We start from the raw sequence: 72,089 nt of genomic DNA, 5'->3' as shown, positions 1-72,089 counted from the left end.
CGTGACTGTCAGTGCCTGCCACCCATGCATCTCGAACAAAGCCAAAAATTTTCTTATGTGAGTAGGTTAATGAATGGGAAATAGATGCTGAAAAAGAAGTCACTCAGAATGCTCACTACAGAATTATCCACAAAAGAATGTTTACGGATTTATTTTCAACTCAGTAACAAAGCAGTTGTTTAATTGAGCGTTACTTAATTTATTAATTATTGTGAGTTACTGCGCAATAATTTCCAAAACACTGTGCATTATTACAGAATACTGTGCATTACTGCCACGTGGTCTGAGGCACCTTGCCAAGGAACAATTCTCGCAACCGAGGTGATGGAAAACTTTTTGTGATGTGTGTTCGATGAACGGTGTGCTCTGAAACACTTGTGCGTGCACCAGCTTTTCACCCTCCTGCCAGACAAGCCACAGATCATCATCTATCCTACTCTACAGAGCAGACAAACCTCTGAATCCAACCATTTAGCACCTAGTGGTAGTTTTACTGTCTTTGTACCTCTTTCCATAAAAGCTCACGACAGTAGCACGAGAACATTCGACTAGCTTCGCCATTTTCGAGATATTCGATCACAGGCTCTGCATGATAATAATCTGCCCTTTGCCAAAGGATTGCCCCCTCTTCCCTAGGGTAATCCCCCGTCCGTGTCTGCTCCGCTTACGCATATAAGGGGTGATCAAAAAGTCAGTATAAATTTGAAAACTTAATAAACCACGGAATAATGTAGATAAGGAGGTAAGAATTGACACACATGCTTGGAATGACATGGAGTTTTATTAGAACAAAAAAAAAAAAAGCAAAGTATTGCTAGACGCGTGAATGATCTCTTGCGCGCGTCGTTTTATGATGATCGTGTGCTCAGCCGCCACTTTCGTCATGCTTGGCCTCCCAGGTCCCCAGACCTCAGTCCGTGCGATTATTGGCTTTGGGGTTACCTGAAGTCGCAAGTGTATCGTGATCGACCGACATCTCTAGGGATGCTGAAAGACAACATCCGATGCCAATGCCTCACCATAACTCCGGACATGCTTTACAGGGCTGTTCACAACATTATTCCTCGACTACAGCTATTGTTGTTGCCGGCCGGAGTGGCCGTGCGGCTCTGGGCGCTACAGTCTGGAACCGAGCGACCGCTACGGTCGCAGGTTCGAATCCTGCCTCGTGCATGGATGTGTGTGATGTCCTTAGGTTAGTTAGGTTTAATTAGAACTAATTAGTTCTAGGCGACTAATGACCTCAGAAGTTGAGTCGTATAGTGCTCAGAGCCATTTGAACCATTCGTTATGCTAATTATTGCTATTCTGATCAGACGAAGCGCCATCTGTCGGACATTTTTTGAACTTTTCTATTTTTTTGGTTCTAATAAAACCCCATGTCATTCCAAGCATGTGTATCAATTTGTACCTCTGTATCTACATTATTCCTTGATTTATTCAGTTTTCAAATTTATACTGATTTTTTGATCACCCGGTACATTATTAAATCGGTTGAAAATGTCACCAATAGACCTCCTCGAGTGCTACCCATCTTATTTTATCCTGACAACCTAACTGGATTGCTGCCATGCATTAAACAGGCCACACAGACAATATCTGAAGGCTGTGTCATTGTCCGATATACTTTTTACCGGCAAATGTCACGGCGCGTATCAAATCGACTAGTGACTGGAATGCCACTGCAGCGTTGGGCAAGTATGCACCAGCGCTATTTACGGAAGATTTCGTGGTAGTGGGGTGGACACGAACTCCGCAACTTCGATGCCATCGAGATAGGCCCCACTAATCCCCCTACACGAGTTCCGCAGCTTTCCCTTCAGTTAGAGAAGTGCATACCTGGGGCTTCCCGCACAGTTGGAGCGACCGCCAGCGCCGCATGATATCCATTAAGCTGGTATCAGCTAGCAGTGAAGAGTATATTAATGGTAAACTAGTACCAAGGCACCTTTTCTGAAAATTTTTATTAAATGTGCAGTCCGGTGCTACTGAATATGGAGAACAGTATAAAAGTAATGTAATGGGAAAGGAGCCAGACAATCCTCCTTTATGGAACTTCACATTCAGACATTATAGGGAGCTGAAACCTACTGGCGAAGGGCGCTGGAGGTACTCTGACAAGGAGAACTGTAACGCCAAATTTTTTACTATAGGCAGTGATCATGTTTTGTCTACGTGCGACGGAGATCATACTCATAATACATAGTCATTACAAGAATTACGAAGAAAATCAATGACAAAAGCGATAAAAAAGGGAGCTACCGATGTTATAGACGGGCGCCCGGCAAAAATCATCAATAAAGAGCTGGAGAAGCAGAGCGATTTCATCAGCATCGAGACATAACATAAATAAGGAACAATATTCACAGAACAAAACCAACCGAAATATCCCAAATTGTGATTTACACTTAGTTGTCAGTTCTATGAACATTAAGACGATAGAAGATGAAGTTTTATTTAAAAATGATCCTAACAAAGGCTTTATCATTTTTCAAAGGTATGAAATCCTCGTTATTTGTGTAAAAAGGACACAGTTTCGATGGATGTCACATCTGATTATGCTTCAGAATTTTTCTTGCAGTTGTTTGCATTTCATGGATGTAGTGATGGAATGTATATCTCAATGGTTTTCGGTCTTTTGAAGAATAAGAAGTTGACAGCTCACGTTAGTGTTCTGGACTGTGTTAAACAGTGTTGTTCAAACAAAGAAATGTGTTTCGAACGGAAGAGTTTCGTTGTTTATGATGAGGTAATTACCCAAGCCAGTCGTTCCTCAAAGTGAAATAGTTGGCTGCTAGTCTCATTTATCCCACGCTTGGTAAGTTCTCTCTTTTTTTTATCTTATACTAGCAACACATCCTAGCCTCGCTCGGGAAAAATAACGCAAACTATTTTCTCAGGTAAGACATTTACGGTCTACAAATAGCTGTCTGTGAAGACATCAAAGCTTACATCTATTTCTGTCGCACATCTTGCATGACCTTGTGTTTTGTCAGCAGTCGTATTAAGCGATACCGTTACTGAGAACTGTCATATAAATTCAAAAGTTAGGCCCACCACTATCATGCGACTTCGCGGTATTAAGACTGTTCTACAAAGAGTGAAAATTGTGCACTCAACCAAAATGCCCCTCTCGTTCCATTAGGCAGTTTGGGCACATTAGGATTTCTTTATAGTATGGTTGACATTCTTCTAACACCAGGAGACTGTAAGAAATTATAAATGTGTCAGATAAAGCACGTTTTAGTGTAGTTCCACAGTCAGTAAGCTTAGATTCGTTCAAGTACTTGAGAGGGAATGAAGTAATTGAATTTCGCTACAGCCTCGTGGGTAGGTGACGTAATAGCCCTCTCTTTCGAAACAAGCTATTGATGCAGTACGTTGTAAACTAATTCTTAAAGGCTGCTTATCAAAACGGAGAGATTTGGATTTGGATTATCTTTGTACTTGTCCATCACCTTGAGAAGAGAACAAACAGACTCTTGTATTAGGATAGTGTCGCCCGCATCTCGTGGTCGTGCGGTAGCGTTCTCGCTTCCCACGCCCGGGTTCCCGGGTTCGATTCCCGGCGGGGTCAGGGATTTTCTCTGCCTCGTGATGGCTGGGTGTTGTGAGCTGTCCTTAGGTTAGTTAGGTTTTAGGTAGTTCTAAGTTCTAGGGGACTGATGACCATAGATGTTAAGTCCCATAGTGCTCAGAGCCTAGGATAGTGTCGGGTGTGGTTCCTTTCTAAACACGGAGAAGAAAACCAGAGAGACAAATATTCTTCCAGAAAAAAATTTTGCAGTTGTAAAATGGTGAATTTGACAAGCACATTTGAAGTGTGTTTCATGTTGCTGTTGTTGTTGTTGTGGTCTTCAGTCCTGAGACTGGTTTGGTGCAGCTCTCCATGCTACTCTATCCTGTGCAAGGTTCTTCACCTCCCAGTACTTACTGCAGCCTACATCCTTCTGAATCTGCTTAGTGTATTCATCTCTTGGTTTCCCTCTACGACTTTTACCCTTCACGCTGCCCTCCAGTGCTAAATTTGTAATCCCTTAATGCCTCAGAACATGTCCTGCCAACCGGTCCCTTCTTCTTGTCAAGTTGTGCCACAAACTCCTCTTCTCCCCAATTCTATTCAATACCTCCTCATTAGTTATGTGATCTACCCATCTAATCTTCAGCATTCTTCTGTAGCACCACATTTCGAAATATTGTCTTCTCTTCTTGTCTAAACTATTTATCGTCCATGTTTCACTTCCATACGTGGCTACACTCCATACAAATACTTTCAGAAACGACTTCCTGACACTTAAATCTATACTCGATGTTAACAAATTTCTCTTCTTCAGAAACGCTTTCCTTGCCATTGCCAGTCTACATTTTATATCCTCCCTACTTCAACGATCATCAGTTATTTTGCTCCCCAAATAGCAAATCTCCTTTACTACTTTACGTGTCTCATTTCTTAATATAATTCCTCAGCATCACCCGACTTAATTCGACTACATTCCATTATACTCGTTTTGCTTTTGTTGATGTTCATCTTATATCCTCCTTTCAAGACACTGCGCTCGCTTTATTACAGTAGTTCGAGTAACGAAGATTTTTGTGAGGGAAGTGATTCATGAAAGTTATAGGTTATTGTTAGTCAGGGCCATTCTTTTGTAGGGATTGTTGAAAGTCATATTGCGTTGCGTTAAAAATATTGTGTGTCAGTTTAGTGTTGATCAGAATAAGTAAAGAGAGAAATGTCTGAGTACATTCAGTTCCGCTCAGCTGTTTGAAAATCAAATAACGTAAGAGGTTTATCAGCACAGTAATTCATTAATTTTTTTAAGGGGACGTTTCAAACATCTGAGGTCATCAGTCCCCTAGAACGTAGAACCACTTAAACCTAACTAACCTAAGGACATCACACACATCCATGCCCGAGGCAGGATTCGAACTTGCGACCGTAGCGGTCGCGCGGTTCCAGACTGAAGCGCCTAGAACCGCTCGGCCACAGGGGCCGGCTAATAATCCCCGTGGATGTATCTCAACAGGACATCACGAATTTATTCAAGTCCTGATAAGAGAAATAGAAAGGTAACAATACACACATTGTTACACATTGCAGGGAAAAGGAACAACTTCCGACGTTCTGTACTTCTAAGTAATAAATTATTCACCATTTGAGATACTAAAGTCTCGCTAAATTACTCCCGCACTACATCCAGTGAAAGTACAGAGTGATCAAAAAGTCAGTATAAATTTGAAAACTGAATAAATCACGGAATAATGTAGAGAGAGAGGTACAAATTGACACACATGCCTGGAATGACATGGGATTTTATTAGAACCAAAAAAAAATACAAAAGTTCAAAAAATGTCCCACAGATGGCGCTTCATCTGATCAGAATAGCAATAATTAGCATAACAAAGTAAGACAAAGCAAAGATGATATTCTTTACAGGAAATTCTCAATATGTCCACCATCATTCCTCAACAGTAGCTGTAGTCGAGGAACAATGTTGTGAACAGCACTGTAAAGCATGTCTGGAGTTATGGTGAGGCACTGGCGTCGGATGTTATGTTTCAGCATCCCTAGAGATGTCGGTCGATCACGATACACTTGCGACTTCAGGGAACCCCAAAGCCAATAATCGCACGGACTGAGGTCTGGGGACCTGGGAGGCCAAGCATGACGAAAGTGGCGGGTGAGCACACGATCATAACGAAACGCCGCACGCAAGAGATCTTTCACACGTCTAGCAATATGGGGTGGTTCTAATAAAACCCCTATGTCATTCCAAGCATGTGTGTCAATTTTTACCTCTCTATCTACATTATTCCGTGGTTTATGAAGTTTTCAAATTGATACTAACTTTTTGATCACCCGGTACATACAGTTGCTGTGATGTATGACGAACAAAAATATTTGCTAGATAGAAATATTAAACACGTTGCTTACATGAATTCTGAATAACTGCGGAAAAATTTATCGCAAATTAGTTGTCTGAGGATTGCCTAGGAAGCGGAAAGCTGGTTGACAACGAACCACAATAACGATTTTACCGTGGAACATCACTTATGTGTATCTCTGCTTGAAAATTATTTTAGCTCTCAATCACATGGCACTATCCCGTTATGATTCAATATGGTGAAACAGCGAGCTAAGATTTCCTGTTCTTTTGGTTTACCGAGAGAGTGAAGGACCTGGCGGAGTCTTTGGCCAACCCTGGCAGCGTTTACTTATTCCCAGCGGCGGTTCTCGCAATCTTGCCGCCACACGTCACCACTTGTTCCAAATGCCCCATTGTGTTCCGAAACAGCTCCCCTTGCTCGGAAACCGACATTCAGCCAGAGAGAGCACGGTCTCAAAAGTTTGGCTTTACGTTCATCTACTTCCTCGAATTTAATCATACAACTGTAAAATACCACTTCTCTAACACCAGAATACACACACATTTTAAAAGCAGTAAATTCTGGGTTTCAGGGGAACTAACAGCGCCACTCACCACAAACCCGAATTAAACAAAATTTGCTTGGATCACCAATATAAAAAAGAGTTTAAATTGCGTTCTGAATATTTCATGCATATATACTTACCAGCATTTGTTCTCAGATTTATTCTATAGTTAAGGAAGAGGTGCTGTATAAAGTACTGTTTTAGAATGAATCTTTATATTTTTGTGTGAACGTGTGATGTAAATCCGCCGACATCTCTTCCGAGATTGTTTATTATGTTGCTATTCGTTGCCATAACATAAAACTAATCTCTGTTCACTATTTCTGAGGGATAAATATCTGTCGCAAGCATTGTCACCGATCAGCTACAGAAATTACAACAAAATAGTGACAACAGATCATCACCTCCCTCGAAAAAATTCTGTATGTCGTATCAGGAAGACGTGTGGAGCACATATCGAACACTGTTTTATGATAAATGCCGTAAAAATAAATGGAAAATTTCAAGCATTCCATTCTGGTTCAAAGGAGAGGGTCATAGTTTCGAATCATCTATATACTCACTTGCATGCATCACTTCTTGACATGGAGTTCCACTTATCTACTCAAACTTCTTAAGAACATTGCGCAAGATTCTGACAGCTTATTTTACCGTAAGACTACCTTCATTTCCATCCGCATTTATAAAAGAAAAACGTTAGCTCAACTTAGCAAGTACGCACTGTAGTCATTCGTACTGTACATTAACACATTGAAACTAATTTACAGATTTATGTATCGAGCAGTTTTAAGCCATAAGAGTAACATCATTTTTGTAGTTCTAAACGTGAGAAAAGCAATAGGGCATGCTACCCTATGATCAAAAGTATCGGGACACCCCCAAAAACATACGTTTCTCAAATTAGGTGCATTGTGCTGCCAGGTACTCAATATCGGCGGCCTCAATAGTCATTAGACATCGTGAGAGAGCAGAATGGAGCGCTCCGCAAACGCCGGCCGGAGTGGCCGCGCGGTTCTAGGCGCTACAGTCTGGAACGGAGCGACCGCCACGGTCGCAGGTTCGAATCCTATCTCGGGCATGGATGTGTGTGATGTCCTTAGGTTAGTTAGGTTAGATTAGTTCTAAGTTCTAGGCGACTGATGACCTCAGAAGTTAAGTCGCATAGAGCTCAGAGCCATTTGAACCATTTTTGAACAAGCTCCGCAAACTCACGGACTTTGTACGTGGTAATATGACTGGGTGTCACTTGTGTCATTCGTATGTACGCGAGATTTCCACTCTCCTAAACATCCCTATGTCCACTGTTTCCGATGTGATAGTGAAGTGAAAATGTGAAAGGACACGTGCAGCACAAAAGCGTATAGGCCGATTTCGCCTGTTGACTGACAGAGACCGCCGACAGTTGAAGAGGTTCGTAATGGGTGATAGGCAGACATCTATCCAGACTGTCAGACAGGAATTCCAGACTGCCTTAGGATTCACTGCAGGTACGACGACAGTTAGGCGGGAGGTGAGAAAATTTGGATTTCATGGTCGAGCGGTTGCTCTTAAGCCACACATAAAGCCGGGAAAGGCCAAAATACGGCTCGATTGGTGTAAGGAGCATAAACATTGGACGACTGAACAGTGGAAAAATGGAACGCCTGCCTAATATCGTGTATGGCCCCCGCGATCACAAAGAAGTGCCGCAACACGACGTGTCATGGACTCGACTAATGTCTGAAGTAGTGCTGGAGGGAACTCATGCCATGAATCCCGCAGGGCTGTCCATAGACCCGTAAGAGTACGAGGAGGTGGAGATTTCTTCTGAACAGCACGTTGTAAGCCATCCCAGATATGCCCAATAATGTTAATTTTTGAGAAGTTTGCTGGACAGCGGATGTGTCTGAACTCAGAAGAGTGTTCGTGGAGCCAGCAATTCTGGAGGTGAGGAGTGTCGCATTGTCCTGCTGGAATTGACCAAGTCCATCGGAATGCACAATGGACATGAATGGATGCAGGTGATCAGACAGGATGCTTACGTACGTGTCACCTGTCAAAGTCGTATCTAGACGTATTAGGGGTCCAATATTACTCCAACTGCACACGTCCCACACCATTACAGAGCCTCCACTAGCTTGCATAGTCCCCTGCTCAGAGGCAGAGTCCATGGATTCTTGAGGTGGTCTCCATACCCGTACACGTCCATCCGCTCGATACAATTTGAATCGAGACTCGTCCGTCCAGGCAACATGTTTGCAGTCATCAACAGTCCAAAGTCGGCGTTGACGGGCCCAGGAGAGGTGTAAAGCTTTGTGTCGTGCAGTCATCGCGGGTACACGAATGGGCCTTCGGCTCCGAAAGCCCATATCGATAATGTTTCGTTGAATGGTTCGCACGCTGACACTTGTTGACGGCCCAACATTGAAATCTGCAGTAATTTGTTGAAGGATTACACTTACGTCACGTTGAACGATTATCTTTATTCGTCGTTGGTCCCGTTGTTGCAGGGTATTTTTCCGGCCGCAGTGGTGTCGGAGATTTTATGTTTTACCGGATTCCTAATAATCACTGTACACTCGTGAAATGATCGTTCGCGAAAATCCCCACTTCATTGGTCCCTCTGAGATGCTGTGTCCCATCGCTCGTGCGCCGATAATAACACCTTGTTCAAACTCATTCAAATCTTGCAGCAGTAACCGATCTAACAACTGCGCCGGACACTTTTCTTATATAAGCGTTGCCGACCGCAGCGCCATATTCTACCTGTTTACATATCTCTGTATTTGAATACGCATGCTTATACGAGTTTCTTTGGCGCTTCAGTGTCTGTACAACAGTATTTTCCTGGACTGAAATTCGATTACAGATGCACGAGGCAGTCTAGGCTAAAAGACTGCAGACTTAATCCGCCATGACGTATCATCACTGTCCTACGTACGACGCTTTTCCATTAATGGAAAACGTTCTACATCTACATCTACATTTATACTCCGCAAGCCACCCAACGGTGTGTGGCGGAGGGCACTTTACGTGCCACTATCATTACCTCCCTTTCCTGTTCCAGTCCCGTATGGTTCGCGGGAAGAACGACTGTCTGAAAGCCTCTGTGCGCGCTCTAATCTCTCTAATTTTACATTCGTGATCTCCTCGGGAGGTATAAGTAGGAGGAAGCAATATATTCGATACCTCATCCAGAAACGCACCCTCTCGAAACCTGGCGAGCAAGCTACACCGCGATGCAGAGCGCCTCTCTTGCAGAGTCTGCCACTTGACTTTGTTAAACATCTCCGTAACGCTATCACGGTTACCAAACAACCCTGTGACGAAACGCGCCGCTCTTCTTTGGATCTTCTCTATCTCCTCCGTCAACCCGATCTGGTGCGGATCCCACACTGATGAGCAATACTCAAGTATAGGTCGAACGACTGTTTTGTAAGCCACCTCCTTTGTTGATGGACTACATTTTCTAAGGACTCTCCCAATGAATCTCAACCTGGTACCCGCCTTACCAACAATTAATTTTATATGATCATTTCACTTCAAATCGTTCCGCACGCATACTGCCAGATATTTTACAGAAGTAACTGATACCAGTGTTTGTTCCGCTATCATATAATCATACAATAAAGGATCCTTCTTTCTATGTATTCACAATACATTACATTTGTCTATGTTAAGGGTCAGTTGCCACTCCCTGCATCAAGTGCCTATCCGCTGCAGATCTTCCTGCATTTCGCTACAATTTTCTAATGCTGCAACTTCTCTGTATACTACAGCATCATCCGCGAAAAGCCGCATGGAACTTCCGACACTATCTACTAGGTCATTTATATATATTGTGAAAAGCAATGGTCCCATAACACTCCCCTGTGGCACACCAGAGGTTACCACAAGTCATGTTAGATGGCCTCATGGATGCAGTATATGAAGCTTTTGTGCATCCATTATTGCTATGCGAGTGCATCACACGCGATATTGACGTTCTGCGTACATCCGCCGAAAGAACACTAAACACAACCGGCGCCCTCCCCATTCCCTGTCACCTCCCCTTCTCTAATCCCCCACAGTTCACTGCGTAACTGTTGCCAGGGTGCCTTTAGAGTAGGGCCTACCCATTATTGTTTCCCGATAGAAGTGTACTTGGCACTCCACATATGGGGATTAGCACAGCCTAGCTGCCGTTGTATTCGATCCTGCGGTAGTCGTGGAGCTGCACATCCACAGCAGTGTAGTACACTTCCGTTAATTTTAGTGACTAACTGTCTGAATCCCTACATTAAATTATACATTATATTATCCCCCTTGGTCTGAAAGCAAGTGAAGTGCGAACGCAATTGTGAAACACAACTAGCTCTCCATTCACACGAAACAATGAGTGCTATCGACAGGAGCTCTCAGATTTATCCTGTATTTATAGATTTCCAGAAGGCTTTTCACACGTTCCTCACGAGCAGTTTGTAATCAGGTGAAAAGCCTGTGGAGCCCTATCTCAGTTGTGCAACTAGATTCGTGGTTTCCTGACAAAAATATCAAAGTTCGTAGTAACTGATGGAAAGTCATCGAGTGAAAGGAAATTGATATCTGGATTTCCAAAGGACGTGTTATCGGCCCTCTGCTTTTCCTAACTTATATAAACGATTTAGGAGACAATTTGAGCAACATTCATGGACTGTCGGCAGATGACGCTGTCGTTTACCATCTAGTAGAGTCATCAGTAGATAAAAATCTATTGGAAAATGATGTAGACAAGATACTGTAAGGTGCGAAAAGTGTCAACTGCCTCTAAACAATAAAAACTATGAGACCTTCCACATGAGTACTAAAAGGAATATGTTAAATTTCGGTTACACTATAATTCAAGCAATTCTAAAGGCTATCAATTCAATGAAACACCTAGGGATTACAATTACGAACAACCTGAACTGGAATGATCGTAGAGAAAATCTCATGGGTTAGGCAAACCAAAGATCGCGTTTTATTGGCAGAACTCTTAGAAGATGGAACCCATCTACTAAAGGAACTGTCTACACTACGCTTGTCAGTCTTCTTCTGGAATACTGCTGTGAGGTATGGGATTGTTAGTAGGCAGGATTGAAGGACATCTCCAGGAAGTTCAAGGAAGGGCAGTTCGCACTGTATACCGAAAAATACGGCAGGGTGCGAGTTGGGGTCGCAATCATTAAAACGAAGACGAGAGCTTTTCACGAAATATCTATCACGAGCTCTCTCCCCCGATTGCCAAAGTATTTTACTGTCGCCCACCTACGTAGAGGGGAATGAACGTCGCAATAAAATAAGAGAAATCATAGCTCTCACTTAAGGATTTAAGTCTTCATTTTTCCCGCGGGCTGTTCGAGGGTGAAACGGTAGAGAAGTAGTCTGGAGGTGGTTCGATGAACCCTCTGCCAAGCAATTAAGTGTGAATCGCGTAGTAGTCATGTAGCTGTAGAATTAAGACCTCGTTTCCGCTTTCAGAAACTTGGGTGCCTCCCAAAATATTCGAGAGCTCTTCTCTCAATGGAAAATGTTTGAGGCTTTCGTGGCCACGTGTTGACGTACTCTCTGTCTGCTTTTGTCTCGGGACCTTCAGCCGACGCCTGTTTAACGATCTTTCTGGCATTCTGCCAGCACGAGTGGCGGGCATTCGCCCTCCACCCTCCAAAAGCAATTGAGGGTGAAGCTTTGACACTGCCAACAACACGTTCTGTCGAAATATCGAAAACATCATTTCACAAGCGGCGGCCGAAGACCCGCAGACAAAAGCCACCATGCCATTCGCCTTTTCTCAGTATCTAAAATCTTCGGAAAATATCACGTGGTCGCTCTTAAAGGAACTTTTGTCAGCTTTCGAGGCTGCACTCCTGTAACGAGAGGCTGCCAGTTAGCGGGACTGTTGGGGAATGACGAAAACATTCAAAAACAATTTGTACGGGCTCTGCGTTGGTAAAAACATTCTTGCCGTTGAACAACTCCAGTGCCTAGGATGAAGCTCACACTCTGTGAAGAGATTTGACAATTATGATAGATGTGTAAGTGTTTCGTTATATATATATATATGCTCAGCGTTGCACTATTACTACCAAATGGGACTCTGTTCTCTCGTAAGACAGTAAAATGTCAATTTTATTGACAAATTTACATCTGCTTCCTCATAAACAATTGAAAACACGTAAAACAGAACACGTCTAACATTTTATTCGGTAGCAGTAATCTAAACGAGGCATCCGGAAATGACAGTAGACCAAAACAGGTGATTATGTAAAAACTTGTTGGCAGATTAAAACTGCGTGCCGGACCGAGTAGAACTCTGGTCCTTCGCCTTTTCCGGGCCAGTGCTCTACCGAATGAGCTACCCTGTCATGAATAGGTTCTGGCGCAAGTACAGCTGTGGGGGGGATCGTTCGTTGTGTTTGGGTTGCTCGATCTGTAGCGCTCTTGTCGGCTAAGCCAAAAGTCGCGAGTTCGAGTCTCGGTTGCTCAACAGTTTTAATCTGCCAGGAAGTTTCATATTAGCGCGCACTCCACGGCAGTATGAAATATTTCATTCATTTGATCATTTTGCTATATGGATCATACTCATATATTTACCAAGGTACTGAATCAAATAACGACATTCGGTTGCTCTTGCGAAGAAGACTACAATGACATAGCACTTGCCAAATAGAATAAAGAAACTTTTAGTAAGAAACGCTGGAAAATCTGCTAAGGGTGTAGGCAAAGGCTGCAGGCAGAGGATAGCTCCAGCTTTATTAAGCAGTGTTTACAAAGAAATGGAGAAGAAAGAGCACTGTGCTATAACACTGCACATTTATCACTCTTTTGCACAAAGTTTCAGTGTAAATGTTCTGTGTCGCTGTAGTCCCTTTCTTATTTGCTACTGAATACTGTTAAAATACGTTTATTTGAACGGTAGTCTTCCACAGCAGTTGTTTTTCAGTATTAAAAGCACTGGAATTTAACAGATTATTACACAAAAGACGTTCTACTGTTATTTACAAAGCTTGATCGATCGCCGTTCTGTGAGTGCGTACATAACAGGTTTCTATGCTATTTAATGATTAAAAAAAGATTTTTATTATGAATATTCATAACAATGGAACTTTATTACAGAAAGATAAATGCTACGTTATGTTTAAGAATAGTAGGATATAACGACGGCTTGCCGTTCAGTACCACTGACACTGAAACTAATGCCAATGATTTTTTTTAATATTTAATATAAGCGAGGAAATTTGTATTTCATTTATTTTCCTATTTCATATAAAAATACAGGTACTTGTATGAACGATCCTGTAAAACGTTTACACACAATGTTACTTCACACATATGTTACTGGTTTGGACTCTGGACACAGTACAATTGTTATACTTGTCTCGTTTTAACACTTTTTCTTCATTAATAGGTTTAATTTTCTCCTGCTCATATGAAGAAATGTATTCAACTATTTCGATGGAAATCATGTAATGTTGCGTAGATAAAAGTCGAAAATAAAAAGGAAATAGGTAGTGTGCAGAGCTGCCGATTGACTCAAACTTGAATCTACTTATTCACGCATATATTCATCGATACTATCATTTGAGTCGGAGAGGATATTTACCTTTTAAAAGGCGTTGCAACTGGTTTACTGAAAAAACGATAACAACATTTATGATGTTTGTTTTGTGGTTTAACGTCCGCAGCTCGTGGTCGTGCGGTAGCGTTCTCGCTTCCCACGCCCGGGTTCCCGGGTTCGTTTCCCGGCGGGGTCAGGGATTTTCTCTGCCTCGTGATGACTGGGTGTTGTGTAGGTTTCAGTAGTTCTAAGTTCTGGGGGACTGATGACCATAGCTGTTAAGTCCCATAGCGCTCAGAGCCATTTTCTTTTTGTGGTTTAGACATAGTTGGTAAGAGTCATGTTTTAATCTGAATCTCGGCAACTGCTTGTATCTTCTCTTATTTATGTCTTATTTGAACCAGAGATTTTATTTACGAGATATGGTTGATTCCATGGGCTCATATTCAGATTCTAACTCATTAAGACCTCACGGCGATCTCTCTCTGTGTATGTAAAGATGACCACACGATTAATCCGACGGAGCGTTTTAAGATTTCATGGACGGTTTGCCTCAGGCCAGAAGAAACTAACTCGACCAGGCAGAGAGACCCGTTTCATTTCAGCTTTTAATCATGTTCATTACACTCTTTCACATTTCAAACGAGCCTCGGGTAAAGTCGAGTTTTTGTGTCTCTCGGCATCTCTGTGTCGTACGGCTGCGGAGAACACCCATCTCATAAAGAGCTCTTCAGGACAAATGTGCATTAAGAAAATAACACTGTAGGATGAAAATTCTCTTTTACAGCTTCAGTATTTCGCGCGCACACGGATCCTTTGCACTGCAGTTGTGTAACAGTGGAAATCCTTTACTCTAAAGTTGCGTACCTCCATGACGTCTCAGTATACTCTACATAAATACTACTATGACTTTTTATAACTTCCTAAATACCATTATAACGCACTCTTCAATGGACATTTTCGTTTTGTTTAAGATTCACGCTGACGACTCTGGTTCAGTCTCTTCCTATGAAGACTGGCAGCTAAGTATTGAACTATAGATGCTTATGACCTCTCCCTGGCACTTAGTTCCGCGATCTACTGTTCAGTTATTATTTTTATAGACAACGATTCGTACATCAACAACAAAATTTTGTGATTAATTTTTTTAAATATTTATTCTCCTGTTGGCTAGTTTTCAGTACACCGTAGGCTCATCGTCAGATTTATCTTCCACAGAAACATTATTCCCTGCGTTCTACGTTGTTGACATTTTGTTTCGTCTAGTAGAGTCTGTACAAACAATTAATCAATTCTGTTGTTTCTAGTAAAAGGGTAGAAAAATCATACACAGCTAACAGGGCAAATGGTCCATAATCGAGCCATATGGAACAGCTTTCGCAGCTTTACCCTATGCACGTGATGTGTTGTCCATATACAAGCTACCAGAACAATGTAGCATAGCGTTTTACTTCCGACCGTTGAATGCGGAATAAAATCGTCGTAATGCGTCCATTAATTCCACAAGGACGCATATGTAAGAGACAGTTTTGGTTGACACATAGACAACGTCTAATTTTAGTTAAAGAAAGCTAGAATTCGTGTGGTATTATAGTTTAAAAATATTACAGTTCGTTCAGTGAACGTATAAATAATTTTTTCCAGTAAAACAGTCCGTCATACGTACAATCTGTAATTGGCTAAGTATGATATTACTGCGTAATAGAGTAAAATTCCAAGAGTAGATAACTTTTTCACATTCTAGAAAAATGAAGTAATTAGGCACACAGTAGCCAACAGAATATCAAATACATTTTTTTAACAAATGCATCACAATACTCTTACGTAAAGTAGAAGAAAAAGATGGAAAAATGCTGTACAGTGAAGACGTAGTGAAAAGATGGAAGCCGGCCGCTGTGGTCGAGCGGTTCTAGGCGCTTCACGAACCGCGCTGCTGCTACGGTCGCAGGTTCGAATCCTGCCTCGGTGATGGATGTGTGTCATGTCCTTAGGTCATTTAAGTTTTAGTTGTTCTAAGTCTAGGGGACTGATAACCTCAGATGTTAAGTCCCATAGTCCTTAGAGCCATTTTAACCATTTTTGAAAAGATGGAATGAATACACTGAGGAATTGTATGATGGAACACCATTATCGGAGGATGGAATGAGAAAATAAGATGAAGCAGACGAAGATGACAATGGAGACTGTGTTGCGTAAGAAAAATTTGAGAAAGCTTTACGCTACGGTCTCAAGTTCGAATCCTGCCTCGGGCATGGATGTGTGTGTTGTCCTTAGGTTAGTTAGGCTTAAGTAGTTCTACGTTCTAGGGGACTGATGACCTCGGATGTTAAGTCCCATAGTGCTCAGAGCCATTTGAACATTTTTGAGAAAGCTTTTAAAGAAGTACAGGTGAAAGAAGCAGCCGGTATTCTTGGCATTCGTGCAGAAGTAATCACGAACTCTGTTGTCATCATGAAAATGATCCCGCCGAAACTGATTAGGTCTGTCTATAACACAGGAGAGATACCCAACGACTTCAAGAAATGCATCATGGTTCCTATACCGAAGTAGTCAGTAAATACAAAATGAGAACAGTACCGAAAGTTAAGCATTGTACCGGATGCCCCAAAAATTTTCATAAAGATACTTCTCTGGAGAATTGAAGGGAAGGTAGATGATATGCTGAGGGACGATCAGTTTGGATTCAGAAGGGGTTAGGAGCAGGAGATGCGATTGTGGCGCTGATGCATCTTATCGAAAAGCAAATACAGAAAAATAAACTAAATTATATTGCCCCTCTAGACCTGAAAAAGGCATTTGGTAATGTTAGCTGGCAAGAGATGTTCAGAACCCAGAAAAAAGCAGACATGAGGCCGACACTCAGCTTTTACACTACAGGCCATTAAAATTGCTACACCAAGAAGAAATGCACATGATAAACGGGTATTCATTGGTCAAATATATTATTCTAGAACTGACATGTGATTACATTTTCACGCAATTTGGGTGCATAGATCCTGAGAAATTAGTACCCAGAACAACCACCTCTGGCCGTAATAACAGCCTTGATACGCCTGGGCATTGTGTCAAACAGAGCTTGAATGGCGTTTACAGGTACAGCTGCCCATGCAGCATCAACAAGAGACCACTGTTCATCAAGAGTAGTGACTGGCGTATTGTGACGAGCCAGTTGCTCGGCCACCATTGACCAGACGTTTTCAGTTGGTGAGAGATCTGGAGAATGTGCTGCTGGCCAGGGCAGCAGTCGAACATTTTCTGTATCCAGAAAGGCCCGTACAGGACCTGCAACATACGGTCATGCATTATCCTGCTGAAATGTTGAGTTTCGCAGGGATCGAATGAAGGTTAGAGCCACGGGTCGTAACACATCTGAAATGTAACGTCCACTGTTCAAAGTTCCGTCAATGCGAACAAGAGGTGACCGAGACGTGTAACCGATGGCACCCCATACCATCACGATGGGTGATACGCCAGTATGGTGATGACGAATACACGCTTCCAATGTGCGTTCACCGCGATGTCGCCAAACACGGATGCGACCATCGTGATGCTGTAAACAGAACCTGGATAGTCCATGCTGCTGTAAACGTCGTCGAACTGATCGTGCAGATGGTTGTCGTCTTGCAAACGTTCCCATCTGTTGAGTCAGGGATCGAGACGTGGCTGCACGGTCCGTTACAGCCATGCGGATAAGAGGCCTGTCTGTCATCTCGACTGCTAGTGATACGAGGCCGTTTGGACCCAGCAGGGCGTTCCGTATTACCCTCCTGAACCCACCGATTCCATATTCTGCTAACAGTCATTGGATCTCGACCAACGCGAGCAGCAATGTCGCAATACGATAAACCGCAATCGCGATAGGCTACAATCCGACCTTTATCAAAGTCGGAAACGTGATGGTACGCATTTCTCCTCCTTACACGAGGCATCACAACAACGTTTCACCAGGCAACGCCGGTCAACTGCTGTTTGTGTATGAGAAATTGGTTGGAAGCTTTCCTCATGTCATCACGTTATCGGTGTCGCCACCGGCGCCAACCTTGTGTGAATGCTCTGAAAAGCTAATCATTTGCGTATCACGGCACCTTCTTCTTGTCGGTTAAATTTCACGTTAGTAGCACGTCATCTTCGTGGTGTAGCAATTTTAATGGCCAGTAGTGTATAAGAAAAGTGGCTGGGATAAACCATTTTCACCGGGAACAAGAAAGAAAAATTAGGAAAGTCGTGCGAGAAGGATGTGCTCTCTTTCCTCTTACATTCACTGCTTACATGCTGGAAGTTACAGACCAATTTCGCGAAACAACTGAGGTTGAGCTGAAAATTAATGGGAAGAAGATAGACATGCTGCGTTACGCAGATGATATTACTGTGGTCACTGAAATGAAAGAAGAACTAGAGAAGGACCTTACCCCAATCGAAACGACTTTCTGTAATCAGTATGGTACGAAAATAAACGAGAGGAAGACTTAAGTGATGGTATGCAGTACTGAAGATGAGTATGAATCTTTAAGAATAAGAATTGGAAGAGTGAAGCTCAATGTGAAAGAGGAATTTACCTATTTGGGAAGCAGGATCGCAATGGATAGTAGAAGGCGGAAAGAAATTGTTAGCAGAACACAGCAGGCGAAAATTCGATTTAATTTGAGAAAGAATTTATTGACCAGCGAGAATATCTGTCTTGAAATAAGGAAATGGATCATGCATTTGTTTGGAGTGTGGCCGTATACGGGTGTGAAACTTGGAGAATAAGTGTAACTAGAGAAGACAGCTAGAAGCCCTAGAGATTTTGTGGTGCAAAAATATGATGAAGATCACCTGAAGAGACAGGGAAGAGTACAGGAAATCAGATCTCTGTGGAGGCGCGTCAATATAGGAGGAGACAATCTCATACGACACATTTTAAGACGTAACACTATCAATAGAACACTAGCAGAAGGAGTTATTGAGTGAAGGAGTCGCCAGGACGACCAAGCATGACATACATGCAACAGATTATGTACGATGTACAACGCACCACATACATGTAAATGAAGAGGAAGGCAGAAAGAAGAGGGAATGGCGTGCAGCTGCAACCCAACCTCAGTGCTGACACTAAAGAGAAGGAAAGACACACAATCCACGGGTTATTTCCATCTAGAGTGTTGTATCCACGGATCCAACCAACCAACCAACTCGCTCACGCGCGCCCTGACCGTGACATCGCTGGCCACAGTTCCTGTCGCGGCCGTCGGCGTCTCAGGGCGTTACCGCCGACGGAAGAGGTCGCGCCATGGCTGAGCTCGGGTCCGCAGCGCCCTCTGCCTTTTGCATATAAGGACGAGCGCTGGCCCCGAGACGGACGCATACCGAGTTAGTATTCGCTGCTCGACTCGCTGCGACACATTGCTACTGTCACCGTGCACGTCACGCTATGGCTGTACAGCAGTTTGCCGCCGCACTGGAAGTTCTCCTCCACGCGTTGGGGTTCACCGGCCGCCGCCCACGTCCGCCACGGCGCAGGCGAACGCAGCAGCATCGGATGGGCCTCCAGTGCTACAATTGCCAGCAACTGGGGCATGCCGCGCGGGAGTGCACGAACGCCGTCGCGTGCTTGAAGTGCGCGGCGGCTCACGACACTCGCCGCTGTACGAAGCCTCGAGGTTCGGCCAGCAGGTGCGTGAACTGTGGCGGGTCGCACGCCGCAAATTCGCGTAGCTGCGGCTACCTTCGGGAGTTTCGCCGTCTGTCCGCCGCACCACGTCCTGCGGCGGCGTCCACGACCACGTCGGCCGCCCCGCCCCCCCGCTCCGGCGTGGGGTGCGAGCCGCGCCGTCTTGAAGCCGCCACCGACCACGCTATGGCCGGCTTCCAAGCCGCCTTTGCGGCCGAACGGGCCGCGCTGCAAGAAGAACTCACGGCCGTCCATCGCCAGCTCCAGCAGCTGCGCGATGAGCTGCGAGCCGTCAAGAAGACGTCGGCGGTTTCCGCCGCCGCCCCCCCCCCCCCCGTGCCCCGGCCGGTGGGGGTCGATGCGGCCACGCAGGCACCTGCCGACCCGTCCCCTGCCGCGACGCAAGTGGTTGCGCCTATGGACACCGAAGATGTGCCGCCGCAGCCGTCCCACTCAGTTCCGACGCCTGCCGGCCACCGTGCTGTGACAATGACCGACTCCTCCCCTGTGGAGCAGCCGCTCCTCAAGAGGTTGCAGCGCCCCAAGAAGACGTCGGCGGTTCCCGCCGACGCCCCGCCCGTGCGTCGGCCGGTGGGGGTTGATGCGGCCGCACAGCCGACCGCCGCTCCGACCCCTGCCGCGCCGCAAGTGGTTGCGCCTATGGACACCGACGATGTGCCGCCTCCGTCGTCCAACTCAGTTCCGCCGTCTGCAGGTCAGCGTGCTGTGGCACCAACCGACTCCTCCACGGTAGAGCAGTCCATTATCCAGAGGTTTCGGCAACCCCGCTTTCCAACTGAACACGAGTTGCAGCCTTTCCTTCAGGGACTAGTGACATCGCTCCAGGACGGGTCTTACCCCTTCTTTGACCACCCGTACCCCTACTCTCTGACACGTGTTCGGCCTCCCCTCCCCCATCACCCTAATCGCTTTACCCAGTATCAGCTCAGGTGGCTCAATTTCTTGACCAAGAAGGAGTTACTCCTCATTGACAAACATCCCATCTTCTCGAACAATGAATGGCAACTATTGGCCGAACTCTCGGAAATCCATGTGACGGGCCGTCTCCCCGCCAGGTATCGCCAGTTCTGCGGATAGCCCTGCAGTGCGAGGTCATCATCTTCATCCGTCAGCGTGAGTCATTCTCCCCTCCGGCCAGCCATTTCGGCCGTTCGTTTTCCGCCTCTCTAACTATTCCTCTGCCTATTCTTTCGTCTTTCGCAAAAAAAAAAAAAAAAAAAAAAAAAACAGCACAAGTCACGTAGCAGAAACACCCGCCATGTTCTCCCTTAGCATCACCCCGCCATTTCCGAAGGAGAAGCGCGTACGCGCTAGAACTTCGTTTCCTGAAGAGGGTCCATCCCTCAGCAATGTGCGAAGTGGCCCGAGACGGACAGTCTATTGTCGATTGTCTATTGCTAGCCCTTCGTGGAGTTTATAGTGGAGCCATTGCAGTGTGATATTTGCTATTGTATTCGACTAGGCTCAGTACAGGGATTACTCTTGGATATTACTTGGACTCGTATTGCTGGTGCACGTTTCGTCAGAAATAAAAATAAGTTATCTCTTCAATCTAGCCTGGCGCAATTCTTGTCAATTATTTTTCGGCCAACAGACATAGCTACACCCTGGTCACTACCCATGCTTTATACAATTTGTGGTAGCTGCCCCAAAAGTACCGCCGAGGACCTTGGTTTGGGAGCCGTCACAAAATAGAGAATCACTCATCATTCAGACATGACTTCAAGTAAAACTATTCAGTTTGTCTGGACATTAACCATGTAGCACAAGATTACATGTTTTTTGGTATCCTACTGGAATATTATGTATCAAATAAGAACTTCGGCTTTAAAGAGCCGATGATTTCCGTTATAAAACAAAGATGTAGAAGAAATTTTCATTAAACCACGTTTTCTATGTTTATTAACTTTTGTGCACTTTTGCTTTCGAACGACTTGGTAATTTTTCCATCAATGCTAAAAACAGTATACATTATAAATATCTATTTCACAGGTCTACTAGCCTTTATAATGTTACCATACTCCTTAACAGAAATGCTGTCAACTCGCTTTTCGTATAACCCACAATGGTTTCGTAAGTTTTCTTTGTCTGGTCTCTAGAATTCTAGTACGTAACTTTTCTAGTATGTAACTTTACTACTATATAACTTTTCTTCGTGTATAATAATAATCCTTCTTACATAATAGTGATTTCTGGTAGTTATTTTACATTAATGAACTTGTACGGATTTCTCTCGGCAGACATCGTGATTCCTATACCTATCCAAAATCATCTGTCTAAATTCAGTATTAAGAATAAATTATTTGTTACCATCACGCCTTTCATTTTTATGGAACTTTGCATAATGTTCTCTGTTGCATAATTATTCTTTATACTGTATTCTGTTTGCTTAGTAAACATACACTATTAACTATGCGTACGACCTAACAATACATTTCCCAGATAATACCAACATATTCGAATTGTTTCAACTTTTCAGATTAGTGCTCTGTTTTCCTGTTCCTGTTCGAATGGTGAATATCAGTATAATAACAAATAAGATATGGTCAGCGGCATTTGTAGACAGCTTTTTGACAGACACCTTCAAGAAACACACACTTAAATCAACAAAAACATATCACCAATTCATTTTACCTGGCAGACACAGTAATATTTCGTTATTTTCACAGAAATATTCCAGTGGATAATTTCTGTAACAAATAGGCCTACATACAACAAAAGCAACGTTAATTGCTGGGCCGTTAATATACAGTATCTCTTTCCTTTCTGTGTTCTGTAAATTCCCGATGAACGAGGTGAAATTGAAGGTCGTGTGTAGAATGTCAAAGAAATTTCCACTGGAGTGTCAACTTTCAAAGCTATTCCAGCGACATCACATGAAGATTCAACAACCATATTGTGGCACTCAATAATGAGCACAATACTCGGAGTATCTTATTATAAACTTTACATTCTATTTTAACAATCATATATTGCTATTAAATAAGAAATGAGCAACTGCGAATATCTCACTGTAAGAAATTTTCCTTTCTGTGTCAGCCAGTACTGTGTCCCGTAACAAAAGAACGTGACGAATCACACTTCAGAAGTGAAGTATTTCTTATAACCTCCGTGTCTACTACGAGATTGCAGGGAACGGGGAAGCATCACCGACTAGCTGTTGTTCTGTTGCTCATTCCCCATGGACGTATACACTCTACCAGTGCAAAAAGCTTTGACCTGAGAGGAAAGAGGACCGGGATTTGTAGTGTTGTGGCCATTTCCCACAAGAAGTCTGCATCACCAGTGACAGACCAATTTCCCCATGCTGAGAGGACCGAGGATCCGAATCGATCCGCAAGGCAATGTAGTACGGAGATAAGACTACTGATTTACAGAGAAAGTGAAAAAATCCTATTTTTAGTTTTCGAACTGGTTTCTGTACATGGTCCACGACGATTTCAACCCGTTATTTTACAGACGCAATTTCTGGTCGATGTAAACTTATCGTGAAATTTGCCATCATTTGGCAACTGTATCATATTCATGCAAACGACGTGACGCTATCCCTGTTTAGACACCTGTAACGAATACAGAGTTTGTATGGTGGTACGGCTTTTTGATCATCCTTCAGTGCTATTTCTTTTTGATATAGATGTCTTTAAAATACATATTTCGACCTAAATTCGACAATAGATTCCGTTTAGTTTGAGTGGAGGTGCTTGCGTAAAATGTCTCAGAATTTTCATAGTTTCAGAGCAGTTTCCGATAGTATGTAAAATAATAAGCTCCGTTACGCATATTTTTGTAGATCTGAAAATACTGTTGTTAAATAACTTTATTCTACCACAAATGTTATAAAATTCACTAAGTCGCTAAGTAGCTCCCTCGTGTATTTTGTTTCAGTGTGTAATGGGACATCCTTTTCTAGCATTACCTTTTTTTTATATATAGAAGTAGCCGATACCAGGATCCATCTCGTATCAGTGAACATTATCTCGGCTGTTTCACTAAACGAATTTCATATGATTTTGAATACGATGTATTGTATCTCAGGCTAAAAGAAATTGATCTGTTAGTACTCTGTACGTACAGTTAAAATTACTCTTCTCTTGGAAATATCTGAAATTACGAAATATCTGGCATATTTAAAATTCATATTATTAATTGCACAATCTAACGTTAATTATTAAATTTAAATCTGCACTCATTGATAAAATCATGATGTGACTTTGTGAAGATTCTTCTTTTGTCAAGAAAGCTTGTACACCCTTTTACTTTGTAAAGTCTTTGGGAATTGTGAGCACCGCAGAATGTAATTAGTAGTGGGATTGCCTCTGATGGAAACGCACGAGTTTCTTTTTTTTTTAAATTTTGTCTACAACAATATAATTGGCAGTAGTATAAAAATGGAGATTGTGAAGTCAGTGTGATATAGAAGAATGGAATAAAATAAAAGAAAATCATAGCAACAGATAGTACTTCATCAGTCAAAATTTCAGCCGCAAGACTGTACCCCTAGACGCAGAAACTGAAGTCAACAACAAGAGAAAATGAAGATAAGTAAAAAGTTTGTCTTTTGTATATCTTACGCCTCACAAAGCTTTCAAAACTTTTGTAGAGACAGAACTGTAATAGTGAGGTGTGGAGGGTAAGACTACAAGTGATAGTAACAAAACCAATTTATCTCGAAATATGAGTTCTAGTTAATAGAGCATTATTTCAGCCTTAAACTCTGTAAAAATATCCTTACCATAATCTTGTCTTGCTTCGAGTTACGTATTATCAGTTCCCTATGTGAATACCAGAATCGTGCAGTGACATTTGATTGAAAGGGCTCTCAGGCGTTATGCAGGCCCATTGTTTTCAATGCATGCATTCAGCCAATTTTGGTGCATACGCTTTTGTTCCAGTGATTCCAACAGCGCGTGATAAATGAAGCTTCGTGTTGACCTATCGTAACATCGGCACCGCGGGCTGTCACTGGAAACTACTGGGCTATTGTTCAGAAACGGGAGGCGTTACCGGAAACCATCCTGGATTACTCGCTGGGGTGTCGGGTAGGACGCATTGCCGAATTCACCAGAATCCAAGAGCCTTTCGAGCCTACGATGACCTTAGCCAGATCATACAGCGGTCTTGTAACGAAGTATGAGATCTATTCAGTCCCTTGTACGAGGTTGAAGGTCGAATACTGACATCAGAAACACGTTCCTGAAACAAAGCATAATCATTATCTGTGGCAATTATTCACACGCGCAGAGATAAATGTAGCGATCAGGGGTGCTATAGCGCGAGTGCTTCAAAGCGCTTGGGAACTCTCTGAGAAACCCTGGGTAACCTGTACTAGGCAATGGGTGCATTTGGTATCTTGACATTGGACCGAAATTTACTGTTTGACTGCTTCAACAGCACGTCTAGCAGATTTGCTACTCGTGGTTGCTAGCTGTAAGTGCATCTCTTGAGAGTGATCGATCTGCTTTTACCCGAAAGTTTTAGAGCTTTGAGGGGATGCTTCTACAAAACCTAACTCCTGCTTACCGATAGACTGGCCGCAGCCAGACGACAAATGCGCTTTTTTTATCGTGGGCTGTTTATGTTCTTAGTTACTTTAAAATTTACCAAGTTCCGCAAAGAAATTATATTAAGGTATACTATACTGATCCAAGCTGGGACGTCGGGAGCACCTGTACAGTCATATGAAGGCACCACACAAAGTTCTGAGTATGAGTTAGGCTACCAGAGCACGCTCCACGGAACTTCCTAAACTTCCTCATATTACGAATCTATCTATTTTGTCTCGTAGATTATTAATTCATTTACCCATTCTCTCGTATCTCTAGATCCCCGTGCGTGTTTTTAGAATCAAGACAACGAGAAGTCATAGAAAATCATTCATTTTCGTCACAGGGCCATCTTCGCCTTTATATATATATATATATATATATATATATATATATATATATATATATATATATATTTGTGACGCACTGCTGTTTCAGATACTCAAAATTATTCCAGAAATTCAACTGACTTGTAATAGTTATAGATGTACTACGTACAGCACACAAGCAAATTTATGCAAGACCGGACATGAACCACGATTTTCCGCTTGTCAGGAATAGAAAGAACTGCTACAGTATAGCACAGAAGGTAACTGAAAGAAACGCACGATGTTCATCGAAAAGCAGTAATTGCACTTAAGTCGCCGCGATTCATGATGGTCCACTAGACATTACAAAAGGCGGGACATGGTTCTTATTAGGATGTGACGCCATGGGAGGCACTGTACTCTGCAACGTATTCCCATGTTGGCCACAAAGTTGGTAAGGAATTCTTGTGGTAAAGCATTTCATTCCTCCACAGCGCCGTTGACAACTGTTGGTTCCTTGTCGGTGAATGTGGATGAGGTGCAGTACGGCCCCATAATACATCCCAGACGGGTCTATGGGAACGAGCACCGCAGGCCAGTTCATTGGCCATATCCTATCATTCCAAGAGGTCCTCCATCTGCGCTGTTCGATGCGGTAGCGCATTGTCATGCCTAAAAATGATGGTTATGGGCGAATGCACCAATGAGTGTACCGTGTTCAAAACACGTCCGTGGAACACTATTCCTTCCCCACAACATAATATCTGGACCACCAAAACGATCATTTCCGAAAATGCTGAACGTACAACCACATGTCGAGAAGTGCGAACACATAATGCACCCAGGAATGTTGTGTATGTTTGGTTCCAAGGTTCATCGACCTACGTTACTTGACTGGGACACATCCTGCGAAAGTTACTTCCATATTTACGTTTCACGCAACAGTGTATATAATTTACATACACACATCAAAAAAAGTTATGCATCACCTCGGTTCCGAGAGTTCCGGAACCTGTACACAAAAATGGTTCAAATGGCTCTGAGCACTATGGGACTTAACATCTGAGGTCATCAGTCCCCTAGACCTTAGAACTACTTAAACCTAACTAACCTAAGGACATCACACACATCCATGCCCGAGGCAGGATTCGAACCTGCGACCGTAGCGGTCACGCGGTTCCAAACTGTAGCGCCTAGAACCGATCGGCCACATCGGCCGGCCGAACCTGTACAGAAAATTGGAATAGAGATCAACATAAACATCATTTCCGCCCTTTTTATTGCTCATCAAAACCACAAATTGCATGTTGTACCACCATACAGCGAGACCTTCAGAGATGGTGGTCCACATTTCTGTACACACCAGTACTTCTAATACCCAGTAGCACGTCCTCTTGCATTCACGCATGCCTGTATTCGTCGTGCTATACTAACCACGAGTTCATGAAGGCTCTCTTGGTCCGGATTGTCCCACTCTTCAACGACCATTCAGTGTAGATCCCTCAGAGTGGTTGGTGGGACACGTCGTCCATAAACAGCCCTTTTCAAACTATCACAGGCACGTTCGATAGGGTTAATGTCTGGAGAACATGCTGGTCACTCTAGTCGAGCGCTGTCGTTATCGTGAAACAAGTCATTCACAATATGTGCACGATGGGAGCGCGAATTGTCGTTCATGAAGACGAATGCCTCGCCAATATACTGCCGATATGGTTGTACTATTTGTGGGAGGATGGCATTCACGTATGGTACAGCCGTTACAATGCCTTCAATGACCACCAGCGCCGTACATCGGCCCCACATTATGCCAACCCAAAACAGCTGGGAACTTCAACGTCGCTGCACTCGCTGGACAGTGTGTCTAAGGCGTTCAGCCTGACCGGGTTGCCTCCAAACAAGCCTCCGACGATTGTGTGGTTGAAGGCAATCCTGAGCGGTCCATTCGGCGTATTGTTGGGTCAATCTGTACAGCGCTGCATGGTGTCGTGTTTGCAAAGATGAACCTCGCCATGGGTGTCAGGAGTGACGTTGCGCATCATGGAACCGACTGCCATACTTTGACTCGTAACACGATGTCCTGTAGCTGCACGAAAAGCACCATTCAACATGGTGGCGTTGCTGTCAGGGTTCCTCCGAGACATAATACATAGATAACAGTCATCCATTGCAGTAGTAGCCCTTGGGTGGCCTGAGCGAGGCATGTCATCGACAGTTCCCGCCTCTGTTTATCTTCTCCATGTCAGAACAACATCGTTTTGGTTCACTCCGAGACGCCTGGACACTTCCCTTGTTGAGAGCCCTTCCTGGCACAAAGTAGCCATGTGGACGCGATCGAACCGTGGAATTGACCGTCTAGGGATGTTTGAACTGCAGACAACATTAGCTGTGTACCTGCTTCCTGGTGGAATGACTGGAACTGATCGGCTGTCGGACCCCCTACGTCTAATAGGCGCTGCTCACGCATGGTTGGTTATGTCTTTGGGCGGGTCTAGTGACATCTCTGAACAGTCAAAGGGACTGTGTCTGTGATACCATATCCACATTCAACGCCTATCTTCAGAAGTTCTGGGAACCGGAGTGATGCAGAACATTTTTTTGATGTGTGTAGTTAAGTTGCTTCACAGAATAATCACCTAACTAAAGTCTAGCAGTTCCTCAAATGAGAATGCAGGGCCTTGAGCTTGAAGAAATCCATCACCGCATGTCACTTCATGGATCTGTATGTTCCCTTATGTCGTCGACGAGAGTGTAGAACTTTTCGTAAACTACTAATCAGTTCGGTTTATATTCGATAACTCTGTGATATTGTCGCAGAAGAAGCTGAGCGGCGCGGTTGCCGTGGTGAGATGGTTGTGATGCTGGACTGTTGTATGGAGGGCCGTGAGTTCAAAGCTCACCTTAACTGTGAGATTTTAATTTCTATATTCGATTCCAGTACATTCTAGAAGTATCCCCAAATATCAAGAAGCATTGTACTGGAATGTTCTGTAACTGTATATGTATTCTATGTGTTCTGGCCAGAGGCAGTTCGCTCCGAGCTCTTGTATGTGCAAGTGCTGAATAAACCTTCCTTAAGTGAAGCTAGTTTTCGTCATTCGTCGAATTACTCTTCCTTCTCCGTGACAATATAAACACGCTGAATTCAAGGACAAGGTGATATTTTTTTGGATGCCCTAGCAATAACTTGTTTCGTATAAACTGTATCCATTTCCCTTTGGAGTTAAAGTCAGTCATAGGTGGAGAATGTTCGGAAAAATACTGAAAACCAACGTTACTGTTGGCATCAATGGCCAAACAGACAAGCAGGAAAGGTTCATGTCTGTGATGAGTCTTTTTGGAGTGAAGTGCTTCGGAATAGATGAATATCATATGCAATGAAGGGCGTGCATGGAGCCTGGTGCGGGCGCACCATCCGCTACTTTGGTATAACACTCAGGGAATCACCGACATTTGAGTTCAAATGCTTCAAATGGCTTCAGTCCTCTAGACTTAGAACAACTTAAACCTAACTAACCTAGGGACATCACACACATCCATGGCCGAGGCAGGATTCGAACCTGCGAACGTAGCGGTCGCGCTGTTCTAGACTAAATCGACTAGCACCGCTCGGCCACAATGGCCGGCGAAATTTAGGTGCCATATCGATTACCATGAACTGTCCCACCAACACTCATTCGGTGACACACTGCGGTCGTGTCTGAGACCTAATCCAGAACGTTAGTACTGAAATAATTTCGTCTGAATTCGAGTGGTTAATAACTGGTACAATCACTGGATAGAAAAAGCGTACTTCTGTACTGTAAAATGCTAGTTTTAGTGCACTATTCCGTCTACGAGAGAGGTTGAAGCATCAAGAATGAATATTCAAGTTAATATTTGAGGTTTACAACAATCAAAATCTCACAACAAGAACTCATCTTTCGTCTAGTATGGTATAGTGTTCTGTTACGAGTTCCGTCCATATTCCCAAGAAACAACATCAACGTAAGTAAGAAGCTTAATATGAAGTTGAAGGTCGATTAATGCTGTATTTATGACGATTTTTTTCATTCCTGCGGAAACCTTTCAAATGCAGAGAAAAAATTTCTTCTTCACAATAATATCCACACAGTTTAGAGTTAGCTTCCAAAACTAATCTCTTCCTCTGTATCGGAATGTGTGCTGTTACGAAACTTCCTGGCTTGGATATCCGGGTTCGAATCCATGCCGAGTAGACGGTTTAAGACCGTACGGAAGTATTACAACAGAACAAATTGCAATGCAAAATTTCGAATTGATTCATGTCGGTATCTCTGCCTATTCATGACGTAATTCGAGGAAACTTTTGCATAGTGAAAGAGCCTTGCTAAAATAGGTTTCTCCATTTAGCCATTGTACGGTTTGTCAGCAAACTTAGAAATCTTTCTGCAGTACAAGGTACGGAAATTAACTTAGTTGTGACTGACATATTTTCGCAGATTTAGTATTTCGAGGAAGCATTTTTAACTAATTCAAGCATCGTTATTATATTGAGAGAAACAGCATTCCTAGTTGGTATGCGGAGGTGTAGACTTGAGTGCCTATGAATGTCAAGCAATTTCAGCCAGGAGTAGTGCTTCGCCAACTTGCAGTATCGATTGCTTGGAGCCACTGGAACCAATTTCTCCTTTTCAACAGAAACTTTAACCCGGTATCAAATTCGCGAAGCAATAAGGTTAAGACTTCCGCTTTCTTTTGAGGAGAAAACGAAGTTACCGTTCTGGGAGCACGCTCCGCCCACGGGTGACCCGCTAAAAGCCTCGCCCAGCGTTCCTCATTTTCCCTGTTTGCCACAAACTTAGCAGCTGCCTCCGGATCGCGCGGCCTAGATACTCGCGACGAGGAATGATGTCAAGGTCGTTAGTTTCGCAAACTTGTACGGAAGAATGCAGTGATGCCAAGTAGACGTGACGGAATAGCTCTTGTTGGCTTCTAATTTACACGTGTAACATCCAGGAGCGAGAGACCACACAGGAAAACTCATAGCTTAAAACAGAGGCTCCACACAAAAGAACCGAAAAAAACCGTATCTTCAATTGTGAATCAAATGTTTAATAAAAGAACCCTCTGTCCGTTGTAGGCTATATTGTGTTTTATTAAAATCGTGCTATTAGCTGATTTCGACCGTGAGCCATTATGGAGCACCTGTAATACACCTGCGTAGAAGAGTGTCACATGTGTGCATAGATCATCACGTATAAAAAAAAGCATTCCATAACGCACATTAACATAATCAGATTTAAAGTGCAATAATATTACTTACACTTGTTATGTCATATATTACATATCGTGCTCATCACATTCTGTAGCGGAAATTTGGAAATTTGTGGTAAATTCCTATGGGACCAAACTGCTGAGATCGTCGGCCCTAAGCTTACACACTACCTAAACTAACTTAAACTAACTTACGCTAAGGACAACACACACACCCATGCGCGAAGGAGGACACGAACCTCCAACATGGAGAGCCACGCGACATAGCAAGTGTAAATTATGTAATTGCACTGTAAATCAGGTTATGTTATGTGAGTTGTGGAATACTTTCTTTGCGCCTGACGATCTATGCAGAAATGTGACTCACTTCTACGCTGGTGTATTCCAGGTTCTTAATAGTGGCTCACGGCCGAAATTAGCCAATAGCATGATTTTAATAAAGCACAAGACAGCCTTCAACGGACAATGTATTTTTTTATTAAACGCTTATAGGTTGTGGATCCTCAGGAAGCAAAGTGGATCAAAAGTTTCCATGTACATACAGCAATGGAAAATAGAAACTAAATACGCCGAAGGACCTGATGTGGAATATTATTTGTAAAGTGGATTGAAAGATGGCTGTAAGAGCAATCATTCAAAGGCATAGTGCTGTCGAGAGATTGAACTCATGCACTTTTCATGGAAACATAAGACAATATGCAAATCACTGAATGAGTGGTTTGTTTTGATTGTGGTACTGGGTTAAAACACATTTTTATAAGGCCCTCTGGCCATCTGACCATTTTAACTTTGGCTCTATTTATGAAGATATAGTACTACTCATGACATTTTCCGCTTAGTGGTTAAACGTCAATTTTCTCGTTCTCGCCTGAAACAGAAAGAACCTATGTATTAAGATTTCTGATTTTCAAAATGGTTCAAATGGCTCTGAGCACTATGGGACTTAACTTCTGAGGTCATCAGTCCCCTAGAATTTAGAACTACTTAAACCTAACGAACCTAAAGACATCACACACATCTATGCCCGACGCAGTATCCGAACCTGCGACCGTAGCGGTCGCGCGTTTCCAGACTGAAGCGCCTAGAACCACTCGGCCTATTAGGCCTGCGACTTCTTTCACGATAACGACATAGCTTGACTAGAGTGGCCAGCGTATTCTCCAGACATGAACCCTATCGAATATGCTTGGGATAGATTGAGAAGGTCTATTTACGGACGAGGTGACCCACCAGCCACTCTGAGGAGTATGCTCCGAATCGCCGTTGAGGAGTGGGACAATCTGGAACAACAGTGGCTTGATGAACTTGTTGATAGTATGATACGACGAATACAGGCACGCATCAATGCAAGAGGACGTGCTACAGGGTATGAGAAGTACCGGTGTGTACAGCATTCTTGACCACCACCTCCGAAGGTCTCACTGTATGGTGGTACAACATGCAATGGGTGGTTTTGATGAGCAATAAAAAGGGCGGAAATGATGTTTATGTTGACCTTTATTCCAGTTTTCTGTACAGGTTCCGGATCTCTCGGAACCGAGGTGATGAAAAACTTTTATCGATGGGTATGCTTCCATATTATGCTTTGATGTGCGCACCTCTCTGTGACAAGGCTACCGTTCATTATTACAAACTTTGTCTATTTATTAGATGTTTATGTATTCGATACAGTGTGTAAATTATTTTGTTTGGTGGCTTATGGCAATAAACTAAATTGCTATAGATACCACCAGTTTCTTTTTGTAGTTCGGTATGTCCTTCATTAATATATCCATGTGAGGTGTGGTGCCCTTACTTTAATGCTATATTAGGACAACCCTAGTACTTCTCACTCAATAAACGTCATCCACAGTACAACATCGTTTCTCTTAAATTTACGTGATCTTGCGAGGAGTTTCTCATCCCTATAGATCAATGGGCACTGGACTTTTAGCATCTTATTACTATGCTAAACAGTTCAGCTGACGTCCGCGCATTCATCGTAAATAATACTATTGTCTCTTCCGTCCGCCATGTTGAAAGGGCACAGGTACTTATAAAAACAAAAAACTTGTTGACATGTGTGACGTATTGTTACCTAAACAAAAAGAAGAATATTGAAGATTAGATGGGTCGATCACATAAGTAATGAAGAGGTACTGAACAAAATTATGATTGATGGTTAGATGATTACAGTGAGCAGACTCAGAAGGATGTAGGTTGCAGCTGTTATTCGGGAATGAAGAGGCTGGCAAAGGATAGAGTAGCATAGAAAGCTGCATCAAACCAGTTTTTGGACAGAAGACCACAACGGCAACAACATCGATAGGACGTTAATCTGAAACCTAGGTTTCCTCTTTCAGAAGGGATTTATCTGTCCTAATCTGCAAAATACCCATAGTAGCTATTTGCTCAGGCACGCGGCATTGGTGTATTTATGAAAATTAAGCTAGTTTTACACATTCACAGCGCTACACGCTGTAAGTATCAAATCCAGCTGAGAGTCACTCGAACAGGTCAACCGGCGCCGAATGGAACAGACAGCGACGTATAGATTCGAGGAGCCGTGTTTGTACTGCACAGCCGGCTGAACTCAAACAGAGCGTCCACTAGATCGCGGATTGTTGGCATAGTACTCACAGCTCCATGGAGCCGACCGCGAGAAGCAGACATCTGCGTTGCAGCTTTATTCCGTCTCTGGGACCAGTGATGGGATTTGGTAACGATCGCATCACTCATGTATAGTAGCCTCACTTGCTGAAGTATACAACAACATTATTTCACGTATTGACAAAAATTTACGATCATTTGATTAGTACTCTTTGATTCCTCATCCGTCTAGTAGCCTAATCGGGCGTTAATAACCACCGTACGTCCCCATATATTTCTTCTAATCTTTTATAACCGTTCTTGCTAACACAGTAAAATACCGCGGGTTAACCCTCGAGTGTAAAGTAAAATGGGAACCTCAGCTACTAACCAAACAACCGAAAACCCACAGTAAACAAACTATTAACTGGCCGGACATAAGGTCTGCATCTCTCCACTCCCTCACACCTAAAAACCCATGATCCATCCCATTCTCTGCTATGCCAGCGTAGCCTGGATGTTGGCTCCAGTAATTTCCGTCACTCACTCCATCCCCTGAACGTCAAGCATTACGCCTTGCTTTCTGGATCCTTTTACATTCCACTGTATGAATTACATATAGCTCCTCACACATATTAGTTATCCCCACCCAGTAACCCGATACTCATGCCAAATCAACTTCCTCAAAGCCATATATTCCCCTCTAATTTTCAATTCTTGCATGATGCCACTTCTACGTAAAAACGTATCAGTAACCCGACGCGTACACATTGTCCATATCCTCTTCCTAAGTAGTTTTAACAGACGCTTTTGCCCTGACGTCTACCCTTTCTACCATATATGGCCCGCTCCTATCCTTCCTCATAGACTCCGTCTTTCCTTCCCAGCATCTCCAACCCTTTCCTTCTGATAACCATCGTTCAAACTCGTCCGAGTAAGATGAAAAGTGAGGAAATAAAAGAACTAAAAATCCGCTGTCCTCATTATCCAAGGTCCTACTAGAAGAAATCTGGATGAAAAGAGGAAAGAAGTAAAGAATGTTAGAGATTTACACCACATGCACGTCTAAAGGGTCAAGAAACGCTGTGTACACTGTCTGGTCAAAAGTTTGTCGACATCCTTAAATGAGACAGAACTAAATGTCACGAGAGGCGGGCCAGCGTAACAGGAGTCGAGAGGAATTTTGTTGCCAGCAGAGAAGCAGTATCAACAGAATGGATCTGTCAGGAGAGCTGAGTGCCTAATCATTGCTGAGTAACAAATCCATCAGGGACATTTGAACATTCTAAATCTGCCCGACTTGGCTGTTAGTGATGTGACTGAAGTGGGGACACGAAGGAACAACCACACCTAAACTAAGAGCACACAGACCTCATCTGATGATGGACACGGACTGTCGAGCTTTACAGAGGTTACTTATAAGAATCGCTCTACATGAGCATAAGGCAAAACTCGTGAGTTCCGAACTGCTACCAGAAACCCACCTAGCACAATTACTGTGAGTAGCGAGCTACAAAGAATGGGTTATAATGGTCGAGCAGGTCTTCGTAAGCTAAACACTTCTGTAGTGCCGGCCGCACGTCTCGTACAAATTTATTCGCTTGGCACCGGCAGCGCTAATTCGTATTACTTGGCTTGTCGCCTGCCGCTTGTCATCTTTACGTTGACGACAAGCTTCAAACACAATGACTTTTGCGCGCTTTAATTTTCCGAAAATCCTCTATTTTGCCGTGTCGTTCCAAAAACTTGAATTTTCTTTTCAAGTAATTTCTCTGCAAGTTCTACACTGTTGCAATAATTATCGATGCAGAGGTGATACCACTTTCCATCAGAAGGTGTCAACAGTTCCATCGCTGTTTTTGCTAAAGGCTGTCCAGTGCCGGAATACATCTTGAATGAGGAAATGTATCCCGTACTCGAATCGCACAGCATCCGAATAAGTATGCCACATTTCGTAATTTTCGAATGATTTTAGACTTTAAAATTTAACCATCCACGCCACGGTATCATTCCTTCTTCAACTGAGATCTTTTGACTTAGATTAAACATTTCTTTAAACTTTTTGGAAAAATAATCAATTACGAATTGCACTTTGACAGGCCGGTCGGCATTATCCAGTTTATTGTTGCTGTCAGAAAAATGTGAAAATGATAATATTTGTCTGAATTGGTTGTGGGGCATCGTTTTGCGAAATATCGGTGTGTCTATCAACGGATGCGTTGACTAACAATCACCGATCCTTGCTTTTTTTTTTACAATTCCCATTAGGATAGCAAGTCCAAAACATTTTCTAAGTTCGGGTCGCGTAACGTCGAAAAATTTGGCATTTTTTTAAATCCAGTTTCCTTCTATTGCAATTTTGACTGTAGTACTTGTTAATTTCGTTGCTAATATATTCAAATATATCGTTCTCAATATATAATTCGACGATATCCTCGACGCTCTGTTTATCTTTGCGAAATATGTTTGGAGCCGGGATCCTTCAGATTTATTATTGGTCCTCGGTAAATCAAAGTCTGACCACTGTACACTGTCTTCTTCAGCCAAATCAGTTGGCAACCCTAATGTTCACCGAATTCTTTTTGGACATATTTCACTCTCTTCCTACGATTCTGCTTCACTTTCATTTTTTTTATATCTAATATCTACTTCCCAATCGGCCAAGTCGCCCGGAACGTCAGACAAGACGTCCGCGCATTCATCGTAAATAATACTATTGTCTCTTCCGTCCGCCATGTTGAAAGGGCACAGGTACTTATAAAAACAAAAAACTTGTTGACATGTGTGACGTATTGTTACCTAAACAAAACACCAACAGAATGCAAAAGTTACTGAAGTGCAGTCTCCGGCCACTGCGCGATACTTTGGTCACGACACCACTGTGGTGTCACCGGCCACTGAACGATTCTATGCACACGACACCACCGTGGTGTCGCCGGACGGCATAGTGTTAAGGGACGCTTGAGGCGGTGTAAAGAGCGACGCCAGTGGATGACTGGAAACGAGTTATTTGGAGTGATGAATCACGATATACCTTGTAATAATGCGATTGAAGGGTTTGCGTTTGTTGAATGCCTGGAGAACTTGATCTACAGTCATGTTCAGTGTAGTATAGAGGAAGTGGTGTTACAGTATGGTCTTTTTCGTTGGTTAAAGTGTGATCCTCTTACTGCGCTTAAGGAAAAGCTAAATGCAGTAGGATATGGTCACTTTTAACAGCATTGTGTACCGCGTGCAGTAGCAAAAGCAATGTATGTGAGGCCAAGGTTTATGGACAATGAAATTTCCGAAACGGACTGGTCTACCGGAGTCTGTACCTGAACCTAATGGAACGCCTTTTGGGTTATTTAGAACGTCGACTTCGCTCTATACCCTAGCGTCGAGTATCATTACATTTTCTGGTCTCGGCTGTGGAGGAAGGATTCCTTCACAGATATTCAGACACCTAACTGAAAGCGTCGCCAGCAGATTTCCAGATGTCATAAAGGCGAACGATGGATACACTCAATATTAATGTCCACGAGTAGGAGTTTTGATAAGCCTACTTAGGATCAGCTAGTGCACTAGCTGTAAGATTCGATAAGGATAAGGAAGCACATCGGCAGTGACCTGCTCGAAACAACTGTCTTGGTGTTTATCTCTAGCGAGTGTAGGAAACCTTGAATGTAAAACTGGACGGTCGGACTGAAATTTGAACTATGCTCTTCTGGAAGGCATCCTCGAGCGTTCCAGTACCATCGCAGAATAAAGAAGGCAGCTCCTGCGACAACTTACCGTAGTAAATCAACTCCAATTGAGTAAGTGAAAGCGGTTTCATTTCTTAAATTAATTGCCGCAAGCTGGTCAAATTTAGAAGAGAAACCAAAAATGTCCAGGACAGTCGTCCAATGAAGAGTGTGTACTACGACAGAAACTGTATTTAAGACATAATGGTGTGGCATATTACTATGAAGTACAGCTTGCGTGTTACATAGGACACTTCTAAGAGAGCCGGCCGGGGTGGCCCAGCGGTTCTAGGCGCTACAGTCTGGAACCGCGCGACCGCTACGGTCGCAGGTTCGAGTCCTGCCTCGGGCATAGATGTGTGTGATGTCCTTAGGTTAGTTATGTTTAAGTAGTTCTAAGTTCTAGGGGTCTGATGACGTCAGAAGTTAAGTCCCATAGTGCTCAGAGCCATTTGAACCATTTGAACTGCTGAGAGATACTTTCACCTAGTCGAACCAGTATTGTTTAGACATTGTGTGTGCTGTTTGGGTATCTATATCGGGATTCTGTGTGCATAAATATATTTGTAACTCTGCTCTTTTGCGCAAGAAAGCTTCAGTACACCACATACTATCTATAACGAAGAAATCCTCCAAATGGCTGAAGCATACGCAGCAGCGTTCCTAGTCTCAGATGAATTGAAGTTTTATATAGTCTGGAAATACTGAAGTACCGTCTTTGAGAGATAACTTATTCGATCCTATTGTAAGTTAATGCTATGGAGATAAGTATATGAGTATTTCTGTCTGCTCCTGCACTAGGCATCATTCTTCAATATGAGAATTCCTGTCCACGTCTGCTCGGGCAGTGATCGCAGTAGCGCAGTATCAGAGAAGGGTACATGGACGTAGGTCGACGCTTGGCTGGCTTGCTTTCATCCCACATGTCCCTCCCACGTACGCTATCTTCTTCTGTCCTACGAAGAATATAAAATAATTTCAAAAGGCCACGTTCGTAGACTTACATGTACAACATCACACGACTTTTGAATTGTAGTTCAGGGCGATCACGATCCTTATTAAAGCTTAGATGCAACTTTTTTTGTAGGATTTTTCTCATCGTATACTTCAATATGATGGCCATGAAACGTGAACTAATAATCCATGTTAAGTAGATGCAAGTATGTCGTCTAAACAGCCGTGAGCAATTTATTTCCTAGTCGTTATCTAATGCCCTCGACGTCATCGCTACAGAAAGGAAATATGGAAGGACGGTCTGTCAAAGAGGGCCGTTCCAGACAAAGATCAAGCTGGTGGTGGAGAAGAATGGCAGAAGGAAATCTGGTATGTCGTTTACGAAGAAACAGGCCTTGAATACGTCTCAAGTCACTGAGAGAAATCACGGATAACTTAAATCTGTGAGGCCGGACACACTACTCCTAAAGACGAGCCCTTTGTCTAAAAATGTGTCCATACTTGTTATACATTCATGTATGGTACCAATGCTGTCTTTCGATGTGGACTGATGTGGGCTGGCAGGAGAGCCAACACCGTATTACTAGAGGAAGCCGAAAGGCACGCGTTTTAGCTCACGCAGGCTGGCGTGAGGTCTGGAACAGGACAAGGAAATTAGAATATAGAAAAACGGACGTAGCTGGTGGAATACTTAACTTTAATCCGTAAATGGTGAACGTCGGTCTGACGGTACATGATTAACAAGAACAATAGCAACTGATAATGGCGCCTTGCTAGGTCGTAGCAAATGACGTAGCCGAAGGCTATGCTAACTATCGTCTCGGCAAATGAGAGCGTATTTTATCAGTGAACCATCGCTAGCAAAGTCGGCTGTACAACTGGGGCGAGTGCTAAGAAGTCTCTCTAGACCTGCCGTGTGGCGGCGCTCGGTCTGCAATCACTGATAGTGTCGACACGCGGGTCCGACGTATACTAACGGACCGCAGCCGATTTAAAAGGCTACCACCTAGCAAGTGTGGTGTCTGGCGGTGACACCACATGGACACTACCCGTTTATAATGTTATTATGTTCATACATAATGGCTTTGTGTGTGTGTGTGTGTGTGTGTGTGTGTGTGAGTGAGTGTGAGTGAGTGTGAGTGTGTGTGTGAGTGTGTGAGTGTGTGAGTGAGTGTGCTTCAACAGTTTCTTTTTTTCCACGGGAAAATTGAAGATAGTTGTCTGGTTGGTTGGTTTGGAGGAGGAGACCAGACAGCGTGGTCATCGGTCTCAACGGATTAGGGAAGGATGGGGAAGGAAGTCGGCCGTGCCCTTTCAGAGGAACCATCCCGGCATTTGCCTGGAGTGATTTAGGGAAATCACGGAAAACATAAATCAGGATGGCCGGACGCGGGATTGAACCGTCGTCCTTCCGAATGCGAGTCCAGTGATAGTTGTCTGAAAAATATTCTATACCGTAGCCTGGTTCCCAAATAATGATCGTAAATTGCAGTTTGATCTTGCCAAAAGCAACATGATTATAGTCCTCTCCACGGAAAACAGCAAAATTTTTCCAAATGTGAGCAAGATTCGAAAGTTACCATTTTTAATATAGTTGAGTGAATCTGTTTACACGCCGTAACCCAAGAACTAAATTTGATTAGAAGACAACAAAACTCACTGTATCTGAAAATATTGACGGTTATTTATTAAGTATTTCCAGTCAGATTACTTCGACGTTATCTTCCCCATTTTGGTTGGAAAACACCGCAGGTGTTTTCGCAAATATACGCTGTAGGATATACCGCAACCAGCCACAAGCTTTTTGAAATGATTGTATTGTACCGTTTATAGTTTCGGGCCTGAGCGCATCGTCAGATGGTAGCGATGACTTCTCTGCAAGTTTTACATTTGTGTCCTAAAATTTGAAATGATAAAAATAGTAATTAACTGATAGCGAGAAAATTCTTCATTGGAAAATTACCAGCATTTTTCAAACCTAAATAATTAAATGTGTAACTGTATAAAAGTATCTGTAGTACGAAGAAATATCTTTGCAGTAACTCCAGACGTGTGCCATATCTCTACGCATATCACGTTCTTTGGTTCATCAAATCGGGAGCCGATGTAAACAGATGTATCCGTCATTTTGTAATTAGTTCAGTTCATTAATCAGAATTGATCGTAAAAGAAAATCAAACCTCTGTCTTGTTAATTGTAAAGAAGGGCTTCTCATGAAGTAAGTACGATGTATGGAGCAAATGTAAGTGTAAAACTATGTAATCACAAAAACTTTGTTATGTTTTAGGATGAAAGCGTAAAACCTTCCGTAAACTGTGACCATAAAAACTAGGTTATATTTTAGAACGCAAGCGTAAAAATTGGAAAGAAGTCAACGCTACCATCTGATGGGCTCAGGCCTGAAACTAGTAACAGTACAAAAAAATCACTTAAAAATTGTAGCTGGTTGCATTATTTCCTACAGTGTAAGACTACTTCCTAAACTTTAAGGTTATTTCAGTAGTATATACAAGGTACATATTTTTATGTTACTAATATACACTCCTGGAAATTGAAATAAGAACACCGTGAATTCATTGTTCCAGGAAGGGGAAACTTTATTGACACATTTCTGGGGTCAGATACATCACATGATCACACTGACAGAACCACAGGCACATAGACACAGGCAACAGAGCATGCACAATGTCGGCACTAGTACAGTGTATATCCACCTTTCGCAGCAATGCAGGCTGCTATTCTCCCATGGAGACGATCGTAGAGATGCTGGATGTAGTCCTGTGGAACGGCTTGCCATGCCATTTCCACCTGGCGCCTCAGTTGGACCAGCGTTCGTGCTGGACGTGCAGACCGCGTGAGACGACGCTTCATCCAGTCCCAAACATGCTCAATGGGGGACAGATCCGGAGATCTTGCTGGCCAGGGTAGTTGACTTACACCTTCTAGAGCACGTTGGGTGGCACGGGATACATGCGGACGTGCATTGTCCTGTTGTAACAGCAAGTTCCCTTGCCGGTCTAGGAATGGTAGAACGATGGGTTCGATGACGGTTTGGATGTACCGTGCACTATTCAGTGTCCCCTCGACGATCACCAGTGGTGTACGGCCAGTGTAGGAGATCGCTCCCCACACCATGATGCCGGGTGTTGGCCCTGTGTGCCTCGGTCGTATGCAGTCCTGATTGTGGCGCTCACCTGCACGGCGCCAAACACGCATACGACCATCATTGGCACCAAGGCAGAAGCGACTCTCATCGCTGAAGACGACACGTCTCCATTCGTCCCTCCATTCACGCCTGTCGCGACACCACTGGAGGCGGGCTGCACGATGTTGGGGCGTGAGCGGAAGACGGCCTAACGGTGTGCGGGACCGTAGCCCAGCTTCATGGAGACGGTTGCGAATGGTCCTCGCCGATACCCCAGGAGCAACAGTGTCCCTAATTTGCTGGGAAGTGGCGGTGCGGTCCCCTACGGCACTGCGTAGGATACTACGGTCTTGGCGTGCATCCGTGCGTCGCTGCGGTGCGGTCCCAGGTCGACGGGCACGTGCACCTTCCGCCGACCACTGGCGACAACATCGATGTACTGTGGAGACCTCACGCCTCACGTGTTGAGCAATTCGGCGGTACGTCCACCCGGCCTCCCGCATGCCCACTATACGCCCTCGCTCAAAGTCCGTCAACTGCACATACGGTTCACGTCCACGCTGTCGCGGCATGCTACCAGTGTTAAAGATTGCGATGGAGCTCCGTATGCCACGGCAAACTGGCTGACACTGACGGCGGCGGTGCACAAATGCTGCGCAGCTAGCGCCATTCGACGGCCAACACCGCGGTTCCTGGTGTGTCCGCTGTGCCGTGCGTGTGATCATTGCTTGTACAGCCCTCTCGCAGTGTCCGGAGCAAGTATGGTGGGTCTGACACACCGGTGTCAGTGTGTTCTTTTTTCCATTTCCAGGAGTGTAAATTAGTATACCATTTTTTTGATTAATCATTCTGAAATGAAGCCCTCATACGATAATACGCAGACTTTCAAACGGCTTCTAACGTAAAGCTAGGATACGCTAATACAACTTTTTTTATATTCGATAAGGTTGGACCGAAATTGGAAATTTAGAAAAAAAACGCGACTTTAATACTCTTCGAAGTGGATAAAAAGGACTATTTTTCTAAACTGTCTGATTGTACATTGATACCTTCTAAAACACTTTATCTGCTGAGAAAAGCTTCACATTTTAACAACATTTTAATTTGTTCTCATGTTTAGTGTGTCTAAAGTTGAACAAAATGTGTTTTGTAGGCTACACTTTTTTTGGGGATTGGCGGGGGGGGGGGGGGTGTTGATTAGCTAAAATATAACCCAGAGGCAGTACAAGACTGGGTGAACTTCAGAAATCTGTCGAAACAACTCTCATATCCGCTGGTGGAATCGGCTTTCGATAGTCAACGACTGAACCAACGCAGTACTGGTCTCTTCATTTTGTCCTATAATTGTGCAGCAATGCCAAATAGACAGCACATCCCATAGCTCAGTAATTACAAGTGATGCTGTGCTACAACCTGTAGAGCTGAGAATATCTCAGTTCAGGAAGCAGATATCTTGTTTTGAAATTTTACATTTTGTCCGTCTTTTATAGTACAGAAAATGGAATTTTCTTTCTTCTGTAGATTCATTTGGGCCCACAGATAAACAAATGTATACACCTACTGTATAACATGACTGTGTTCTTCACGCTCTACTGCAACAGCTCTGACGTGTAATAAATTGTTAAACGCTATCATGGGTCGTCTTTGTCCAGAGGCAAATTGTAAACTAGTTATGTGATTACGTTAAGCAACAAATGAAGTGGGCGTCCTTGTGGGGATTGTGGGCAGATAACTGGGGCGTATACTCCACCCGTTTTTCGTTGTGATGGGAATCATGGCGTCAGGGTATTAATTCGGTTAATTTCTGCAGCTCGATTAGAGCTGTACGAGGATGTGAGAAACAAAATATTGCGCGGTCAATTTCAGTACTGTCCTCTAACGTCAGCAGAACTGCCACCGCACCAAGAAATCGACATCCAAATATACATGATGACTACAAGAGCCACAGTGTTTCCCATCGCACTCGGAGATAATACGTCCTTAGTTTGGCAGAGTCGTAGATAATCATTGCCAGAAATTAGTTAGAATTCTGTAATGACTAAAAAGTCTGTTCCCAGCTTTCAGGATGGTATTCCCTACGTTCTCCCTCACCCATCCTACCTTTCAGACACCCATGCTCCCATCCGTAAAGCAGGGACCATTTCGCCGTGACTAACGAGGGAAATTCCCCATCGCGACCCATTCATATTTAGTAGTAAAATGGCCTAGTGAATAGCCCGTCGCCGGCCGTAGTGGCCGTGCGGCTCTAGGCGCTACAGTCCGGAGCCGAGCGACCGCTAAAGTCGCAGGTTCGCATCCAGCCTCGGGTATGGATGTGTGTGATGTCCTTAGGTTAGTTAGGTTTAATTACTTCTACGTTCTAGGCGACTGATGACCTCAGAAGTTAAGTCGGATAGTGCTCAAAGCCATTTGAATAGCCTGCCGATAACTGAACACACGTCAGGCATGAAAACAAGAAGCAGGTGTACTGAACTGTGAAAAACGAAGCAAAATGGAAACAGCGAACGGCCCAAGCTTAAGATGTGCAACATAAAGCGAGTTGCAAGAACCGCGGTGTCGTGGTTGTTTGATCACGGTGTAGGACTGCCAAGCGGGAGATCTGTGTTCGCCCGCAGCTCGTGGTCGTGCGGTAGCGTTCTCGCTTCCCACGCCCGGGTTCCCGGGTTCGATTCCCGGCGGGGTCAGGGATTTTCTCTGCCTCGTGATGGCTGGGTGTTGTGTGCTGTCCTTAGGTTAGTTAGGTTTAAGTAGTTCTAAGTTCTAGGGGACTTATGACCACAGCAGTTGAGTCCCATAGTGCTCACAGCCATTTGAACCATTTTGAAGATCTGTGTTCAAATGTCCGTCGTGCCTCTTTTTTTTCACAAATTTATGAATTGTCCGTCCGCTCACTGACGTGTCTGTTCTCCTGCTGTAGTCTTGGCAATTGCCATAGTATACACTGGTTATATAACATGAGTCATGTGTTAATAATATATTACCGTCGTAAGTAAATACGATGCATAGTGAGAGCAGGAGATATGCTGCACAGATCTCTCACAGAAATGAAAACAACAAATAAACGGGAGTGAACTGTGTTACAACAAAGGAATTCAAGAGTCAAAACTTCCAAAACGGAATGCAAGAGTCGTAACACGTGGTACTTGCGTAGAACAAATAAGAGATAGGGCAAGCCGGGGCAATACGGGGAGGTGGGGTAAGACGGGGAAGGGCTATAAGTTACAGTGAGTATTGCCATCTGTGGATAGCTACGTCAACATCATCAATACACAAGTCCCAGTGTGTTGACATTGCTGAACCTTAGTTTCGTGGCGGTTTCTGTGAGCTTTGCAAGGTACGTACAATTGTTATACTGATTTGCAATGTTTTACACCTTTCGAGGTCCTAAAACATGTGTTTCGTGAACGTTTGTCCAGACTGTATATATAGCACTGAATAGTACGTCTTATTAACAGTAAAGTGCTGTGTCAGTAATCAATGTTCACTACATAGTGTTTATGTAGGCGTAATATAACCTGACAGAATGGTAGGGGGCAAGATGGGGTGGGGCAAGATGGGGAGCTTCCCCGTCTTGTCCATACTATTTGTCCAACCATTACGTTCTTATCGTCTCACCTGTTTACTTCGCTGCGTGTTTTGAACACGTACATTATACGTTGAATACAATTGTAAATATAATGGTATTCGTTATTCCAACGTTTCCTAATTAATTACAAAGTATGCCTTAGGCTATATGGTGAATAAAAATACACAAAACGTGCAAAGTCAGTATTCTTGGCATGTTTTAACGACTGACTATTGGAAACATGGTATTTTCTGTATAATATAGATTACCAGGAATGATCTGTCTCAGTAGTACGTTCCACGTGTTTTATTTCAGATGGTTCGCAAGTATCGGCGACAAACGTCTAGGCAAGATTGGTCATTGGAGTCAATGGAAGGTGCTGTAAATGCCGTTATGGAAGGTCATATGTGTTCTTTCAGGGCTGCTCGACAGTTCAACATACCACAGAAATATGTGTTTGAGCGTCGGGGTGCCCACGACACTTGTGCAGGGACAGAAAGTGATGATGACGAGGCTGTCCACACTTGTGTACTATGTGAAAGTAAGAGGCCTAAATAAAACGTAATACCTGATTCTACAATTTGCAGAACCATGTTTCGAAACCTTATCCTCACATGATTTCGTTATTCCAGTCCTTATTTAAGTTTTAGAGATGAATTCATGCTAGTTCCCCATCTTACCCCGCATATGGGGCAAGACGGGGAATTGGTAGTTTATATTTCAAATCGAGATATTTCTAACTAAATGTAACAAGTTTGCACGATTCTTTGCATGCTATTGTAATTCAATGGTTAAATAAACAAATGATAATCAAACCTACTTGAATTTGTTTATTTTTGTCCCTTTTGTAAGGGTTTAAAGTTAGCTTCCCCATCTTGCCCCGCCTTCCCCTACGTACTGTTGCAAACGGACGTTGCTTCACGATACAGAGACAAATCTGAATACAACGAACATACACGTCAGTGACCGAATAGACGGTTGATAATTTTGTTAAAAAAAAGTATTGGGCACGAGCAAAATTTGAAGACGGATCTCCCGCTTCAGAGTCCCACTCCGTAACCACAGAACCACGAAGCCATAGCTACTGAAGTTCGGTCGATGTTGTATATCAAGAGCTAAAACGTGTGACTTTTTATTTTGCTTCGTGTTTTGTAGTTCAGTACACGTTTTTCTTGATTTCATGCTTAATCTTTGTTCAGTTTTTGAATGGCTACTGTAAGGGGTCCATAGGCCCTTACTATAACTTTGCACTTGGCACAGGTCGATAGGTCGAACAATCGATTGTGACGTGTTGAGAGAGCGAGTGTCGAGTTGCGCCAGTGTGGTTGGCGGGTGTGGTGTGTGTGTGTTTGAAGGCCATAGTTGAAATACAGGTCTTTAACGGAGAAGGGTGTCGCCATCGCTGTGGTTAGACCCATATATAATAGATTAATACCGGGAAAGTGAAGAAGTATCATTACGAAAGTGATCAGTGACGTTACTAGTGCCGATATTTGGTTTCGCGTCTACAGCGCCGGCCGAACCTTGGATTGCAGTGTTGGATGCAGTGATGGATTAGCGTGTGACGATAATGGAAAATGAACAAAGCCTGTGCTGAGATTAGCCGTAATTATATATGTGTGACGAAGGCAATGGCTATCTCCTTTTTTGTGTTTTGAGAAGAATATAAGTTCGTAATTAGTAAAACTGTGTTGGTGTTCCTCATTACCAGACATTCAGTATTATAGTATTGAGCAGAACGATCTGGAAAGTAACAACTTCCGTAGCAGTCAATTCCGATTGCCAGCCCCATTAGGTTCACGGTCATGTTAATAAGAAATATTGGGCTGCTCTTCGATCAGATTATGTCGGAATATAAAACGGAGGTGTTACACTATCCACTGGGCCATATTAACACTTAATCTGCAGGGGGTGCGATTGGGAGTTTCCCTTCTAAGAAAATACTGAGAGAGGTGGCAGTGGGTAGAACACCAGAGTTGCATTCGAGACAACGACGGTTCTAAACCGCGGCAGGCCATCCAGATTTAGGTTTCCGTGATAGCCCTAGATCGCACCAGGCAAATTCCGGGACGGTTCCTTTGAAAGGGCACGGCCGATTTCCTTCCCCATCTTTGACACAACCCGAGCTTGTGCTCCGTCTCTAGTGACCTGAATGCCGACGGGACGTGAAACCCAATCTTCTTTCCTTTTTCGAATTTCCGAAAGAAAGGACTAGATTTTTACGCATGTCCGTGGTATTTTGTTCACACAGTTAGCCACAGAGAACTGTAAAGTAGCGTACAACTAACCACATGATATTAAAGTAATATTTGACAAAATATTATTCCTTAGTAAACAGTCCTCACGGTGTCTATAAGATAGAAGTATGTAAGATTTGTTCTGTACCCGAGTAACAGCTTTTCTCCCTTGGGAGAAGTGAGTAAATATTTTACCCAGAGTAATGCTACTGCCTTCTGAAACACCACGTGGTTAACCGGAGGGAGCTGTAGACGCCGTGCCCTCACCCCCCCCCCCCCCCCACACACACACGTTTTTTCTTTCTTTTACCACAAGGCAGGGTTTATGGCCTTTCGCACACCGCAATAAAACCGACCCTTCTATTTGGATGCACATGCTATCTTCCCCATAAAAAGAAATTGGCTCATCACAGGCATTCACAGTAGTTCCGCCACACGCCGTGAAGAAGTCGATGGTAACGTATGTTTACTGTTTCTCTACGCTGAACTGTTTAGGCCTGCATGGAGACGTGTTATATTCCAAAAATTAATGTCTGTATACTTCAACGTTGCCTGTACACCTTAGTAATGATATTCAAACTCTCTTCTCATTAAAAGTCATATTTTATGTGTTTTTTTGTTTGTCTCTGTGCGTGTGACAGAAAGAGAGAGAGAGAGAGAGAGAGAGAGAGAGAGAGAGAGAGAAGAAACAGAAGAAAGAGCAAAATTTTGCTGTACGCAATTGTAAATTAGGGCACGTCTTTCGTTTCCATTACGGTGCATCTCCTTTGACGATAACTTATTCCGTCTTCTAACTGTTACATTGAAATGAACATCGTTTCACCTCACTCCGACGGTAATGCAATGCGAATAAATTTTCCTGCCTCTTGTAACACGTCGAACAACATCGCTTTCGCAAAAATTCACGACGTCTTATTCTTTCTTTCGAATGCCTTTTCTTGATTATTTCCTTCTCAGGGGTTCCACCTGATGAGCAATTACGTATCACAGTTTTGTCCTGTATGTCTCTACCCTTGTTTCTTTCTTTTCAGCACAACTTTACGCAATATCGGAAGGGAAGTCGAACTCGCATATTTTACGTTACTTTAGACTGATTGTCCTTTCGAATGACCCATACTTAGGAGATCTGCGTAAATGTAAAATAAATTAGAACAAAACGTAGTATACAATACATATTTTACACAAGAATATATATGCTTGGAATCAATGTTCATACCGAAGGTTCTTAAGAAGTTTCAAAAACTGATCTCTTAGGATTTAATCCTGATCTAATATGGAACATCATGATGAATATCTGGATTAGTGATCGCAAGGTCATTGAAGTAATACAGAATATTTTAAGAATCAAATCGAGCAAAAATAATATCTATTTAGGAAAGCACATAAAACTTCACTTGACGTCTTCCTAAGAGATAGTCTCAACTACTTAGAAGCTGATTAAGTAAGCGTAGACCAGATATGGTTGAAATTTGAAGCAGTATTATAGACGCAAATTGACAGTTATATACCAAATAAATTAACATGAGATGGTACTGACGTCCCACGCAGCACAAAACAGGTCAGACCATCGTTACAGAAGAGGCGAAAACAAGCAGGCAAGTTTAAGGGAAAGCAAAATCCCTAGGGTTGGGGAAGTTTCACAGAAGCTCGAGATTTGGTGCAAACTTCAGTCTGAGACGCTTTTAATAGTTTCCACAAAGAAACTCTGCCTCAAAATCTGGAAATAATTCCAAAGACATTCTGATCGTATGCAAAGTACACCAGCGGCAAGAAGAAATCAAGATCTTCACACGATAGCAACGGTAATGATGCTGACGACAGTGCCAGTAAAGCAGAGTTACTTTAACGGTTTCCTGAAACTCCGTCACCAAGGTAGATGAAGCAAATACTCCAAAATTCAAATCAATAACAATTGCCAAAATAAGTAACAGAGACAATGATACCTTCTGTGTAGAGTAGCAGCTTAAATCCATTAATAAAGGCAAGGCCTCTAGTCCAGATCGTATACTGCTTAGGTTCCTTTCAGAGTATGCTGATACTCCATTACTTAACAATGACATACATCCGGTCGCTTGTCGAAAGATCCGTACCTAAAGTCGGTAAAGTTGTCTAGGTCACACCAATACTCAAGAACGGAAAAGGTGTAATGCGATGCATTACAGAGCCACATCACTAACGTCGATTTGCATTAGGATTTTGGAACATATACTGTGCCCGATCATAATGATTCACCTCGAAGAAAATGATTTATTGACAAATTTATTCTGAAGAAGTAATGCGTGCTATCGACAGGGGATGTAAGATTGATTCCATATTTTTAGATTACCAGAAGGTGTTTGACACCGTTCCTCATAAGCGACTTCTAATCAGATTGCTTCCCTACGAAGTATTGTCTCATTTGTATGACTGGATTCGTGATATCCTATCAGAAACGTCACAATTCGTAGTAACTGATATGTACAAACGATTTAGGAGATAATCTGAGAAGCCCTCTTAGACTGCTTGCAGTCGGTGCTGTCATTTATGTTGTAAAATCGTCAGCAGATCAAAACCAATTGGAAAATGATGTAGACAATGTATCTTAATGGTGCTAAAAGTGGGAACTGTCTCTAAATAATGAAAAGTGTGAAGTTATGCAGAGGTGTACTGAAATGATTCCACTGAATTTCAGTTACTCGATAAATCAAATCTAAAGACAGTGATTCAAGGAAATACTTACCGATTACAATTAAGAATAACTTTATTTAGAACGATCACTTGGGTAACGCTGTGGAGAAAGCGAATTAAAGACAAATTTGTTGGCAGAATACTTAGAAAATGTAACAGGTCGGCTAAGGATACTGTCTACATTACGCTTATCCGTGCTCTTTCGGAGTATTGCTGTGCGGGGTGTGAAACGCATCAGGTAGGATGGCTGGAGGACATCGAAAAAGTTTAAAAGAGGGGCAGCTCATTTTCTGTTACCAGTCGCTGACTTAATAACTTAGGCAAAACAGTCCTAGCCACCCAGCTTACCGAAAATAATAGAAAACAGAGAAAGAACTTTTCGCTATCTCATTCTGAAATAACAAAGAAAGTCATCTAATACCAGCTTCCTAAATAATTTTCAAGAGGTCCTCTCATGGTTTAAACGAACGCAATATTCTCATAGTTCAAGATAGCCATAGCACTTCAAAAGATGTTTCATTAAAATAGCTCTTATCCATCATGTACGAATGATGTATAATTACTTATATATTTATTGTTATATTCACATTTAAATGATATTAAAAAGTTGACGTATTAAAACATTAAAATTTATACTGTAAAATAAGGCTAGAGATTCAATGATCAAGATTAACTTCATTACTGTAGTATAAAACGCTTACCGTATTGTGCTAATTAACTGTACACAGTGTTCAGTGTCGTTTATATATAACCTTCCTACGTGTAATTGTAAACATTCAGCATCTTGGAAATTATTGTAAATAATTTTGGTTCTCTTTCCGATTTTTATATTATCTTCACTTCACTAGCAAAGACATATTTCACTACAATCACATCCACTCAAAGCATCAGTAACCTAACATCTTTACCACCGTAACATCTTTGAAAAATTTGTTTATGTTATTTCTGTAAAGTTATGCGGGCTTTGTAAATGTTTATCGTGTATGCTACCATTAAACAGAGAATGATATAGAGTAAAGTGGTCGGCAGTGAACTGAACTGCACTCACATAGTGCACGTTCACAAATTTGAAGATTTTAAAATTAATTCCAAAAGTAAAGGGCGATTTAATCTCACAGAATCATTTAGCACATGAGTTTTAATCACACTTCACTTTTTAATAGTTTTAAAAGAACTTTTGAAAAGGTTTTCGTACAGGTCAAATGATCTGAATATCTAGTAAATTTTAGCACACGGTGAACAAAACTTCGTCTATCCTGGTGACTGCTAATGACGAATACAAAACGAAGCCACAGCGAGGAAACAACGAAACCTGTAACAACGGTCTGAAGATGTATTTGTCAGAAATCTGAAACCGATCAAGGCTTGACACAAACAAACATTCTTGAACAATATTCTTTGCTGGTTGCTGTTTCAGTTATAAACCTTGCAGTGGTACAAACACGGTTCTCAAAATGTCGGTTTTCGACGAAGTAGCGTGAATCAATAAACTGGGTGTAACAATGAAAACATCGGTCTACTATACAATATGTATTCAGGGTTTTGCCCCTCTTATTATGAGGGAGATAAATTTCCATGTACGCTCAGCCCGCATGTGTCTAAAAAAATTAGTATTAGTCGTCATGATTGATTTCTCAAGACAAAACCAGAGGATCAAGACAGGTCCTCTGGACATCCGTATTGAATTTGAATCGTCGAGCGGTTCTATGCGCTTCAGTCTGGAACAGCGCGACCGCTACGGTCGCAGGTTCGAATCCTGCCTCGGGCATGGATGTGTGTGATGTCCTTAGGTTAGTTAGGTGTAAGTAGTTCTAAGTTCTAGGGGACTGATGACCTAAGATGTTAAGTCCCATAGTGCTCAGAGCCATTTGAACCATTTTTTTTGAATCGTCAGACAATGTCCCTCCAAACACTGCAATTTATGCATTGTTGTTAGTGTTATTAATTATTCGTGCCTCACAGGAATTATACAGCGTTTAGTATAAATGTGGCGGCGCTGCTTCACACAAGAAGGATCTCACGACTGCACCTCAAAGAGCGATCGTCATCGTGCACATGCAAGGGTTTTACGACGAGTGTTGACAATGTGTGTTTAGAGATGTAGCATTCCTTGCATTCGACAACAATGGACGGTTGTTGACGAAGTTCTCAACTATCGTCGCTTCACCTAAGCCTTTTAGAACAGTAAAAAGTGCCAATAACCGATGGACAGCTCTCTAGTTAATCCGCAGTTACCATGGAAAACAGTGGGAAGATGATAGACTGCGACATAGAGGTGTGAAGAAATAGCGACATCGTGAATCCACGATCTTAATGACAGATCTGTTTATGTCAAAGGCAGTGAAAAAGTGTTGTTGCTTCGTAAAATTTTCAAAATGTGCGAGTAAGGAAGCTCGAAAATTATAACTGCCCAGCTATTCGGAGACTCAGGAAAAGCTGTGCTAGACACACTAGTGATTTTAGATGTGCTTCAGAAAATGTGTACAGATTTGGATTATCTATAAACGATATTATTGTATTTTCTTTTGAACCTTGTTTTTTTTATTTGTTCACGTCCTCCTCCTCCTCTTTGCAACATTCAGGTAAACATTCACCATACGCTGCCTGTGTGATTCGCTCAGCACTGGGGTTATGTTTCTGGAAGAGCCACTTGTGTACACCTGCCTGCACCCAAGGAGCCGCACAGATATTTCCGTACATGGTACTGTACTGTATTGTATTGAACTGGGGACCTAGAGACGACAGAGACGCTTCGTCCCGCCGTAGCCCTCAGTGGTTCACAACCCCACAACAGGGTACAACAGTACACTCACCCCACCGCCGCCCCATACCGAACCCAAGGTTATTGTGCGGTTCAGCCCCCAGTGGACCCCCCAGGGAACGTCTCACACCAGGCGAATCTAACCCCACATTATTGCGTGGTACAGTAATGGTGGTGTGTGTATACGTGGAGAGTGTGTTTGCGCAGCAATCACCGACATAATGTAACTGAGGCGGAATAAGGGGAACGAGCCCGCGTTCACCGAGGGAGATGGAAAACCGCCTTCAGAACCATCCACATACTGGACGGCACACCGGACCTCGACATTAATCTGCCGGGCGGATTCGTACCGTGGACCGGCACTCCTTCCCGCCCGGAAAGCAGTTCGTCAGACCGCACTGCTAACCGGGCGGGCTCCGTAAATGGTAAGTGGTCAATCGCTTAATGTGTGAACCGAGGCATATACCTCTTCTAGAAAATGAACGCTCTTCAACATCACTGAGACATCTGCGCCAAAATCCTTTTTTATATACGGACGTAATAATTCTCAGCGCATCACTATCAGTGCTCAGTGCCGAGCTATTAGTGCTGAGCTACAAGCACAGAGCAGCAGAAGACTTGTCTGCACAGGCGACCATCGCTATCGCCGCAGGGTTGTGGTGGGGCAGCTTTGCGGCAGGTGGTGGCAGACGACACACGAGAGTGTGGGTAGCACCTCTGCTGTTATTGGGGACTCCTGCAAATTGTTGGAAGAATATTTGTCACCGGACGCTCTGAAGTCCATGTATAGCTCACTATTACACAGATCACACCTACACTGAAATATAAAAACACCAGCATGATAGCGCTTCCACAAAGTGGAGGAAGAAAATGCTAAATTCCACTGCCGTTCACTGCATTATAGTGGGTAGGCTCAGACTCGCTCATGCCTGTGCCTGCAGGACCCAATCTGTCTGCACTGTAATGAGTGTACTCCTTTCCTATTGGCTGAAATATGCAAATGGAATGTGGTTATCGTCTATAAAAGGACTGTTTTGGTGGGGAAGTTATTCTGGCCTGATACCTGACAGGAGTCACTTCCTTTTCTTCCACTTGTGCCTGGATTGGCCAAGGCCACTCTTCTGTGCTTCTCAATAGTAACCATCCCAGTATTTATTTCATCGCCTACTGAGCAGATGGTCTGGTACAACACTCTATCGCTTCTCAGTAGCAACTCTCTCCTCATTCCCACTGAGTACAGTGCTCTAGTTCTCATCAATAGCAACTGCTACCTCCTTTTTTTTGTTTTTTCCTAGTCCTTTTCAGGTTCAAATGGCTCTGAGCACTATGCGACTTAACTTCTGAGGTCATTAGTCGCCTAGAACTTAGAACTAATTAAACCTAACTAACCTAAGGACGTCACACACATCCATGCCCGAGGCAGGATTCGAACATGCGACCGGAGCGGTCGCTCGGTTCCAGACTTTAGCGCCTAGAACCGCACGGCCGCTCCGGCCGGCAGTCCTTTTCAGGGTTCTGCATGCTATGAGGCTGCTGAAACTGCCAATAATGGGCCTAGATCAGCCTGTGTTATTCTACGGGTATGAAATGAAGATGTCGTGTAGCTATAGCCTCCCGTCAGGTAGACCTGTTGCCTGGTGCAAGTCTTTTGAGTTGACGCCACTTCGGTGACTTACGTGTCGATGGGGATGAGATGATGATGATGAAGACTATGCAACACTCAGTCCCTGAGTGGAGGAAATCTCCGACCCAGCCGGGCATCGAACCCGGGCTCTTCAGCATGATAGTCTGTTGCACTGACCACTCAGCTAAAGGGGTGGAGTGTGTGGTGTTGGTATCTGTTCGTGTTGATTTTTGTTTACATACTTCGTTTTCTGGTGCAATCTGATGACTAATTTCTCCCTCACCTCCTTCTGTTGCAGATGGGAGCATATCATCACCCCTGATGAGTAACAGTGCTCTTGGGGGTCCGGTAGGATTTCTTGGCATTCCAGAGGATCGCAGCTGGATGGATTCCGAATCCTGTGACTCCCTCCCTCCATAGTGTGTGTGTGTGTGTGTGTGTGTGTGTGTGTGTGTGTGTGTGTGTGTGTGTGAACGAATAATGCAGTTTTATGCATTTTGTTTCTGTCTGTTGTAGAATTTGTCAATGTGGCCATGGCCATCAGGACAGATGTGGTGCCACAGGCAACTTCTATAACTATTCATTCAGCACCGGCGCAGTCACCTACTGTAAGTGATGATGACGATAATGTGCGGATAATTGAGCAGGAGATCCGTATATTTGTGCACTCCTTTCTCCAGTGTGAGCTCAGGGGGGATGAAGTAAGTCATCAAGGAGCGAAAGTAGTTCTTTGTTCTCTTCCACAATAATAATATGACACACAATTGCTTGCATTACTAAACTGATGGGTTTCTCTTTGTTTGTAGGTGCACTTGTTGATGTTGCACGAGAGCATGAATAAATGATGCAGCCTATGAGTGTAAACCCATCCCCATTTTCCAGCATTAGTTTGTGTGGGATGACACCAATCATCGATGAGAGAATATATGAGTAGTGGTTCCTTCTGTTCTTCTGCAATAATAATAATAACAATATGTAACACAACTGTATGCATTCATTACTAACAAGATGGGTTGTTGTTTGTTTCTACGTGCACTCTATGACAGGAGTTGGACAAAAGATTGCTGGAGACAAGGCAGAAATGTCCCGTGGGCCGATTTTGATACAGAAAATTGGATGACAGGAGCCAAGGGTGTGTCTTCGATCCACAGGTCGAGTTGGACAAAAGATTGAGGGAGACAAAAGGCAGAAATGTCCCGTGAAGCGATTTTGATAGGGAAATTTTCGAACATTAGTAAAACAACTATAGATGCCTACATAATTTTGATTTCATTACACATGATTTCTTTTTCTTTCTGTGCAGGTGAAACGGAGGAGATGCTTGGAAGCAGGCTTACACCTGCAACAGCAACAGCAGTGGCAACAACAACAACAACAACAACAACAACAACAACAACAACTGACCAGTCACCAACGATGATAATGCGCTTGCAGCTGCACACGCCACAGCCTGGCATCTCATTGGTGATGTACTCGCAGACATGCAGCTGCACACGCCACAGCCTGGCATCTCATTGGTGATGTACTCGCAGACAGAAGCGCCTCAGCGAAGTGCATCTACAAATATGATTTATGTTAAGCAGGACGTGTTGCAGCCTGATGCATCACCAATGATGTACACATGGCTGGATACGCCAGAGCCCAGTGATCATCAGTGGTGCGCTTGAAGCCAGACGTGCTACAGCTCAGTCTATCATCTATGATGCAGCCCAGACTGTCAACACCACAAGCCAGTCTGTCATCATAGTAGAGCATAACACGTCTGTCCTGTTTGCTGTGGCGTGGGCCATGGTCCCCATGCCCTGGTCTATCTCACGAACATCACCGACATCAAGCATCACCATAACGACACATTGAGCCCAACAGAAGCTGCATCCCCACCTGCTGCCGCAATGAACTACTCTGTGGTTGATGGTGCATTGGTGACAGTATCTCACTTGCCAACGCTGATAACTTGAACTAAGGTTACAGAGACGCTGCCATTTTCATTGATACTTATCAGGATTTTCTGGAAAGAGAGCTCCCCAGATACGTCCATGATCCGTGGTACTCCCCTCCCATTAACTGTAAGCAGTTCTGGAATGAAAACTCATGCACTCTGCCCCCAAAGAGAGCAGCGACAGTGATGATGCTGTTCAAGAAAAGAGCATCGTCCAAATTTGAGGGAGACCTGGTTTACTGTGATGGGGTGAGTCAACCGCAAAGTGGCTTGGAGCTTTTACAGAGGGTGTCATACTGACCCATTTTTTCTGACATACAGGAAAGAACAAAGGGCTATCGCAATGTTTGTCTTTGAAGAAGATATTTACTAGTTAATAAATTATTCAGTTTCTTGGAAAATCCATGCAAAACGTTAGTAAATATCGAAAAATTCATTTAGTTTACCGGTGGAATGGGTGTTATGGTTCAAAAGGTTAAATTGGCAGACCATATTGCAAGTGGGCCACCATTTTCAGTGAAGGACTAGTCACTGTGGAGATGGCTAAAATTTCAGTGCAGTTCACGTTCCCTGTCTATATCAGCATGCGTGTTCTGGACCTCTCCAAACTCCACATGTAGCGAAGCCAAACTTCGCTAATCCCAAGACTCTTTACATGGATACAGACAGCACCATCTACTAGATGAAAGGCTGCGATCCATACGAAGTTATTAGATACAATCACGAAGTTTTCGACAGGTCTGCATTTGCAGCCGATAATTCTTTTGGAACATAGCCAGCAAATAAGAAGTTCATCAGCCCGGTGAAGGAGGCGGCGAATGGTTCACAGATTTTGGAATTGGCACCCTCCAAAACGCACACTATTCCCTACAAGGATTAAGTGTGTGTTTGTGTATTTAGTTATTTGTAACCAGTGGGTTTCTGTACGGGTGTGTGTGTGTGTGGAATAGATGGATGAACTTTTTGTCATAGTTATGCGTGTGAGTATGCATGAGTTATTGCGCACTCTAAGGCAAAAAATGGCGCACCACAAAGCAATTATCCGACGGGGACGGAAATCGGTAGATGTCATATGCACATACGTCCCAACAACCAGGACTGATGGTCTGGTATGCCATTTTCGCTAGGACGAGGTCCGGACTGTACTGAAGATGATCCAACGCGTCCCAGTGAAATTCCCGTAATAATTGTTTGGTCACGTTTGCCGTGTTAGGTCGGGCATTATCGTGGAAAGAAACAACACCTTTTGACAGTAATCCTCGACGCTTGTTCTGTACTGCGCGGCGCAATTTCTTAATAGTCTCGCAGTAACCCTGTGCATTGATTGTTTGGCCTCGTGGTAAGAAATCAATCAGAAAAATGCCTTTTCTGTCCCAAAAACGGTACACATAACTTTTCAAGGTGTCAAGATTTGCTTTGGCTTAACCTTCATTGGGGATGAAGTGTGCCTCCATTCCACCGATTGCCGTTTTGTTTCAGGGATGTCGTACGATACCCAAGTTTCATCCCCCGTGATTATCCGAGAAAGAAAACCATCGCCTTCTTCATTGTAGCGTGTAAAATCTGAAGTGCACTGCCCATCCGTCGACTTTTGTGTTGTTCAGTAACAATTTTGGGTACCCAACGTGAGCAAAGTTTTCGAAATTTCAGTTTTTCAGTAACAATTTCGTGAATTAGTGACTGTGAGATACGCGGAACTTCCATAGCAAGGGCACTAAGTGTAAACTTACGGTTGTGCTTAATCATCTCTTCAATTGTGTGAACCAGTTCATCAGTAACCACAGACGGGCGTCCACTTCGTTCATCATCGTGCACTTGATCACGTCCTTCGTAGAACACTTTGATCCATCTTCTAACCATTGAATCACTCACAGCATTTTGTCCGTAAACCCCGCAGATCTGCCAATGAATTTCCTTTGGTTTAACTTTCTTTGCGTCTAGAAAACGAATCACAGATCTGATTTCACACGCGGTGGCATTTTCAATTACGGCTGACATTATAAAGAAGCATTGCAAAGCACACGTCGGCAGCAGTGATGTGAAAATGGCGTACATGTGTTCTCCTTGAGTCAGAGTAACTGCCGCGCATGCTCGGAACTGCGATCGTGTCGGTGCCGCGGATAAAATAGAAACTGAACTAACTTTGTGGACGACCCTCGTATTTGCAGTCCCGGTATGCACTGAAACCTCCCCACGCCATAGTGCCGAAGCACGTCGCTAGAAAAGCCACTGAGAAGATAGACAACCGAGCGTAAATTTGTTTCCCGTGATGGAGGAGGAACAACGGCTCTGTCTGTTAAGGATCAGTTTTCTACATCCTGCCGTAACCCACTGAGATGCGCAGCCGATCACTCCCATTCAAAAAACTCGCCGAACCAAGGCAGCAGTAGAAATGTTGCACATGTGTAAGGTCAATCCAGATGACTTATCTAGCCGAAATACCGAACGTACTTGATCAGGTTACAACAGGCTGTGATGAAAAAGCGTTGCGAAAAGCTGTACAAAGTGGTGTGTTTCATAAGGGAAAACGTCCCGGATCATTCTAAACAGGATGTGGTTACACATCCTGACTCTTTGTGTTATCAAATAGTGCCTCACCTCCTATATTTTCCTGATAGCACCAAGTGAACAACTTCTTTAAAAAAAAAATGGTTCAAATGGCTCTGAGCACTATGGGACTCAACATCTGAGGTCATCAGTCCCCTAGAACATAGAACTACTTAAACCTAACTAACCTAAGAACATCACACACATCCATGCCCGAGGCAGGATTCGAACCTGCGACCGTACTGGTCGCGCGGTTCCAGACTGTAGCGCCTAGAACCGCTCGGTCACTTCGGCCGGCGTAACTTCTTTCATATTATGAAGAAACCATTGGGTGCCATGTATTTCAAGGATGACGAAGAGGTGGATATCGAGGCGTAACGTTTCCTGAACCGTCAAAACTACAGACTTCTACAACCAAGGTCTCCGCCAACTCATTGACAGTGTGGAAAAATGTGTCACATTCAAGGGTGAATATGCACAAGAAGATACCAAGTTTCACGATTACAGCTTGATTCGTTTCAGACGAAAATTAAAACTTTTTTGTCGCTCCATATCGCATTTCACGAACTTTTCACTCTCAGATTCCACACAGCAAAAAATAAAAATTGTAACTATTTTTTTTTACGACGTTTGAGTTATTTCCTACCTCAGTAGTCTCTTAGTTTGAATTCCCTTGTCAATACCAACACAAACAGTGCTCTCAACCTTGCTTCATACTGCAGATATAATGAAACGAGCAGCGCGAGCCGGGAAGCGCACAATCTCGTAACCGGCGTAGGTAGCTGTGACGAGGCGGCCAACAGATACTGTCTCCCGCTGCGAGCCAAAAACACCCTCCCTTCCCGCCCCCCTCTAATTCCCCGCTCTCCCCGACCCCGCTCCCCCGGATGACCCACCGTTCGATAGCGGTTCTCAGTACAGATGCTCCCTCGAAACTCACAGCACAATAGCTCCACACCGAAATGGGCCTCGCGCCTCGTGCTCGATACGCCTTCTGATGCCATCCGACTGTCTGGGGCGTTTCAGGCACTCTAACTATTTATAACACTATTCTAGCCCCGCAGTTTCCAAATAGCCATTGTGACGTCTTATCCAGCAGGTAACTAAAATAGAGTGTAATATTTTCTCACTTGTATCTATAGACCTGTTTCGTCCATTTCAGGTGATTAAATACCCATTAGTGGGTATGCAGTAAATACCGGGTGATCAAAAGTCAGTATAATTTTGAAAACTTAATAAACCACGGAATAATGTAGATAGAGGGGTAAAAATTGACACACATGCTTGAAATGACTTGGGTTTTATTAGCACAAAAAAAAAAACAAAGTTCACTAAATGTCCGACAGATGGCGCTGGACAGCAAAACGTCAGTGACTGCGCATGACAATCGTGTATAAAAGGAGCTGTAATGAGAGAGAAATCAGATGCTCCAGCAGTCGCAGCATGTTGACGTTACCTGAAAAGGCGCCTTTAGTGAAGCTGTATTATCAGAATGGGGAATGTGCTAGTTCAGCGTTACGATCCTATCGCCATAGGAAGGGGATTCGAACGGGTAAAGGTCCGTTGAGAAATGCAGCTGTGGCGAGAATGATTTCGAAGTTCGAAGCCACAGGTTGTTTAGACGATAGAGACAATAGTGGCCGACCGAGCACAAGGCGTAACGGTGCTGAGACAGTTCAGGAAGAAATGGAGACTGTAGCGGGTTCGTCTACGCACGGGGAAGTCAGCGCTCGTGCAGTCGCACAGGCATTCCATACACTACTGTTTAGTTGGCACTTAGGCGTACCCTCCGATGCTGTCCGTACAAAATCCGTCGGCATCATGATCTGTTACCTGGCGATTTAGTGAAGCGGAGGGCATTTGCAGCGTGGGCGTTTCAAAAGATGGCGGAAGATGACGATTGCTTGAGTAACGTGTTGTGGACCGACGAAGCTTATTTCACGCTCCGAGGGTCTGCCAACGCCCACAACTGCAGAATCTGGGCTACCGAAAATCCTAGAACTGTCGTGGAAACTCCATTGCACGACGAGAAAGTCACGGTATTGGTTGGATTTACAATAGTGGCCGACCGAGCACAAGGCGTAACGCTGCTGAGACAGTTCAGGAAGAAATGGAGACTGTAGCGGGTTCGTCTACGCACGGGGAAGTCAGCGCTCGTGCAGTCGCACGGGCATTCCATACACTACTGTTTAGTTGGCACTTAGGCGTACCCTCCGATGCTGTCCGTACAAAATCCGTCGGCATCATGATCTGTTACCTGGTGATTTAGTGAAGCGGAGGGCATTTGCAGCGTGGGCGTTTCAAAAGATGGCGGAAGATGACGATTGCTTGAGTAACGTGTTGTGGACCGACGAAGCTTATTTCACGCTCCGAGGGTCTGCCAACGCCCACAACTGCAGAATCTGGGCTACCGAAAATCCTAGAACTGTCGTGGAAACTCCATTGCACGACGAGAAAGTCACGGTATTGGTTGGATTTACCACATCTACCGTTATCGGGCCTTTTTCCTTCGGGGAAATGCGTGATTCTGGTTTTGTAACTGCTACCCGACGGGTGAGAGGTACGCCGATATGTTACAGAATCGCATCATCCTCAGCCTGGTTGATAAACACCTGCAGGAACTTACGATGTTTATGCAGGATGGCGCTCCACCCCATATTGCTAGACGCGTGAAAAATCTCTTGCGCGCGTCGTTTGGTGATGATCGTGTGCTCAGCCGCCACATTCGTCATGCTTGGCGTCCCAGGTCCCCAGATCTCAGTCCGTGCAATTATTGACTTTGGGGTTACCTGAAGTTGCAAGTGTATTGTGATCGGTCGACATCTCTAGGGATGCTGAAAGACAACATTCGACGCCAATGCCTCACCATAACTCCGGACATGCTTTACAGTGCTGTTCACAACATTACACCTCGACTACAGCTATTGTTGAGGAATGATGGTGGACATATTGAGCATTTCCTGTAAAGAACATCATCATTGCTTTGTCTTACTTTGTTGTGCTAATTATTGCTATTCTGATCAGATGAAGCGCCATCTATCGGACATTTTTTGAACTTTTGTATTTTTTGGTTCTAATAAAATCCCATGTCATTCCAAGCATGTGTGTCAATTTGTACCTCTCTATCTACATTATTCCGTGATTTATTCAGTTTTCAAATTTATACTGACTTTTTGATGACCCGGTACATCAAATGAGTATACAAGATGTCCCATGTTCGCGACACGGTTGCGATAGAAGTGTTGCTTTTGGAACAAAAACGCTCTTATATAGGGTATTTCTAAGTCTTTGCAACGAATATCTAGGGGTGATAGAGCACATTATGCAGAACTACTCTTGTTGGACGCTTTTAATGACGCTTCCCAACGACTCCATGAGTTGTTTTCTGTTGGTTTTGCCTCTGAGAGGCGACAGGGTCTAAGCACTTTGCGGAGAGCACGTAGCTTCTGCGTTGCCCATAATCAAGCCATCTGCTCCATATGAAAGTAGAAGTTCCTAATTCGCTTCTAAAATATCTTTCTCCACTTAGTGACACGCATTTGTGAAGTTCTCTTGCTGAAGATCAGACTATCAGTTTACCTGTATGGGTAGTATGCAGCGCCGCTGGTTCACAGAGCCTGCTAGTTATCTCATCTTCCCAGGGCCGGGGAGTACTGAAGGCTAGCGTCGTCATGAAGCATAAGCGAACATTTTGTCTCTAACAAAAGTTATTCTCCATGACGTGACTAGACGTTTTATGCAAGACTTTGAAGCACCCTGTATTTTGAAGTAATCATTTTTTAGGCTCAAAGCACTTTATGCAGCGTTTTCCCCTCCAGTATAGTCCATCCTTCAAAAATCGTTCTGCCCCTGTGACAATTACCACTTCCTCTTTATTGGACTCAAAACATTTTCCATCCCCAAATTGCTTTTGATGAAGATGCGGCAGTCCTAGGATGCAGAATATGGAGAATTCGTATTTTCTATATCTTAGTTTTCTAGCTTCTGACGCTCATTGGTAAGCCGGTGCTTTGTCCTCTTCTCACGTATTTATTTATCCAGTTGGTCTGTGTGATTTGTTTCGCATGCTCCAGTCATTGTTCTACCTTCTCGTGATAATCATAACTCCTTTTCCATCCGAAAAAGAACTACCATAACGTTATTGGCCCGTGAAATCGACTTTGCTGTTTTGCTGGGTCACTTCCTACTAAGCATTACTTTGAATGCTGTTTCGTTGCCGGCTCTCAAAGTGCAGGATGCACTATAACAAATGTATGCACACATTCAGTTTCATTGATTGATGGCCAATACAAATAATGATGAGAGATTGGTTCTTGCATTTACTTCTGGTCAGCACTCAACTAACGCGCAACCCTCTTTTCATAAAATTTCTCATGGTAAATTCTTTTTGTAAAAAGTACTTTAGACGTTCTCCTGTTAGGTCTGTGAGTTAACTTGAATTTGCTGTTTCTTAACATTTCCGTGGATCACCGTCAAGCAGATTGCGTGCCCATCTCGGTAGCTGCGTGGTCAACGCGGCAGATTGTTAATTGAAGGGGCCCTGGTTCGATTCCAGGCTGGGTCGGAGATTTTTTTGTCCGCTCGGTGCTGGATTTGTATTGTCCCTACGTCCGCGTCGTCATAATTCATATTCCACTACTGATATGGCTGTAAGGGCAGGTATCGAGCCAATAAATAAAAGAAAAGATAGGTACAGCAACGTTTGAATAAGCTCATCTGTTCGCCAACTGTTTAAAGTGACAGAGCAGGCTTACGTGCATCTCCACTACCTTTCAATATATTTTCGGTAGCAGTAAGACGCTAAAATAAAGAAAAACAGAGAGAGATCCTAAGGATAACTTCTCCAGTTTGACCGTTTGAACGACAGATAGGCAATATGATAACTTTAGAAAGCCGTGTAAGGAAAACTGCAGTACAGGTCAAGGTGACACTTGATTAATTTATTGTACAATATAAGCCAATCTTACAAAATAAAATTTCATTCACGTCAGTGCAGTATTGTACCACGGCGATAAATTTTCCCCGGTCTCTATAAATCATTTTCATTCAAACCGTTCCATTACTTTGATAGCAGTTAGTGTATAGGAAGTACTGAAAACAGTGGGCCCAACTTAATGACCAAATGCCTTCTTTAGAAACTAAATACGTTCTCTAAAAACTAAAATCTACATCGAGAAAATTTTAGTTCACTACCAATGTTTCATATCTTACATGGAGTATTCGGAGAGAAAAGAAAAATTACTAAACAGGCTCTCAGCACTATGGGACTTAATTTCTGAGGTCGTCGGTCCCCTAGAACTTAGAACCACTTAAACCTAACTAACCTAAGGACATCATAAACATCCATGCCCGAGGCAGGATTCGAACCTGCGACCGTAGCGGTCGCTCGGTTCCAGACTGTAGCGCCTAGAAAAATTACAGTTTAAAGTTATATCAACGACGATGTCATTAGAGACGGAAAACGTGCTCAGGTAGGGCAATCACACAAAATAAGGCCGGCTTTATACTTGCCAAAGGAATCATACTGGGCTTTGTATTAATTGTTTTACATAATTAGCGCCAAACCTAAACCTCGAATCATCCTGGCTTTCTCATTAATTGTTTCACGTAATGAATAGAAGAGCTACATCTTGATGGCTGAAGAGAACATTTCAATATTGGTGCTCTCAAATATGAGTGCCTATCTTAACCACTGCCCTACGTTGCACGGCGAAATATTTAAATGATCATTTTCCGTATGAATATCGGTTTCAGTACGGCGCCGCAATGCGCACCAGACACGTTGTTATTTTCGGTTCGGAGACTGGTTTAATGGAGCTCTTCACGCTAGTCTGTTCTGCGAATGCATTTTAATTTCACCGAACTGGTGATTATTTGTTGTTGTATCACAAGTTTCATTTTCCTCAGTTCGGTTCATTGTCTCTTAATAAGTTACTCTATCTACCCACCTAACCTACAGCTTCTCCTCCACTGTGACATTTCGAAATTTACTATTTTGTTACTGTCTGAACTGCTTATGGTTCACGTTTCACTTTCGAAGAAATCGAATCACTCTAGACTTCTTGACCTTTACATTTGTATTCGATGTTGAAAACCGAAGTCTTCTTTTTAAGAAACTCTTTCTTGCTATTACCAGTCTGCATATTACACCATCTCTACTTCACCCATCATCAAATATTTTGCTCCCCAAACAGAGAATTCAGATTACTTTTAGTGTCATTTCTTAATCCAGTCGCCTGTCTTACTTATCTTGCATACCAGTAGGAATGACATTCTGTCAGAATTATTCAGACCCTTGGGAGAGCTAGCCTTAGCAAAACTACGTCACCTGACGTGCAAGATGTACATGTGGCAATTGAAATATCGTCTGACTTCAAGAGGAATGTAATATTTGCAATCACCGAGCGAGGTGGCGCAGTGGTCAGCAAACTGGACTCGCATGCGGGAGGACGACAGTTCAAAACCGCTTCCAGCCATCCTGATTCAGGTTTCCCGTGATTTCCCTAAATCGCTTTAGTCAAATGCCGGGATGGCTCCTTTGAAAGGGCATAGCCGATTTCCTTCCCCACTCTTCCTTAACACGATGATGACCGATGACCTCGCTGTTTGGTCCGCTCCCTCATATCAACCAACCAACCTAATAATTGCAGTGTAGAAAAATTCAGGTTCAGACAGGTGCCAGTATTACCGAAACCAGTTTAATCTGTTGTGAATTGAAAACTACTGACATGAATTATTTACAGAAGAATGGAAAAACTCGTAGAGGCCGACCCCAGGGAGGATCAGTTTTGGTCCAGAAAAAATGTAATAGCACGAGAGGCAATACTAATCCTGCGACTTACCTTAGAAGATACGTTAAAGAAACGAAAATCTAAGTTTGTAGCTTTTTAGTTACAGAGAAAGCTTTCGACAACGTTAAATGGAGCACTCTCTTTGAAATTATGAAGGTAGTAGGGTGCAGGGTCTGGGAAAGGAGTGAGATAGGCTGCAGCCTACACACAATGTTACTCTGTCTGCAAATTGAGCAAGCGGTACAGAAGACCAAGGAGCAATTTGGAAAGGGAATTAAAATTCGAGGAGAAGAAGTAAAAACCTGGAGGTTTTCCGATGACATTGTGTTTCTATCACAGAGAGCAGAGCACTTGGAAGTGCAGGTAAACGGAATGTAGAGTATGTGAAAGGAGAATATAAGATGAACATCAGCAAAAGTAAAACAAGGGTAACTGAATACAGTCGAATTAAGTCAGACAATCCTGAGGGAATTAGATTAGGAAATATGACACTAAAAGTAATACATGCGTTTTACTAGTTGAGCAGCTAAAGAACTTACGATGGCTGAGGTGGAGCGGACATAAAACGCGGACTACCAATAACAAGAAAAGACTGTCTGAAAACAGAAAATTGTTAGCTTATATTACAAAATTTAGCTGTTAGGAAGTTTTTACCGAGGGTATTTGTCTGGACTGTAGTCTTGTGTGTGAGTGACGTACGGACGATAAGTAAGTCGGAAAAAAATAGAAGCTTTGGAAATGTGACGCTTCAGAAGAATGCTGACGATTAAAAGGGTACAAGGGTAGCTAATGAGTAGGTACTAAACCGAATTGGGGAAAATAAAAAAACTGTGGCGAAACCTGACTAAAAGAATGGAGCGGTTGGACATTGAGGAATTGTTAGTTTGGTGTTGTAGGGAAGTGTATCGGTTAAAAAAATTTAGAGGGAGCTCAACACATGAGTACAGGAGACAGGTTCAAATCTGTGTATGTTGCAGCAGTGATGCAGAAATGAAGAGGCTTCCACAGGATGACCAGCGTGCATGGTTGCCAGACTTCAGACTTAAAGCAACAACAGAAAACCAGGCGCAACGGTTTTGTCATGATGTTATGACTGGCTCTCACAAGAATCACAACAATTTTGAGGGAATGAACACACGTCACATTTTTGTGTCTCGCACCTTTCCACAATTTGGCAAAATGACAAGCGTCGTAACCAGCAAGTATTTCGTAAACTGCTGTTTTGACATAATCCCGCATAAACAAGTCCAACGGCTGTAATACAGATAAATGTGGAAGGAAATCAGGTAGTCAGCCTGTACTTATCCTCTGACTTGGAAAGTGCGCGTTAAGATGCACTTCGGAAATCGCGCTGGAATGTGTAACTCAACAATACTGCATGCTGAACGTCCATTGCAGAATTTTGCTGCCATATCTTTGTGTGAGGAGGCTACGTGATGCGCAAGGTATGTTCGTATTTACCTGAAATATACGCGTAAAACGAGTCATTATTGATAAATGACTGTCTAGAAGCTTGCAAACTAAGTACTTTCAGGCTAATGTTGGCGTGATGTGAAGTCTTTTGTTTTCAGGCGTGTTTCCTGTCCCGAAGCATAGCCCATTGTTTTCGACACTCACTGTATAGGTGATGGATGACGTCTAGTTGTTCTATACGGCGACCTCGGGGCACAATGGACAGGGACGCAACAGGGCTAGTCTTGTTCGCTCAATATCAACAGCTCAGTCCTGTTAGCTGTAGACGTGCAGCTGGGGGGGACCTGCACTGTTCTATACGTTACTGCCAGTCAATGAGGAATTTATGCCCTTGTGGTGAACGCACGGAATGAAGTCCAATGGCGACAGATAAAACAAAGACTAGCCACGGAGATTGGGTGAATGTGAAATAAATGTCAACTGGGCTTTTAAAATGACGCGGAAGATTACCATTCTGAAACCTCAACCCACTCATCTTTTATGATAGGTGAGTCACTTGCCAAAAAACTGTCAAGTGCGCCTTTGGAAGAGATCACTATTGGTGGTCGAAGAGTCCAAATGGCTGACGACATTAGTGATCAGTTGATGAAAAAGCTCAAAGGTAACTATGATTTCGCTGTTCAGTTATATGAAGTTACTGACAGTCGTCTATACGTGAAAAAAGGAAAAAACTCAAAGATCTTTTCTGCTGGCAAAGAACTCCTAGAACAAAACCAGAAGACCTCTTTGAAACACTACAGTCCAGGTGGAAGAAAACAACGTGAATTGAGGAAACTATGCAGGCTTGTGCACAGATCGACGTCGTAGTACTGATGTCTGTTACGCCGGGTTCCAAGCTCTGATCAGTAAAGAGGCTGCTTATGCTAGAGGGGGTGGCCAAAAATCTGAAAATACCCAAAAACATTGCCACGCTTAAAACTGTTTAGGAAAAATCTTTGGCATTCTAAATAGCATCCAGTCGTCCCACAACGAATAAACACAGGTCCTGTACGGTTTTCAAAGGAATATACAGGGTATCCCAATTATCTTGACCACCCTAAATAACTGTTTGTTCAGATGCAAATTACAAAATGTTTCAAGCAAACGTTCTGTAGCGGTCAGGATGACATCAATGAGCATGATTTCCATCGTTGTAGCTTTGTTTTTTTCCAAGGATATGAACAGCGGTATGAGTTTTTTAAATGGCTCCCTGTATTTTTTATTCGGTAATTCATTACCTCTCCTAAAGACCTCTCCAGAAAACAAATGAAAACCAAGTAAAAAATAACACAAAATTGACTTTGACTCTCCTGTACCATTGCCCAGGATTATAACTTTCAAGGGTGCCCAAAGTGCTGTCTCAATGCAGGATCGCGCTCTGCTTCTAAAGCTGTATTACAAAAATGACGACTACGCACACGTCGCTCTGCGGCAGTTCCAGACACTAAGGGGTTTGAAAAAAGGCGTTGGTCCGATGACTGCCGTGGGTCTGGAGAAAATGATGCGGAAATTCGAAAAGACGGGTTCTTTTGGTGTGTAACCCGGTAGAGGGAGGATACGAATTGATTCGACGTCAGTGGAAGCAGTGGCCACAGCAATGCAGAAGGAGACGAGTGGTGGTGTGCAAAAGTGTAGTGCACGGAGAATTGCCCGAATATTGGTCGGACCCATGAGCACGGTGCGTAAAATCCTACGAAACATCCTTATTTGCTATCCATTCAAAATTACCCATGTGCACGGGTTGCTTTCTGTTGACCTGCCAACAAGAGAGACCTTTTCTTTAGAATTTCTTGCTCGCATGGAAGTGGAAATGATTGGTCGTGGAAGATTTTGTGGACAGACGAAGCCCACTTCCATCTGACAGGATAAGTCAATACACAGAATTGTCGAATATAGGCAACGGAAAATCCTCACGCATATCAACCAGTACCATTTCAGCCTGAAAAGGTCACTGTGCGGTGCGGGTTTACCTCATCATTTATCACAGGGCCATATTTTTTCGAAGAGACAGATGCTTCCGGTCCTATTAGCTATACCGTCACTGGTAAGTGCTATGAGTCTCTATGGCGCAACCACGTCATTCCAGGTCTCCAACAGCGTGGATTTTATGCAAGACGGCGCACTTCTGCACACTGCAAATCTAGTTAAGCAGCTGATGAAGCGCCATTTCGGAAATGCTAGAATTATCAGCCGCCATTTCCCTACAGCCTGGCCGTCCCGATCACCTGATTTTAATCCGTGTGACTCCTGGCTGTGGGGCTATCTGAGAGGTGGTGTATTCAGTGTTAAGGTTGCAAACGTAGCTGCATTGCTCAACACATTCTGAACGCGGCCCCGGAAAAACTTTGATCAGTTGTGGAACACGCTATTTCTCCATTACAACATGTTGCAGAAAACTGTGGACAGCATACTGAACACATTTTGCACCAGTCACATGGAAATTAATAATCCGATTTGATTTTTGTAGAAGCTTTTTATGCGGTTTTTGGCCTTAGGACAATTAAAAACCGATGTGAGTGATTCTTTTTATGCAGTTTATGGCCTCAGTACAACAAAAAACCGATTTTCCCATCCGATGTGATATGACCTTGCCGTGGTGGATGGGTTTTCGTAACTAACAGTATCACACCTATACACCCGTACACACTGAGTAGTACAGTTTGTTTAATGTCAGATGTACACCTTAGGCATTGTTGTATGATTCATTTGTCATTTGTAGTCGACCACTTTAAATTATGATGCCTACAGTATCATTTATTGTTATATTTTGTAACTATTTATTTTCTTCTTCCATACGTTTTCCCCCTTCTCCGATAATATTCCGTTGCAATTTGACGTCATTCTGAGCAGTGGTGTTACTTCTACAGCGGCTTGAAAGTTTAACTTTAATTATAATCACCTTGTACTTTCCAGAAGAATTTGATCAATACAACTGGACTGAATATCCTTTCAGTACCAACATGCATCAACATTTACCAGTGAAGAGAAAGAGCAATTTATTGCTATTTCTTTACACTCCACAACGAAATCCAGACTCCACATCGAAATCGAAGCTCGTTTCCTCATCATTGGTTGAATTTTGTAGCTCGGTGACACAGAAGTATTCGCAAATAGATAACATCTGTTACTAGCTTTGATGTTTTTTGCAACCTTCTACCTGTCAGCGCTGAAAGTCTTCAACTCGAAATACAAATCGCGAATGGGAAAGGAGATAGAGATGCTAGTCGCTGTTTCCAATCTTGTGCGGATATTTGCAGAATAGATAATCAAGAATCAAGCTTATCCTTCCTATTGTCTCGTTGCAAGAATATGATGCAACAATATTATAAGTTGAAAAAATGTGTTATATCAACAACTAATGAGGAAATGACTGTTATACATTTTTGTCGAAACTGAAGTTTGTTTACTCCACAGTTCAAGACGGATGCTATATGCGAAAGGAACTGCAGGTCAACGCAGCAGTGGACCAGAAAAGTTTGAACACCACTGCAATCGTATATAACCCTCTGTTAAGTTCATTCACCACTAAGTTCCACGTTAGTGGAACAAAACCCCTCCTTGCAGACACTCTGTGGTGGTGAGACCATCTTTTTTCATTTATCATGTTTCCTTTTACCTTTTATTTTTATTTTACTACGACTGAAGCACTTCGAAATATTTAAATCGCGTCATCGAAGAAGTGAGATAGGAGAAACATTTTGTTGATAGCGGAAGATACGCTTGAGTGGAGTATCCTTACAAGCTGTAGGGTTACAGTTGCTTCCCTTTGATTCAAAAAGGAACGCGCTCACAAAAGTCTGTAATCATAATTCGTTCACTTGCTTATAATTAAAGTCTCTAGTCAGTGGTGCAAAATAAGTATGTACTTTTATGAAAGAGTGTTTGGGAACTCAATTTGTCGCGATGGAGTCGCATAACGGACGATTCCCGGATACCACTTGCTGTAACGACAGAATTTCCAAGCCAAAATTGCGGCTACTCTGTTTCGTTGATCAAAGAATGCGGCAGTAAACACATTAGCCGACGTGCGTAAGACCATTTTACACAATGCTCCGCGCATCTGTTGGTCTGATGGCACTTCCGCCCTCGTGCATGACGTTAGGGTAGGAAATTGACCTTATCTGAAAGGCTTATCTGGTGCACAGCATATCCCAAAATGCGCGCCGTTATAAGGCCTGTATTCCAAACACATTTCCCTAAGCAAACAACGTACTCACAAATGAAATTCAATCCCGGCAGGGAAGCGTGAGCACGTACACAGGGCGGAGAATGCAGTAATTCTGTTTTAGTGTAGCGGTACGTATGACATGAGGACGGTGACTATGGCGGTCGAAGTCTATGATTACCGCAGAAGCATTCGGTAACTGTCCATAATTTATCAGACAGGGAATAAAGCATCACAGAACGGTAGACTGATCTATAAAGTTTAATTAGAAGTCCGTTACATATGCCCGCAAAGAGTGAGTGAGCAGTGAAATCCTTTTCCTATAGACAGCAACGTAGAGAAAACCGGAGTCTGAAGATTCTTAGAGCTGTAATAATTTCTGTAAAATTAAATATGTGTAGTTAACTGCATCTCACAACAGGATTCTGCCATTCTTCGTTAGTGTTGAAAGAGGACCAATCATAGGTTCTCCTTAAATTGACTAAAAGTTCATTTTATCGCTCTCTGTACTGTGAGATAACGTTACCGGAAGACGTTTCGTATGAAAGTATCTGGTTTTATGATTAGGTACATCCCAGAGAATGAACAACGCCAGTCTTCCCAAAATAAAATAAAAAAATACAACTATTTCGTTGCAGTCACAGGAAAATTGTACAATGATTCATGTTAAAGGAGAATTCAACTGATTTTTGATCAGTTATCTAGTAGGCTCATTCTGTAAATGCACACAATCCTGAACTGTAGTGTCGATTCTTTGAGTAATAAATTACTTTGAGCTCTAACTTTAAGCAGCGGTAAACATACCGAGGACCCTGTTGTTCTCAGAGAAGTATTTTTAACTTGGCATGACTTTATGAAAGACAGTTTCATTCTGCTTTCTCTGTGGCTGCAAATTGTGAAGGCAAGTTGCAGACTACGTACGTACACACACACACACACACACACACACACACACACACACACACACACTAGTGAGAAAGAAGTAGGAGGAAGGAAGAAGGCGATGGAGGGTAGGAATAGATAAGGGGGGGGGGGCTAGAGGGAGGGGGGAGAATATCGCTTAAAGAAATAAACATGAGGACAGGTATCCGCGTGTTCCAATAACAGGCGGGTCTTCGCGTAACGGCTCCTTGGAGAACGCTGTCGCTTTCCGTAAAGGCATGTAAACGGGGAACATTCTGCGAAAGCCTTGATATGTTCCTGTAAGTGTAAAAAGCCAAGTCCCTAG

The sequence above is a fragment of the Schistocerca cancellata genome, chromosome 4 (assembly GCF_023864275.1).
Source record: "Schistocerca cancellata isolate TAMUIC-IGC-003103 chromosome 4, iqSchCanc2.1, whole genome shotgun sequence".
Classification (NCBI taxonomy): domain Eukaryota; kingdom Metazoa; phylum Arthropoda; class Insecta; order Orthoptera; family Acrididae; genus Schistocerca; species Schistocerca cancellata.
Note: the sequence above shows the minus strand (reverse complement) of the source record.